Source organism: Vitis vinifera, chromosome 14 (genome assembly GCF_030704535.1).
Source record: "Vitis vinifera cultivar Pinot Noir 40024 chromosome 14, ASM3070453v1".
NCBI lineage: Eukaryota > Viridiplantae > Streptophyta > Magnoliopsida > Vitales > Vitaceae > Vitis > Vitis vinifera.
This window is the reverse complement of record NC_081818.1, coordinates 19,868,809-19,940,897: the sequence shown is the minus strand read 5'-3', so window position 1 is coordinate 19,940,897 and position 72,089 is coordinate 19,868,809. Positions and strand designations below refer to the sequence as shown.

The 72,089-nt window shown below is 33.9% G+C and overlaps 6 protein-coding genes across 6 annotated transcripts; all 6 read right to left on the bottom strand.

The window, feature by feature from the left end:
- Positions 1-19,349: 19,349 nt before the first annotated feature.
- Positions 19,350-20,368, bottom strand: LOC100244552 (putative germin-like protein 2-1). Its single transcript, XM_019224947.1, has 2 exons — positions 20,145-20,368; positions 19,350-20,028 (listed from the first exon to the last, which is right to left on the bottom strand). The coding sequence occupies exons 1-2, from the start codon at positions 20,272-20,274 to the stop codon at positions 19,493-19,495; spliced, it is 666 nt and encodes a 221-aa protein (XP_019080492.1). The 5' UTR covers positions 20,275-20,368; the 3' UTR covers positions 19,350-19,492.
- A 9,669-nt stretch (positions 20,369-30,037) lies between these two features.
- LOC109123856 (putative germin-like protein 2-1) lies at positions 30,038-30,840 on the bottom strand. The gene is made up of 2 exons (XM_019224853.1): positions 30,711-30,840; positions 30,038-30,594 (listed from the first exon to the last, which is right to left on the bottom strand). The coding sequence occupies exons 1-2, from the start codon at positions 30,838-30,840 to the stop codon at positions 30,038-30,040; spliced, it is 687 nt and encodes a 228-aa protein (XP_019080398.1).
- Positions 30,841-44,218: 13,378 nt separating this feature from the next.
- On the bottom strand, positions 44,219-45,219 carry LOC100247931 (putative germin-like protein 2-1). Its single transcript, XM_019224960.2, has 2 exons — positions 44,973-45,219; positions 44,219-44,856 (listed from the first exon to the last, which is right to left on the bottom strand). The coding sequence occupies exons 1-2, from the start codon at positions 45,115-45,117 to the stop codon at positions 44,321-44,323; spliced, it is 681 nt and encodes a 226-aa protein (XP_019080505.1). The 5' UTR covers positions 45,118-45,219; the 3' UTR covers positions 44,219-44,320.
- A 7,734-nt stretch (positions 45,220-52,953) lies between these two features.
- On the bottom strand, positions 52,954-53,974 carry LOC109121478 (putative germin-like protein 2-1). Its single transcript, XM_019224943.2, has 2 exons — positions 53,751-53,974; positions 52,954-53,634 (listed from the first exon to the last, which is right to left on the bottom strand). The coding sequence occupies exons 1-2, from the start codon at positions 53,878-53,880 to the stop codon at positions 53,099-53,101; spliced, it is 666 nt and encodes a 221-aa protein (XP_019080488.1). The 5' UTR covers positions 53,881-53,974; the 3' UTR covers positions 52,954-53,098.
- A 5,713-nt stretch (positions 53,975-59,687) lies between these two features.
- Positions 59,688-60,265, bottom strand: LOC100853217 (putative germin-like protein 2-1; the record flags this gene model as incomplete). Its single annotated transcript, XM_059742718.1, has 1 exon — positions 59,688-60,265. A coding segment is annotated over one exon (555 nt), but the record flags the coding sequence as incomplete, so codon positions are not given.
- Positions 60,266-70,085: 9,820 nt separating this feature from the next.
- Positions 70,086-70,931, bottom strand: LOC100853730 (putative germin-like protein 2-1). The gene is made up of 2 exons (XM_003633676.4): positions 70,739-70,931; positions 70,086-70,622 (listed from the first exon to the last, which is right to left on the bottom strand). Exons 1-2 carry the CDS (start codon positions 70,866-70,868, stop codon positions 70,087-70,089), a joined length of 666 nt encoding a protein of 221 aa, XP_003633724.1. The 5' UTR covers positions 70,869-70,931; the 3' UTR covers position 70,086.
- Between the last annotated feature and the right edge of the window lie 1,158 nt (positions 70,932-72,089).

Here is a 72,089-nt window from a genome sequence, read left to right as displayed (position 1 = left end):
GATGGCGTGCTTTGCCATAGACTAGGCGATAAGGAGACATCCCGAGAATGGTCTTGTAAGTTGTTCTATATGCCCATAGTGAATCAAGGAGCTTGACTGACCAATCTTTTCTGTTTGTGTTCACCACCTTCATCAATATGTTTTTAATCTCCCTGTTTGCTAACTCAACTTGCCCACTGGTTTGAGGGTGGTAAGGTGTAGCTACCTTATGCTTCACCCTATACTTGGCTAGGAGAGTTTCAAAAGGCTTGTTGCAAAAATGAGTACCTCCGTCACTAATTATGGCTTTAGGCACTCCAAATCTTGAGAAGATGTTCTCCTTGAGAAACTTGAGAACCACTCTGTGGTCATTGTGCTTGCATGGGACTGCCTGAACCCACTTAGAAACATAATATACTCCTACCAAGATGTAAGAGTAGCCAAAAGACATAAGGAATGGTCCCATGAAGTCAATGCCCCAAACATAAAAAAAATCAACTATCAAAATGAGGCTCAAAGGCATCATGTTCCTACGTGTCAACTTTCCAAGCCTCTGGCATCGATCACAACTCTTGCACATGGTGTGGGCATCTTTGAAAAGTGATGGCAAATAGAAACTCGATTGTAAACAGAAACCCTATTGCAACACCCTCATGGCTGTCTTTTGAGAAGCAAAGTGACCTCTACATGCATTTTCATGGCAATGACCGAGGGTTCCCTGTTGCTCTTCTTCAGGAACGCACTTCTTTATTATCTGATCCGCACAATACTTGAATAGAAATGACTCTTCCCAATAGTAGGCATGAATTTTTGCAAAGAAGTACTTCTTATCTTGTGCTTTCCACTCACTTGGAACTTTTCCTGTGACTAGGTAGTTTGCAATGTGAGCGTATAAAGGGACAACTTCCACCAACATGAGAGGCTCCTCTGGAAAATCGTCATTAATGGGCATTCCATGAGAATTATGTGCAGTAGCTAGCCTTGAAAGGTGGTCTGTTACCACATTCTCCACTCCTTTCTTGTCTTTAATATGAAGATTGAACTCTTCAAACAAGAGAATCCATTTAATCAGCCTTGCTTTAGCATCTTGCTTAGTCAACAAATACTTCAAAGCAGAGTGATCAGTGAAAACCACGATGAAAGACCCCACCAAGTAAACACAAAACTTATCCAAGGCAAAAACTACAGCTAACAATTCTTTCTCGGTGGTTGTGTAGTTTCTTTGCGCCTCATTCAATGTCTTGCTCGCATAGTAGATCACATAGGGTTTTCCATATTCTCTTTGCTCAAGAACAACTCCTATAGCAAAGTCACTGGCATCACACATTACCTTAAAGGGTAGTTGCTAGTTGGGTGCCCTCACTATTGGTGCAGTTGTCAAAAATATCTTCAATTCTTCAAAACTCCTTTGGCATCTGTCATCCCATATGAATTTAGCATCCTTCACCAATAGTTCACAAAGAGGCCTTTCAAGCTTAGAGAAATCCTTAATAAACCTCCTATAGAACCTGACATGGCCAAGGAATTGCCTTACTCCTTTGATATTTGTTGGGGATGGCAACTTAACAATGAGTTAAACCTTTGCTTTGTCAACTTCAATGCCTTGCTTGGAGATGATGTGCCTAAGGACAATCCCTTGGTGTACCATGAAATGGCATTTATCCTAGTTCAGCACTAAGTCTTTCTCAATGCATCGGTTCAGAACAACTTCTAAGTTGACCAAGCATTCATCAAATGTACTTCCATATATGGTGATATCATCCATAAAGACTTCCATAATATGCTCCACCATATCACTGAAAATGCTTAACATGCGTCTTTGGAAAGTTATGGGTGCATTGCATAAGCCGAAAGACATTCTCCTGTATGCATAGGTTCCAAATGGGCAAGTGAAAGTGGTCTTCTCCTGGTCTTTAACATTAATTTCTATTTGAAAGTACTCGGAGTAGCCATCCAAGAAACAATAGAAAGGATGCCCAGAGACCCTCTCAATCACCTGATCAATAAAGGGCAACGGAAAATGGTAATTCCTTGTCACCGCATTCAACCTCCTATAATCGATACATACCCTCCAACCTGTAGTGAGGCGTGTAAAGACATCTTCTCCCTTATCATTTTTCATCATCGTGATCCCAGACTTCTTTGGCACAACTTGAGTAGGACTCACCCATGGGCTATCTGATATGGGGTAAATAATATCGGCCTAAAGCAGCTTAAGAACTTTAGCTCGCACCACCTCTTGCATGTGAGGGTTCAACCTTCTCTGAGGTTGACGAACTAGCTTAGCTTCATGCTCCATGTAAATATGATGGGTGCAGACTAAAAGACTGATCCCTTTCAAATCAGAAATTTGCCACTTTATTGCCTTCTTACATCTTTTAAGGACTTCAAGTAGACAATCCTCCTAATGAATGGTAAGAGCTGAAAATATAATAACAGGGCACTTCTTGTCTTCTTCCAAATGTGCATACTTCAACTCTGTGGGTAGTGGCTTAAGAATAAGCTTTGGGGGCTCCTCCTTAAAAGGTCTTTGTGTCTCCTCCTCATTGAATAAGGGTAGAATTTCTTCTCTTCTCCTCCATGGGAGTAGGGTAGCAAGAAAATATGAGGGTTTAGGTAACCCTTCATCAAGATCCCCAAAACTCTCAATCAAATCCTCCTGCATTCTCTGATTACAATGCTCCTCCACTAAAGTGTCAATCATGCACACTTCCTTTGGGCCTTCTTTTTCTTTCGGATGGATATGCTTCTTGTACAAATGGAAGATGTTGAGCTCTAATGTCATGTTGCCAAACGTGAGTTGCATGAATCCATTCCTACAATTGATGATTACATTTGATGTAGTTAGGAATGGTCTTCCAAGTATGATAGGAACATAATTAATGCCTTTGACAATTGGATCCGTATCAAGAACAACAAAATGCACTGGATAGTAGAATTTGTCAACTTGAACTAAGACATCTTTGATCATCCCTCTTGGAATCTTCACTGATCTATCTGTCAGAGATAGAGTGATGGATGTTGGCTTTAACTCTCCAAGTCCCAACTACTTATAGATAAAGTAGGGTAGCAAATTCACACTTGCTCCCAAGTCCAACAAAGCTTTCTCCACACAAGTCCCTTCAAACTCACTAAGATGGTAGGGTTGCCCGGGTCTTTGTACTTCACTAGAGACTTGCACTATATGATGGCACTCACTTGCTCAGTCAAGAAGGCTTTCTTGTTCACATTCAACCCTATCTTTATAGTGCACAAGTCCTTCAAGAATTTTGCATATGTCGGCACTTGTTTGATCATGTCTAGCAAAGGGATATTGACCTTCACTTGCCTCAACACTTCAAAATTTTCTAATGCATTATTGGTTCCCTTTTTTCCATGCAAAGCATGGGGGAAAGGTGGAGGCATGTCTTTCTTCATCATATCTTCCTTGATCACTATCCTCTCGGGCTCTTCATCCACACTAGACTCATGGTCATCTTTCTTCGTACTTCTCTCTTTTCTCTTTCCTTTAATTTCCTCACTCTTTTCTTTTTCTATTACACTTTCTTTATCATGCTTTGGCTTGGATGTGGGCCGATCAACCTCTTGACCACTCCTCAAGGTGATAACTGCTTTGACTTCCCTCACCTTTGAAGATTCTCCCTCTTGAGCCTCCACTTCATGGATACCCTTGGGATTTTGATGAGGTTGAGAAGGAAACTTTCCTTTCTCTTGCACTATGTTGAGGTTGGTAAGCCTTGAGATTGCGTATTGGACATTGTCTATCTTCTGAGACAGATCATTTTGCATCCCATCCATCCTTTTGTTCAATGTACTCTCCACACTGTCAAGTCTTTGATTCAGTTGAGCATTGATGGACTTCTGATCTCCCACAAAGTCTTCCACAACCTTGCTAAGGTTCACAATAGCTTGTTCAAGATTCGAGGCTTGTTGAGGTGCTTGAGCAGGTTGTGTGTACTGAGGTGGCTTTGATTTCCTAGAGAAATTTGGATGATTCCTCCAATTCACATTGTAGGTGTTGCCATATGAAGCACTGTTATTGGGTTTGAATTGACCAATAACATTTGCTTGATCACCAAACATCTTTCTCACTACTGGAATTGTAGGACACTCCTCCACCAAGTGCTCACAAGATTGATAAATGGAACAAGGCATAGCCTGTAATGGTGTCTCAGAAATGGCTTGCACTTCTTGTACCTTCTTCATTTCTAGCTATTCCAATCTCCTTGCCATAGCTGCAACCTTTGCCTTCATGTCAATGTCTTTATTCAAAACATACATCCTTAGCATTAGGTTGAGACTTCATTCTTCCCACCTCTCTAGCATTTGGTTCATCCCATCCTCTTGAAACTTCAGCCACATAACTCAAAAAGTCCATGGCTTCCTCCGGATTCTTACTCATGAAGTCTCCTCCACACATAGTTTTTAGGAGTTGCTTCATTGAAGAAGACATACCATCATAAAAATAGCTAACTAAGAGCCATGTGTCAAAGCCATGGTGAGGACAAGCATTAATAGCTTCCACGTACCTTTCCCAACACTCACAGAATTTCTCATTCTCTTTAGCCAAGAAGTTCGAAATTTGCCTTTTCAAACCATTGGTCCTATGAGTAGGGAAGAACTTCTTAAGAAACTCGGCTTGTAAATCAGTCCAAGTTCGAATACTCCTTGCCCTTAAAGAATTAATCCAAATCTTGGCCTTATCCTTCAAGGTGAAAGGAAATAGCTTGAGCCTCATCAAGTCAATTAAAGCTCCTCCTTTTTGGAATGTATTACAAACCTCCTCGAATTCCTTAATATGCGAGTAAGGATTCTCACTTTCCATCCCATGGAAAGTAGGTAGGAGTGGCACAATGTGAGGTCGGATTACTAGCTGCTCAGTGGGAGGCACTATACATGATGGTGCACTCATACGAGGTGGATGCATGCGGTCCCTCATGGATTGGTATGGGTTGAAATTATCCTCTTGACCATGTTGGCTATTCTGGTCTTCAGGTGGAACATCCATGACGTTCAAGCATACTTCCAACTTAGTTTCTTGAGGAGTTTCAATCTTCACAAGTCTTCCCTTAATATCTCTTATCCAATAGGGCATGCACAATTAGAGATCACTGAAACAAAAACAAAGAAAACAAAAGAAATACAATTCTAGGAAAAAGTTAAGGTCAGCTAAAAACTAAATAAAAGATAAGCTAAAATATAGATAAAGAAAAAGAATTAGTAAAAAGAAAAATCACCAAACTTGTAATAAAGATCACAAGTATTCACCAAAAGTCATGTCAATGTATTTTGGCACCATCCTTGGCAACGGCGCCATTTGATTCATCCCCATTGCAGTCATGCCATTTGATTCTAGCTCAAATGGGTGTTATCAACAAAATTTATAAAACCTAAATCACTTCACACTAGGGTAGCATAGCTAACATAGTATAGTGGCTCTAGGATCGTCCACAGGAAAGGGTTTTCATTATACAGTTGACTTAGTGAATAGAATAAAATGGTGCTTTTCTTTATGAAAATTAGCTTTTAAATAAAATGGAATTGTGGTTACAAAGATTGGTTTTAAGTTAAGCAAAAACAACAAGTGAAGTTAACTACAAAGAAAAGGTCTCTTGGAGCTTTAGGTCACTAGGATTGGGTTCCTTAGGCAAAGGGGGAGATTCCGGATCTTCTCTTTGCGTTGGGGATAATAACATAAAGGATGGTTATCTCCCGAACCGGTTTTTGTATTTAGCAATTAAGATTTGATCCAAAGGGTTCATGAAAAGGTAATTGCTTCCCATAAATGGCTTCAAACACTAAAGACCCTCACCTTGAACCACTTTCCAATGGCTCGTAAATGATAACTAATAGACATCCATGGATCTAGCAATAAGCATCCATAGAATCCGAAAAGCTTACCAAGTATTGGCCATTCAAGGTGATTTTAAGGGATTTAAGGCTAAACCTTGAAATAAAAACCATTGATGGTTAACAACTACTGTCATTTAAAGCAAGGATAACTCCCACCTTTGCATTCAAGTCCTTCACCTAACTTCCATCACTCCAAGAAACGTAAAACCTAGCCACTCATCCCCTGAGAAATCATCCTCAGAGGTTATTTGGCTAGGAAGAAAAGTGAAAACAAAATGCGAAGGAAAGACAGAGCAAAAAGCTCTCTGTATTTCTTACTATAGGAATTTACAAGTGTTCAATGAAAAAAACATCATCCATCTCCCTCTGTCTCTATCTTTATATATATGCTACCTAAAAGGTATATAAAAAGATAAAAAAGAAAATATCTAGGTTGGTTACAAGGAGAAACTAGGAAATTACACAAAATATTTGAAGATAAAAATCTAACGAAGTCGGTGAACAGGAATATTTCGCATGGTGCGTGAAATCTTTTTGCTGCCGCAAGTGGTTTTGCATGGTGTACGAAATTTTGCACAACCATGCGAAACTGCTAGTTGTTGGATTTCTTCCTTTGGTTTTCTTCCTTGCATCTCTGATTGGCTTGGCAAAGGGCTATTAAGTGCTCCAAAACATGGATTCTTCATGTATTTAAGCTTTAACTTGCATTGCCATGGATTTCACAAAATTCTCCCTCATTCTTGGCTTGTTTCAATGATCAAATAGCTAACAAAAACACCAAAACTTGCCAAAAACTGATTAGTAACCTTGCTAGGTTCCTTAATGTGCCAATTGAGTTAAAAGGTATTAAGTACTACTCAAAAGTATTTAAAACAGTTAGTTTCAATCTATAAAAGAGTACTTTTTGAGTAGTAATCAATAAGTTACAAGCCCAATCACTTCTACCACAAAGTTAAGTCACATTATATATTATAACACCTATATATTGCAATTGACAACAAGAGTTTTCTTACTTTCTTTTAAGATTACGAGTCTAATCACTTCTACCACAAAGTGAACTTCTGTACACTCCTCATCTGCAATCTAAAACCAAGGTATTTTAATATATTGCTCATGAATAAAAATAGATCCAACTTATCCAAGATATGTAGTAAAATTAATAATAATATTTTATGAGTAAAATAAAATGTCAAATAAGGTGGCTTCATTCAATCCTTACAATCTCCCACTTAACACTTAAAATCATTGCCTATTACAACATATTCCTAATCCTTTCATGTAAGACTTAAAACACTTTCCTTGTAAGGGTCTTTAAGAAGAGATATGTTAGATTCTGAGTTGATGCACTAGTCTTGGATACCATAATCTTACCTCTCCCCATAAATTCTCTAATTAGATGTACTTTCTGTCTATGAATTTTTCTCTCTAGTAGTTCCTTGTTTTTTTTGCACTAAGCAACTACTCTACTATTGTCATAATTATAAAGGACCATAGTAGAACTTGCTTCTACAACCATACTTAAATCCATAAGGAATTTTTAGATCTGTACGACTTCGTTAGCTACCTTAGAAGTAGCAACGTACTTAAACTCCATGGTGGAGTCTTCAATACAAGATTAATTTACACTCCAACTAATGGATCATCCTCCAAGAGTGAAATACATACATACATATACATATATATATATATATATATATATATATATATATATATATGTATCCAAAAGTCGACTTTTTAGAGTCTTGATCATCCATCGTTCAAGAGATTAGGAAAGTAGTCTACATGCTCTAGTGATCATATAGTATTTCATCAATGTAAGCACTATCAATTAACCTCCAAAATTACATGGCTAAAATGTAAACTAAAATTAATAATGTATCAATGTCTTTCTTCTTTTAATTATATTGATTCTTCTTATTCTTTCAAAGTTTGCAACTCTAAATTATATAAGGCAATAATTTTAAATTTTCACAAACTAACTCATTATAACAATTCATAAGATGGAACATTGAAAAAAATCTAAAGAAAAACCCCTTGCTAACATAAAATTAATAAAAATAAATATCAATATTAGTAGCATGCATGTATTAAAAAGGTTCCATTGAAAAGTGCAATACTAATAGTTTTTAAATTTCTTGTTGATGATGGTAAATTTATATTTAATTTCAATATTGACAAGTAAGGAACTTAAAATGATTAGTTAGCCATTGAGAAATCAATCTATCATACGAATAGAATATGATAATTTTAAGTGATTTATTTAGGTTTTATATGGATACACTTTATATTTTTTGTTTATAAAATAGAAACTTTATATAAAAATAAGAAATTTTTATACAAAAAGTGTATACTTACCTTATATATTTAAAAACTATATTACAAAATTTTAAAATTTGAGGTATTAAAATTTTTTAATGTCTCAATTTTTTTAATCAATTTTTAAAAATCATTATATTTTCAGTGTATATGAGTTATTTTATTTTATATAAAAGTTACTACAATTTTCTATTTTTATATAGAGAAAACAAGAAGTACATCCAAACAAATATTTATTTATTTATTCACTTGAAATGAATTGTTTTTGTATTTGCTTACCAAATGACAATGATCAATTTGATATCTTTTTTCCTTTATTAATCCATATATTTAAATAATAAATATTTCATGAGTCTTTTAAAAATTTCGTGATCTTAACATAATATATTTATAATATAAGTTTACAATATTTGAACTACAAAATTTTAAATGTTTGATATTTTTATGAATTCTTTTCTACGGAAAAGCCAACATGTCATTAAAATGTAATATGAAATATATAATAATTTTCAGTACATATTAACATGTGATACTTACAAATTAACTTCATTTATAGTTCTTTTTTTTTTTTTTTAATTCTATATATTTTAAAAATAAATATTTTATGACAATTTATTGATAGTACATTATCTATAATAAATGTATAACTAATATATACCATTTAAGAGGCCTAATTTTACAATGACCTTGCTAGCTTGAGTATTTGATACTCACAAGGATAACATAGGTTCATGTGAGATTTATGTCCAATTTGCTTTAGGACCAATGGGAGGATGTTGGAATTTAACCCTAGAATGTAACACATTTTGAAACAATAATAAATAAAACATTAATTTTATTCAATTTTGTTGTGTACATATTCATGGATGTATATGTGGATACATTGAGGATACAAACCATAGGATCCTTAAGGCTTGATTGCTATGTTCATAGCAAGACATGAATTTGGGCAACTTAATAGTGGTTGTAATGCATCACGTCCCTAACTCGTGAGATAACTTGTCTCAATTATCAAAGTGGGCAATTGAGGTGGATGTACTAGTGTGCATGTGTTTCATATTGAAATAATGTATGAAGATGCATGTCATGTATGCTATTAGTTGGACATGCAATATCTCCTAGTTACTATATTGCATGTGCTTTTAATCTCGATAGGTCATCAAGCAAATGTCTAGGTTGTAAGTGGGTATATATTCTCATGTAGTTGGGGATTATTGATTCAACATGTAGTGAGGTGAATGCTCAATATAAACACCATGATATCCCTCTAGGTATAGTATATCCCTTTGAGTAATCATAAAGTGAATGATCAAGTTGAATCCATGACCATGTTAATCACATTAAATTAGAATTTGATATTTTATCATAATAGGTAAGGAAATATCAAGTGATTGCAAAAAAGATAAATTTGTAACTCAATGGAATAAAGATATAATTTAATTGGTTGATAGCAAGTTCTAATTAAATTATGGATAGCAATTTATGGGGAGCATATGTAATTTAGTAGGTCATGGACCAAACAAATTATTATTTAAGTAAAAAATTAATCGCTTCATGTTGTTTATATAAAATGTTAAAGTAAAATTAATCTTGCATAGTAGAGTTTATTTAATTATGTTCAATTAATTCCAAGAGGGCCAATCATCTAATGGTCTCCACTTGAGCTACTTGTGACATATGCACTCATATTTAATTGTGTATTAGAAAACTAGGGTGAGATGAGTGGTCTTGGTGCACCATAAGGTTTAAGCATAAGGTTAGGCTCACTAAACATAATGTGGTAATTTTTTAGCATGACTCTAAGGTCTATATAAAGCCCTCTTGTACTTTATTCGGGCACACATACACATTCTTGAAGCTTAGTAGCTGCCACCCTTGCTATTTTACTTTCCCATCTAGATGAAGGTTGGTTACCTACATAAACTAGTGTGCTAGCCCTAGAGGATTGACGTGGAAGGCAAACAATGAGTTGAAGTTAGCACCAATATCTATTGAATTTAAAAGCTAAAAAAATGTATGGATTTATATCCTTGGATTCTAAGGGCTAATTGTTGGGATTGAGCCCTTAAAAGCAAGAAATGATGTAACAAAATTAGAATTAATTGTCCCTTTGCTATCCATTTGGTGTATTGACATTGATTTGAGCATTCAACTCATGTTTCTTACATTGTACATGACTTAGGTGCATTATGAGTTGCGTAGAAGATAGAAGTCATAGGTTCCCTGTAAGTAGATAGGTTATCCATAGTTGGTTCATGGATTTGGGCAATCTAGTAAAGACTATAATCCACCACCTTCTAATTAGAGGGATGACTTATCTTGGCAGTTGGGATAGGTTTCCCATGGTGAGTGCACTAGTATATATGATGCACCTTAAACTAGACCTGTGGTGAATCATGATGCAAGGCTATCAAATGTCATGATTCATCAAGCTACTATATTGCATGGACTCTCAACTTTGAGAGGATATTGAGTTTATGCTAAAATCAATATGAGGCTTTGCCTATAGGTGAGACCTTAAAGTGGTTATATATCCTTATGGATTGAGTCATTGTTAATGGAGGCTAGTGGCAACAAATATTCTCAATAGAGACACCATGATATCTCATAAGATTGAGACATTGTATCTCCTAGGGTGATCTAATGGACATGTGATCATGAAATCTATCGCCACAGTTATTCTTTTAGTGGAATTTGACATATGCTTCTTGGAGTTAGCATATGTCAGTTGATCACATAATAAGTGTGATTTGTAATTCAAGGATTTGAGAGGTAATCTTGATAGGTGATAGTACTACCTTATTAGATCACAAACACTGATTCATGGAGAGTCTACATGCAATGAATAGTAGGTCATGAACCCGAATTCGTCTCATTGTTATTTATATAAGGTATTAGACTACAATTGATTCTCTTTAGTGGAATGTTGAATCAACTTCAAAATTGGACTTTGAGAGAACTAGTACTCTTATGGGTCTTAGTGGTCCCTGCTCTTAGCTCATATAACATGATGACACGGTTTATGATGAGGTTGAATTATCTCTAGGTTCATTCTTGTTCATAAGGGTGTTTTGGTAATTACACAAGGTTGCACAAGGGATAATGAACAAGGTCTATGGTTTTGGCTAATTGATTAATTAGATGACCCTATGTGGTTAATTAATAAATTAGGACCCGTTTTAGGTTAGATTAAGTAATCCAAGCTTAAATAGACTTAAGTCCCTTCAACCCAATGGGTAACCTTATAAATATCTCTTTATATGTTAGAGTTTCATAATGACTTTTGGTGAGAGTTGTCTTCCACCTCCAAAGAGAGAGAGTAAGAGCCATAGTCTTCTCCGTTCCAAAGTCCACACTTTGGAGTGCTAAGATTGTGGTTCGATTTATCGGGTGGAAGATCTTGGGTGTACGAGACCCCTTGGATGAAGGGCTATAACCCTTAGATGTGCACAGGCCGCATGCACAAGAAACACACGAGATGCACATAGGTCGCGTGCATGGGAATCGCACAAGATGCACATATGGGTAATAGCATGAGGAGAAAGACTCTCCAGTTTTTCCAAGCATGTTCTTCATAAGATGGATTTTAATTTAGGAACATCCATATCACAAGTATGAGTTTCAAATCTCTAGATCTATAGTTATTTTTTTTTTTTTGCCATTTTATTCCTCTGCGATAGATTTAAAGATGCCTAGGGATACATGCATGCACCCTACGAGACCTAGGTCATGGGAACAAAGTAATCCAGGGTTCTTAACACTAATTTCATGTATGTGTGGACCTGCATTCTTCACGTGCATTCCCACTCAATGGCGAGACTCACTTTTTATTAGTGAAAAATTAAGTTTAGAAAAGGTTTTGGAGTCGCCACTTATTTTTTTATTTTTTTTTAAAAGAGAAAACAAAATAAAAAAGAAAACCTTAAGTGTGACTCCTAGAAAGGAAAAGTAGGTCTGTAAAAAGCCAAGTCTAGGTTTAGGGGTCATATTACCTATTGGGAAGGTACATTGATAAGCCGTAGCACCCCTCTAAGCCTTAAAAAGGTCTTTACTGACTAAGTTGAGGGAAATATAATAATAATTAATAGATCATGGATACCAAGAAAAAAAAAACAAAAGTGATTTTGTCTAAAGCTAAACAACATGCTATTTATAATAAAACAATCATATCAAAACAAACACTCATATAGCAAAAAGAGACTAGCGTACCTGAGTTGTATCCCAAAGTGCTTTCATGAAAACATCAAAGTTAGTTTAACAAACATAACATACAACAGGCATTTGATCCATTCAAACAATCAAGCAATAATCAAAGCAATTAAAACAATATCGTGCATTAGAAAGTCCACAAAAGGTCTACATATAAAACTAAAGAAGTAGAAAGTGCAAGGGATGTATTGCAATGGCATACACAACCCACAATGCGCTTGCATATAGCGAGAAAAGGGATAACATTCAAGGAGTACTAACTAATCTTATCAAAACTCATATTCTACATGATCTATTATAATTTGAATTAAGAGTTAGGAAATTTGAGTAATATACAATGCCAAGGTCCATACTTCCAACAAACATATAATTACAAAATGAAACCACATGAAATGCCAAAAGTTGTATTAGGGCTTAAATAAAAGCTTGTCTATCTTGTATGACATGTTTATAACACATAACCAAAGTTAGATTAATTTACAAGTGAGCTAAAGATGTCAAAACGGATAGCATATTTCAAACACTCAACAAACTTAGAATAGAGACATTCACAAGAAAAATCCTAAATAGATATCTAAAAATGATATATCATCATGGAAAAAATCATACAATAACCTCATCATGTCTGTATTACAAAACACAAGTCAAAAGTCAAGTCAAGATATGCCAAATAAATCTAGAATAAATAATATGCCAAGTATGGTACAAGATCATCAACATTCAGTAAGAATAGGAGCCCTCACAAAACAAACCCTAAAAAAATATATAATGTGAATTAAATTGAAAAAAAATTATAGGGAACATCTCCTATATGTCTAGTCTATCATCCACGTGGCTAAACAATCATTCAAGGCTTAAATTAATTCCAGAATAAAAAAAAAATTCTATGGAACATCTCTTACATATATGTCTATCATCAACGTGGCCAAATAATCATTCAAGGCTTAAATTAATTCTACAATTACAAAAGTTATAGAAGGTTCATAACTGATCAAAAAACAATGACACCCATTAACCAAACTTTTTAAAATAACCATAGGTTTCCTAAAATCATAAAAAAAAAAAATCACACAAATCAATCAAGGTATCTAGTTTACATAAAAAATAAGAAGAAAAATATAAGAAATGCTTTTTTTAAAAAAAAATTATATAAAGATGTTATGTGTCCAAAATTGGTCCAACAGAAAAGGTATGACTTCAAAAATTCATATCTCATACTAGGAAAAATATATTTTAATATTTAATGTGTCAAAGTTCAATTTCAAGAAATCAAGAATTTACGAAAAATATCATAATAAATTTATAGAGTCATATAATAATTTATTTTTATAAAAACATTTGGGGTGTCCAGAATTGGGTGAAAATAGAACTACCTAAAAGACTCATTCATATCTTCCATTTTAAAAGTGCTTTTTAACTCAAATAATATCCTAAATTCAAGTTCAAGAAGTCTAAAACACAATGGAAACATTGGAAAATTTTAGGAAAAGTACTATAAGTAAGTCAAATCGAATTTTATTTTTAGAGATTGAGTAAAATGAATAAGCTAATGATAAAAGGTTTTTGAAAAATGATTTTCATGTAAGGGTTTCACCAAATCCCCATTTGATGTGTACAAATCTATCCTATGGATTCCCAACTCGCATGAGTATTGATATAACTCATCAAGGATAAGAATTAGCCCATTTATTTGGGACCACGAGCTTGAATTCATGTTCCACTCAAAACCAAAAATTTTGAAAACAAAGAAGAGAATGTGAACCAAATTAAATCTAGTTGCATATATTTTTTTTTTAAAGAAATAGTCTTTGATCTTAAAGGCTTTAGTGAATTTTTTAAATGAATTTTAATAAGAATTTTTTGAGAAAATTTTTCTTTTTAAAAGAGAAAAGAAAATTTAGAATTTGCAAATAACAAAATGCAAGATCACATAGAAACAAGCCAAAAGGAAACAAAATCACAAAATAAAATTTTGGACAACCAACCAAAGTATTACTGGTGTGAGTAGAGGTCAATCTTCATTATTTTTCGAAGGCCTAAAAAAAATCAAAATTAGCAAAGGATTGCCAAAGTGATGAATTAACAATTTTTAGATCAAATAAGCTAACATCAAATCGATCAAGAATTATTAAAGACCAATGAAACACATAATTTGAGAATAACAATCAAGAACTAACATAAGAAATTTTAACTTTCAATATTTATTAAAACAAAATGAAAACAAGTATCCAAAAACTCAATCTTTCAAATTAAATTCAAGAATCGAACTAACCTAAAAAATCTAATATCAATCTAACATCAATCTAACGCCAAGAATCAAATTTAACATAAAAATCCCAACTTTCAATCTAATAACAAGGGTCAAATCTAAACTGAACAAAAATTTAAACTTTTTCAATCTAATATAATGGATCAAGATTAAAATTAAACAAAACTTCAAACTTTCTCCATCTAATATGAATAAAAAATTAAAACTAAAAAAATAAAATAAAAAATCAATCATTTCAATCTAATATGAATCAAAATTAAAACTAAAGAAAAAAATTAAATCCTTTCAATCTAATATGAATCAAAATTAAAACTAATGAAAATTCAATCTTTTCAAACTCTGAATAAAAAATAAAACTAAACAAACTTTTTAATTTACTTGAACCACAATGAGAGAGGGTGGATAATTTCCTTTGATGTGGCCTTCTTTCTATGTGCAACCACTGTCTTCTTCTCTTCTCAATCTCGAAAACATCCACACCAAGAAAATCCTTCAATTAGGTTGTTCCTATACCCGAATCTTGTCACCTATTTTTCTCCTTGATAACAATTGATTTATGAGAAGTTGTGAACAAACCAATTGTAACCCTTTATCTTAGCTTTCCAAAGCTTCAAGAATCAACTTGTTCTGATATCTATAGCTCATTCTAATATCTGTAGCAAAAGTTATCTTTAAAATACCGAAGCTTGCTCAACATATGATGGGAAAATTCTCCTGAACATTTTCATGAGATTTACTCCTTGATAGTTATTGATTCCAGAATAATTTTCAACATATGAATTGTAGCCCTTTATCTTAGTTTTCTATAACTTCAAGAATCACCTTGTTTCAATATCTGTAGTAGAAGTTATCTTTAAAATACCAAATTTTGCTCAGCATATGATGGGAAAGTTCTCCCAAACTTTGTCATGAGATTTACACCTTGATAATTATTGATTTAGGAGAAGTTTTCAAAATACCAATTGTTGCCCTCTCTCTTAGCTTTCCATAGATTTAATAATTACCTTATTCCAATACCTGTATCGAAAGTTATACCCAAAAAACCTAAGCTTGTCGGGGTATGACGAGAAAGCTTTCTCGAACCTACTCTATTAATCCAATGATGTGATGAGTATCCTAATCTCCCCCTCAACCATAAGTAATCTCATTTCCTTAAGAATCCTTACTTCTTTTAAACTTTCTTTCAAAGATGTCTTCCTAATCCTCCTATGGTAAGTGGCAGCTCGTGGACTCCTAAAGAGTCTTCTTTTCTTAAAACTCCCTCATGCATGAATATCCTTTCCCAAAAAATTATATCCAACTATGATCTTCCATTTTTTTTTCTTGATATGCAACCGTGGACTCCCCAAAAGAATCTTCTCCTTCCTAAAAAAGTGGTAACCGTCTTCAAGAAACTCTAATCTGAACTTTCTAATGGTGTGAATGCCACAACCTCACCTTCCCTTATTAAAAAAATTCAATCTTGCCAAAGCATTGCATATATGCATAGCTTTGGTTGCATATATGCATAGCCACCAAAGCCTCATGCAAAAAATAAAAATTTAAAATAAGAAATCATGCAATAATAATAATAATATGGCATGGAAATTTTCAATTTTCAGTCCATAGTAGTTTCTAAAATTTTCATTTCACTTCCAATATAAACTTGCAAGTCTAAATTTCCATTTTCAGTCGATAGGAAACTAAAATTTCAATCTCACTTCCATTATAACCGAATCTTCTACATTAGAAAAAAAAAAGTTGGTTTTTTTTTATTGTTTTCACTTATTTTTTAAATAATTATACAAACATGTAAAATACTTAAAAATAAAACATTGAAGATAAAAATTATTTTTAAAACATAAATATTTCAAGTTCCTAAAAACATCAAAGAATAGTTTTTAAAAATTGTTCTCAAAAATTGTTTTCGAAAACAATTACCAAACATAACCATGGTATCCTCTATAGAAAATAAAGGCGCCCACAATGGGCTACAATTGTGTTCAAAAGAGAAACCACACCTATAAATCACGTCTTTAGATTATATACCTGCTATGATAGTGACTATACACATCAGCCCACCAAATTTTGGCTCTATGAAGACTTATAGAAATGACTAATCTTAAGCACATCACATGCTCTCTTTAGTTATGGATTTTATTGACGCTTACTAAGATTAAAGTCATGGGACAATATCTTCATTTTCTTATGGTGAAAAGCCCAATCAAGTTGCAACCATACTAGAAACTATGGGTGTGGACAAAATAAAGTTAGATTAGTTGTAGTGTATTAAAAATTAAAGATTCTTCTAAGCATTAATGTTGGATAGTAAATGGATTTTAGTATTGACAACTCCTAGGTAATGAGACCTTTTTATGATATGTACCAATAAAGTCACATTTCATAATAGGATTAATTTAATACATCAACTTTAATAAAATTTAAATTTAAGAAATAAAGTCTTAATTACTTGAGATGACTTTTGTATGACGTACAAAATTATCATTATCAAGTTAAATTGATCGATTAAATTGCTAAACCAATCATGCAAACTAATACTTGGGCGAAGGATATCACAAACTCAAAGCAACTGTTGAATGCTATTTTAATACCAAGCTCGTGACTCTCTAGCTACTCTGACTTGGGTGGAGGATATCACAAACTCACAAACTCCTTCCAAATTAATGGTGTTCAACATCTCACCACCCCTCCTTATACACCTCAACACAATGGCCCATCTAAATGATGACATCGACATATGGTTGAGATAGGCTTAACCTTGTTGCGTCAAGCCTTTATGCCTCTTTCTTAATGGCCATTTGCTTTTCACACAGCTACATATATCATTAACCAAATGCCCACCTGAATCCTTCACTCCAAATCCCCCTTTGAAGCTCTCTTTCATACCCCACCAAATTACACTAAAATGAACATTTGGTTGTCTCTCTTACCCTTGGCTACGCCCATATGCTCAACACAAGTTGGACCAAAGATCTAAACCTAGTGTCTTTCTAAGGTATTCCACAACTCAGAGTGCATATAAATGTCTTGACCTCTCCATTAATAAAATATACCTTTCTTATCATGTTTGATTTGTTGAAGATGTCTTTCTACTCTCTAAGGATAACTCCATGCAACCTACTACCTCCGATTTCCAACAATGGTCATCCTATTCTCTTTCCCTTGCCTCTCTAAGTGCTACACCCCTCTTAGTTCCTCATTCTCACCCTTTTAAGTCCTCTTTGTCCATGTCACTACCACTTAGTACCACCTCATCCAATATTGAAGTAGTCTCTCCATTCTATGGCTAACAATCAGGTATGCCCTCTACTTTGGGTTCTTGTGGAGACATTACCCCTACTCTTAATCCTTCTTTCCTTTTACCTAACCCAACCCAATTGCCTTCTATCCCTCATTGTACTCACCCCATGACTACTCACTTTTAGAATAATATTTTCAAGCCTAAACAATTCCACACCACAACTAAAAATCCTTTACATGGTCCCCTTAAACCCTTAAATCCCACAATTGCCCTTTGTGATCCAAATTGGCGTGCAACAATGATTGATGAGCTTAATGCTCTTACTATAAATGAGACATGGGAGCTTGTTCCACCTTATCCATCACAAAATATCGTTGGTTACAAGTAGGCTTTCCGAGTAAAATGAAATCTTGATGGGAGTGTAGCTTGTTACAAGGCATGACTAGTTGCAAAAGACTTTCACCAATGACTTAGCATTGATTATCATGACACATTCAACCTGGTAGTTAAACCAGCTACCATTCGAGTAGTTCTTTCCATTGTACTTAGCCATGTATGGTCCCTTCGTCAAATGGATGTCAATAAATATGGTTGGTGCTAAAGAGGTTGTCACTCCTATGTCCATCATGGAACATCTCCTCCCTTATGATAGCTCCTTTCTCACAGATGCAATAGAATATCATTGTGTCATTGGTGTTTTGGAGTATCTTCGATGCTCCATCTTACAGGGGCATATAAAGGAGAATATCAGTTAATGATACTTGACCCCCACATTATGCCTACGGTCATGGACGAGATTCTCTCCCAATTAATATCACTCCACCGATCTGGTCCATACTATTCAATCCTTCGGTATATATCTCCATTAACTTGTGCATATAAATTTATGCTTACCTATTAATACAAATCTACAGAATATTCCTATCCTCTTTGATGCTCCATTGTTTCTTCAGTTTCAACATGCATCATCACCTTGTTCACATAGGAAAGCAGAAGTTGGAATATATATTTAAGAAATAGAAAAAAAAAGTTTGGAAGGATATATAGTACATATTATGGGGAATTTAAATGAGTTCGGCTTGTATATATATATATATATGCTAGTGTTTGAACTTTTAGCAATTTTATTGATGAGAAGCACTCGGGCATGCCTGCTATAAGTGATCCTAAATTGTATGATGGACCAACAATTTGCATTAATATTAAAAAATGTAGTTTATGTATGAACTCTTTGGATGGATTTACCAAACTAGAGAGATTTTACCTCAACTAAGTCTCTGAACTAAGCTTAATTGCCATATTAAAATTATCAAGTGCCACAAAAGCTTGCCTTCCGCAATCTGAAAAATAAATTAAAAAAAAAAAGAAAGAAAAGAAAAAGCTCCACTGCTTATGACAAAGGAATGGACACAAGTACCTTGCCAGTTTTGCAGCAACGGCTATGAATTAATCGTACTTAAGGAAATTCAGACATTGTATGTATATGAAAAACACCTTCATTTTATTAGGATATGAAAAGAAATGATTATCACACATTTCAGCAATGAATACATATAAGTGATATCAAATCTTATGAATAGCAAGATGTGAATAGGTGAGTCATTCTAGTCGGTGTGGTTGTCAGTCTAGAACTGAGATTGAAGATAGTCAACCACCTTCTTGTCCACTTGGAAGGCCTTTGTAAGAACATCAGCTGAAATTGCTGGCTTTGAGCCAAATACCGCATTGGCAATGGTGATCACGCCAGGGTTCTGGCTACTCAATGCAGCAATGGCGACTGCTTTTGTTTTTCCCACATTGAGCTGGAAGTGAATGAGACCCTCTGGGAAGACGAAAACGTCTCCTTTGTAAAGGACCTTGGAGATGAGGCGGTTGTCAGGATTAGAGGTCACGAAGCCTACATAAAGTGTTCCCTCCAGGACGGTCAGTATCTCTGTGGCACGGGGGTGGGTGTGGGGAGGATTGAGACCATATGGGGCATAATCAACGCGAGCTAGTGAAATGCCAAGGGTGTTGAGTCCGGGTATCTGAGCCACATTTGCCGGTGTGACCATTGACCCAAGTTTGTTTGAGGTATTTCCAGGAACCCGAAGCCCTGAAAAGAAGAAATCATTTGCTGTCGCAACCTTTGGATCCTTGCAGACTTTCCCATTAACAAACACTGCAAAGCCATAAACGCATTAGGCCGTGCTGCCATGAAATCATTGATATATAGATAAAGAGAATAAATCTGATCATCAAGGGAACAAGACTAGAGAAAAAACATTAATATCATACCAGTGGTCTTTGTGTCATTAACAGCCACACAAAAGTCCTGAAGAGGACTAGGATCGGAGGCAGAGGCAAGGAAAAATGACATAGCCAAGAGTGCAATGCATGCGAGGGTGTTAATGACCATCTTCTTCATGTTTATGCAATGTATTCTCAAGTAATCCTTCTTTGAGGAAGGAGCAAGGAATTTACTAGCGCAATGAACTGCTATGGTAGCTAGAGTTTGTTTTTGTTGTGGATTCGTTATGAGGGTTGGTTGTCTATTTATAGCTGAAGAATCGATGAGATGTTTGAGCTTTGAAATAGTCTCGTATTATTTATTGAAATCCAAGTAAAAGGCAAATGATCTAAATTACCAAGTCCTCAAAGTTTGTCTTAGCCCATTAACTTCTGTAACCATTTAAATATTTTATATAGAAAACGACTTCAGTCTGGCTACGACATTTTCAATTTGTAAAACTTGTGTTCCATACCACTTATGTTGAGAGATGAGAAAATCTGAAATCGCAAGAGATGGGCATGCATGACTTACGATCATTTACATATAAACCAGTGTCCATAAACCCTACGAACTTAAATATGAATGAGGTGGATGAGGAGTTCTTTGATAACCAGTTAACTTCTCTAATGTTTCAATACTAGAGTAAAAGAAATATTAGAGGAGTTCATCAATATCCATTGACATTGTATCCTCGAATCCCAATGACCTAGCTACCTGGTCTCCGCGTATAAAAAATATACAGTTTAATAAGTTTGACTTTTTAAAAAATAAAATAAAGACAGGGTCAGGCCAGGGTATTTCTTTCAAACAAGAAACTACTTTTTCTGTTGGCCACTTGCTGTGGAACTGGTCTCATTCCTATATACTATGAGAAGTTAAACATGAGCCAGCTAGCAGTAGTATATATTTCAATGCTCAAGCATGCTTTTGGTTTTTTTTTTTTCACAATTTCTCCTTTGACCCGTTTTGTAGAATACAACCACTGTTTTTGAGCAATGCTATGGTTACTGTAAAAAATCTCTTAAATTCCGTATGGCCACTAATAACAGGTTCATGACTAGCTTGGAATAGAGTTTTTTCTGTGGATTATTTGCGAGGACAGTTTCACAGCTCCATAAATTTGAATGGCCAATTAAAGCTCTTGTCCAGCTTGATTAGTTAAGATAGTTTCTTAAGCAGCAAGTTAGAATGAACATAAGTAGAACCAGTCTTATAACATGGCAGCTCTTATAATTATTTATTTAAGTTGCGGCCGGCGATTGTTGGTGTGAAGCAATTAACCTGATAGATTGTGTAGGAGGTGGTCAAAACCATTACAGCAGAATAACTTGATGAAAAATAGAGACCTTTAGATGTGGGAGACCCTATCAGCTAGTTGATTCTTTCAATAATTTCAACAATACCTCTTTCACATTGTAACAACTCTTCTCTCAACCAATGTATATATATAACCTTTTTAGAGCTAAAATATTAAAAATTAATTTTGGGAACTGGGATGGCAATGCAACAACTTGAATTCGAAAATTTTCATGTGCTTTTGTTCATTCTTTGGATAAAAAAATTTGAAAAGTCTGCAATATACCACAAGAGAATTAAATTTTGGTTTGTTGATAGATTTGGGTGTGGGTTGAGAGGTGCTTTGCACTTCACTTATTTGAAATTGTTGGTTGCATTGCACCGATTAGTCTCGATTGCTTCACCTGTGAACTAAGGTGTCATTGATTATGTCTTCACTAATTTTGTTGGTTTCGCCTTCCTTTTGGGTGCTGATTTGGGGTAATTATGTGACTGGTCTGACACATTAAGGGACCTCCGAGCAGCAAAATGGTGAAGAATTTAAATTAGGTAAGGAAATAAATTAGGGGTAAGAGGGACTGTGGGTGAAAATTTTAAATGGGGTTGAGAATTATCTAGCTCATGACGAATTGTTTGGTTCTAACGGTTCGCCCATCCGATCGACCATTTGAAAAGTTCAAGACCGGTTTAAATCCATAAACAGATCAAGGAAGTGTGGTTCTAATATCTTGTTTTCTAATACTTGTTTTTGAAAACAACTTTTAAGTTAAAATAAAAAAAATAAAAAACAGTTTTTGTATTTTTTTTGTATTTTTTTTGTATTTTTATAAAAATAAGGATGTGTGACAAGTTGTATTTAAAAACATTTTTCAAAAACTTAAAAAGAAAAAAGAAAAAAAACATAAGTTGTTTTCAAAAATAGTTTTTCTATTTTTATTTTGCAAAAACATAAAGGTTTATTAAGTTTAATTAAAGTCTTATTAAAAATAAAATTAGATTTATAATCACAAATAAATTATGAATAAATCTTATCTTTATTAAAATATGAAAAGAAATATTATAATAAAATCATAAATTATATTCTTTTTAGAAAAATATACTACTCCTTTTCATAAAAGCATAATTCTTTTTTGTTAGAAAATGAATATTAATAATTTTAAAATAAAAATTGTTAATAATGTTTTATTTAAAATGAATTTAAAACAAATAAGTTTAATTTGTTTAACATGTAAATAAGTCAAGTTTTTTTTTTTTATTATATACACACATTTAGTGCTTAATTATAGACAAAGTATTGTGAGATGTTTTGATTTAACTTACAATTAATTGGATTAGCTTTTGAATTTTAAATTATTTTTTAAAATGATTAAAGTCATTAATAAATTGAATACAAAGTGTGACATAAGTTCATTTCTCTAATAAGAAAATTTATAAATATATAAATATATAAATAGTTACTTAAAAAAATAATAGTCATTATCGTTCAACATTTATTCAAAAAAATTTTATATTTATTTGATTACTATTTGAGTTTTAAATTATTTTTAAAATTATTAAACTTATAATGAATCCAATACATTAAATCTTGTTGAAGTATATTTATTTAGTGAAAAAAAATTAAAAGAATATAGTTCTATATAGAAGAGAAACAATAAAATCATTCTAATCAATTTTTGTCCATAAATTTATAGTATTATTTAAATCATTATTTGAGTTTCAAATTATTTTTAAAAATTATTAGATTCGTTAATGAATCTAATACATTAAGTTTTGCTTGATTTGAAGTTTATTTGCCTACTGAATTTTTTTCACAAAAATATGATTATATGTAAATAAAAAACTACTCAAGTCATTCAAAATGAATTTTGGTCTATGACCTTTTAATGTGAATAGGTTTCATAACATTTTAGTACTAATTAAATTTGTTTTGAGTTTCAAATTATTTTTATAAATTAATAAAAATTTTATATATTAAGTATACCAAATTTGAAACTTATTTATTTAATAAAAAATTTTTAAAGAAGTTGAAAGAAATTTTTAAAAAATGTATAACTCAAAGGAATATCATATTTGAAAATTTCTAGTATTGGTATTGGGTCATGAAGAGAGAAGAAGAAAACTATTGTATTTCTTTTTATAGTCTTTTTAATTATATATATAAATTTAGTTTTTTTAAACAGGTGAAACAACTTCCTCTTGTTCTCTAAAGATTGTTCTCTATTTCACTTTGTTGTTGAAAATTAGAAATAGAGAACAACATCTTAACAATACTATAAACTTACTAAAAACATATTTATATTTTTAAAAACAAAAACTATTTTTAAATCATGTTGTCAAATTTGTTCTAAATTTTCATTTTTTTTTTGGCTCTAGGCTTCTAGGGTTTTTTAATTTTTTAATTTTTATATTTCATCTTCATCAAAAAATAGATCTCAAAACCTAAAATTTAAATGAAAATAAGAATTGAAAGAAGAAAAAATTGAATGGTGACATAAGGTTTATTTGCCAATGATTTCGAAAATAGTGTTATGAAATAACAAAAATAAATAATAAAAAACAATACAGAATAAGAATACAAAGATTTATGTGGAAAACCCTAGACAGGAAAAACCATAAGTAGAGGAGAAGAAAATTCACTATGCCAAAAATTGGTACAAGAGGGGAGAGATGCAAATGGTTACTACATAGGCATAAATTTCATGACCTTTAATCCTATGTATCATCACACACACACACACACACACACACACACACACACACACACACATATATATATATAGGGAGATAAATTAACAAAAGAAGTCCATCATATTGACCTAATCCCTTCGCTACCACCACAGATCCCTTAAAAATCTCATAAATTTATTTTCACGACATATGTCACACCGCAAACTTTTTGTGTTGCACCAAATAGAATTCGGGTCACTAAACTCTAACAAATAGTCCTTATTAATAGTTTTCAAAAACAATTTTATGTTATTTTAAATAATCAAACTTCGTTTAGAAACTTGCTCTCAACATATTTTGTGTATTTTCAAATACTTCCTAAAAATAAATTTTATTTTCAATCATTCTTTATATTTATACAATTATTATTTTAAACACCTTCAAAAAATAATTAAAAACAATTAAAATATATTACAAGAAAACATCTTATTTTTATAACAATGTTCAAAAACCTCATTTCTAAGAATTGACAAACTAAATATGTTTTTATGTTTTCTTTATGTAAAAACACAAAAACTGTTGTATTAGAACCCTTACTAAACATAACCTTGTTGTCCACACCTTGGTTTTGTTAAGCATCTAGGACTTGGTGCAACCGTGTAAGAAATATCTCTAAAAGCTACCAGTGGGATAGAGCTTTCTAGAAGCTATTGAGGAGTTAAAATTGGGGTAATAATAAGTCTCCCCTTTTATACGAGCTTTATGAGTTATGATGGCAAATAGAAAAACTCAATCCTTAAAATCCCATATCTATAGAAAATATGGGTTTACTATTGTGGTAAAAACAACACCATAGGTATGGATCATGTCTTTAGATGTGGAACTTGCCATGATAGTGACTATACACCTTCACCGGCCAAATTTTGGCTTTACAAAGACTTATAGAAACAACTAAATTCTATATGTAGGAAGAATGTATAGTTAAGTTTGGTGTTTTAGCTTGTTCTGCATATGAAAAAGAGGAACAAATTTAATGGATATATTAATTAACTCACTTTTCTTAGCCTAATGGGCTTGTGGAGAGGTGTAGGAGAGCCTTGTGTGCCCATGGAGCCTAAGTCCATTTGAGTGCGGTTTCGGGCGATTTAGGCCAAAATTCCTTAATGCTTGTCGCATCTGCACATGCATTCTATGTGAGGGGTGGAGGGGGGTGGAGGTGCCCTCCTGCGTACAAGCGAGTTTGGCTATTTTTTTTTTAGAAAATTCAAATAAAATTAATTTTTAATTTATTATGTTAATTCTTTTTTTACTTAGTCTTTTAATTGGTTGAGTCTTCTTAGAATGAGACATTTTCTTCCAAGAGACTAGGTAGTTAGTCTCGATTAGTGGATCCATTTTCATGGGAAAGACCCGTTGGGACTCTACTTATAAAACCATAACATCCCCTCAGTTCTCACCACATCAAACTCTTGAGAGTTCTCTTCTTCTTTGTTCTCTCTCATTCTCCAAAGCCTTCTCTCATTCTCTATTCTGCCTTTAGGGACTTTTCTCTCTATTATGCTATATATCCCCGCCTGTTCGTACATCACAACAACAACAACCTCGAGCTTCAGTCGTACTTACTGCATGCTTGAGATTGCATTCTTAACTGCAATAGGTTCTTCACAATAACAACCACATTCTTCCTTATGGTTTCTGCACCTACTTGAAGTCTTATTTCATTCAAATCAGGGATGTACAAAACTTGTCTGCTAAGTGCACCCAAGACGAGATCCCACTAGTTGTTAAATCCTAAAAGTAGACCACTGGTTTCATAGTGCATCAAGCTCGACTTTGAAGAGAGTGGGTCTACTTTAAGGATAGTGCTCATCACGCCTTAGTCGATAAATCTGATAAGTTACTGCTTTTTTTCCTGTTATTTGGTTGCTTGTTTTAGGCTAGGTTAATATCATTGTCTTCCTTATACCCTTAAAATAACAATCTTAAAGTAGATCAAATGGAAGCATCCCTAGTTCACACATGTCCTGACACCTCTAAGATTGATTCCTTCAATGGGACATTCTTCAAGAGATAGTAGGAAATGGTCTTCTGGGCAATAGATGTAGTGAACTTGGGACACATTTGGACTGACCCAAAACCAGAAAATGGCTCTAAATTGTTGCCTACGTAGGAAACTGGAAATAAATAATTTAGACATGCTATTCTTAGTACTCTCACGAATGAATTATTTGATGTTTATTGCAAAAATAAAATTGCCAAATAAATTTAGGATGCAAGGCATAAAAAAATACATCTTAGAAGATGTAGGAACTAAAAAATGTGCCATAAGGAATTTTAGAAATTTCCAAATGACCAAGGATTGAAATGTATCATTTAAAATCCATGATTACCACTTGTTGATTAATGACTTAGCTATTGAAAACATTAAATTACTCGAAACTTTTGTGGCAGGTTACTTAGTAGAGACTTTTCCAAAGTCTTGAAAAGACTACAAAAATAACATGAAACACAGAAAGAAACAAATGTCCCTAAAAGATGTCATAATCCATATTAGGATTGAGGAACAAAACTACAATAGGGACAAGGTTGAGAAAGCTAAGGAATTGTCTTCTAAAGCTAATGTAATAGAGGAAAAACATAAGCCTAAAAACAATAGGTCCAGAAAACAAAACTCTAGGACCAAGCCCAACGCAACAAACAAGGTCCAAAACCCAACTATTAAAAAGATGGGTAATTGCTTTGTTTGCTGCAAGTCTGGACACCATGTTGCTCAATGCCACCATAGGAAGAGAACTGAAATATCAATTCGAAGGCAAACCTGGTAGAGTTAGAGATGATTGCGACAATAGTCTCATCTAAGGTGAGCATGGTCACTGATGTGAAGGATTGAGTGGTAGACTCTAGGGCTAGCTACCAGGCACATCTGTGGCAACATAAGTACATTTACTTCCTATACCACAATAAAGGAAGAAAATGAACAAATGTTCATGGACGATTCTAGATTTTCCCCCAATGATTGGCAAATGGAAATTTCTCCTTATGCTAACCTTTGGAAAAATGCTTGCCCTCAAGGATGTCCTTCATGTGCTAGATATTCACTGGAACTTGGTGTCAATATCTTTGCTTGGGAAAGCATGAGTGAGGATCTTATTTAACTCTAATAAAATAGTTTTAACCAAAAATGATGTATTTGTGGGGAAGGGTTATAGTAATTAGGGTTTATATATGTTGAATGTTTATGATATTATCAATAACAATGCATCTTCTTCTTTTTCCTACATAGTTGATTCTTGTAATATTTGGCATGGTAGATTAGGACATGTGAACATTTCTTTTATGACGAAAATGGTTGAATTCAGTTTAATTCATAAGTTGTCCTTAGAAAACCATGGAAAATGTGAATCCTCTATAGAATAAAAAAAAAAATCTTGCAAATCAATAGAAAGAGAATCATAACTACTAAGGTTAATACATAGTGACTTAAGAGACCTAAAAAATGCAATGACTAGAGGTGGTAAAAGATTCTACATAACTTTCATAGATGACTACTCAAGGTATACAAGGGTATATCTTTTGAGAAACAAAGATGAAGAAAGAAATGCTTTCCTCAAGTACAAAAATGAAGAGGAAAATCAACTAAGTATAAGAAAATTAAAAGGCTTAGAACTTATAGGGGATCAGAGTATGAGTCCAACCCCTTTAACTTCTATTGTGAAAATCATGGGATCATTCATGAAACTACTCCTCCGTATTCCCCTGAGTCCAATGGAATAGCAGAAAGGAAAAATAGGACCTTAAAAGAAATGATGAATAATGTTGGTAAGTTCATGAGCACCGTCGAACTTGTGAGAAGAAGCTATCGTCTCCGCTTGTCATATACAAAATAGAATACGTTAGAAGAGAATTGGTAAAACACCTTATGAGTTGTGCAAGGGTTATGCACCTCATATAGCATACCTGAAAATGTGGGTGTATTTAGCTAAAGTTCTTTTTCTTGAACCTAAAAAATGAAAACTAGGCCCTAAAATCTTTGATGTAATGTTTAGTGCCTACTCTTAGAATAGTGCAACATTTAGGTTTGTTGTTACTAAATCAGAAAACAATCTTTTAGAAGTAAACACCATTATAGAAACAAAGAATGTCAATTTCTTTGAAAACATCTTTCCTATGAAACTAAGTGGTGAACAACAAGCTTAGAAAACGATTAGATACGAGTCTATAAAACCTTATGAACTTGTAATAAGGAGTAAAAGAGATAGGAAAGGCAAAAACCTTGGAGATGGTTTCTATACCTTCCTAATAGATGAGGACCCTATAACCTACAAAGAAGCTATACCTTCTTCTGATGCACTATTATGTAAAGAGGCTCTTAATAGTGAAATCAAATCAATTATGTACAATAGCAATTATGTAAAAAGACCTACAAAGAAGCTATAACTTCTCTTATGTCATCCTCAATAACATCCAACTTTAATTGCGATTCCTACCATTGTAATAAGAGTAAAAAATTAAGTTTCTTTTGGTATGTCTTCTTTAACAAGTCATGGCCTTTTAGACTTAGTTTATTATTATGTTTGGGGGCCATCACCTATTTCTGCTATCAATGGTTTTACATACTATGTCATTTTCGTTGATCATTTTACTAAGTATACTAGGTTATATCCTCTTTATCTTAAATATGACGTAATGGCCACCTTTCTTAAATTCAAAGCAATTGTTGAATGCTATTTTGATACCAAGCTTGTGACTCTTTACTTTGACTTGGGCAGAGAATATCACAAACTTACAAACTCCCTCCAAACCAATGGTGTTCAACATCTTACTACGCTTCCTTATAGACCTCAACGCAATGGCCCATCTGAATGATGACATCGACATATTGTTGAGACAAACTTAACCTTGTTGCATCAAGCCTTTATGTCTCTCTCTTATTGGCCATTTGCTTTTTACACAGCTATGTACGTACATATCTCATCAGTCGAATGCCCACCCCAATACTTCACGCCAAATCCCCCTTTGAAGCTATCTTTCATACCCTAGCAAATTACACTAAGCTCAAAACATGTGGTTGTCTCTATTACCCTTGGCTATGCCCATATGCTCAACACAAGTTAGACCAATGATATAAACCTTATATCTTTTTAAGGTATTCCACAACTCAAAGTGCATATAAATGTCTCGACTTCTCCATCTATAAAATATACCTTTCTCATCATGTTCGATTTGTTAAAGATGTCTTTCTATTCTCTAAGGATAACTCGATGCAACCTACTACCTCAGATTTCCAACAATGGTCATCTTATTCTCCTTTCCTTGCTTCTCTAAGTGCTACACCCTTCTCAGTTCCTCATTCTCACCCTTTTAACTCCTCTATGTCCATGTCACTACCACTTACCACCTCATCCAATATTGAAGTAGTTTGTCCATTCCATGGCTCAGAATCAGGTATGTCTTCTACTTTGGATTCTTGTGGACACATTCTCTTTACCTAACCCAACCCAATTGCCTTTTATCCCTCACTGTACTCACTTCATGACTACTTGCTCTTAGAATAATATTTCCAAGCCTAAACAATTCCATACCACAACTAAACATCCTTTGCTTAGTCCATTTTTTCCTTAAATCCCACAATTACCCTTTATGATCCAAATTGGCGTGCAACAATGATTGATGAGCTTAATGCTCTTACTATAAATGAGACATGGGAGCTTGTTCCACCTTATCCATCACAAAATGTTGTTGGTTACAAGTAGGTTTTTCGAGTAAAATGAAATCTTGATGGGAGTGTAGCTCATTACAAGGCAAGACTTGTTCGTAAAGACTTTCACCATTTTATTAGGATGTGAAAAGAAATTATTGTCACACATTTCAGCAATGAATACATATAAGTGATATCTAATCTTATGACTAGCAAGATGTGAATAGGTGAGTCATTCTAGTTGGTGTGGTTGTCAGTCCAGAACTGAGATTGAAGATAGTCAACCACCTTCTTGTCCACTTGGAAGGCCTTTGTAAGAACATCAGCTGAAATTGCAGGCTTTGAGCCAAATACCGCATTGGCAATAGTGATCACGCCAAGGTTCTGGCTACTCAATGCAGCAATGGCGACTGCTTTTGTTTTTCGCACATTGAGTTGGAAGTGAATGAGACCCTCTAGGAAGATGAAAACGTCTCCTTTGTAAAGGACCTTGGAGATGAGGCGGTTGTCAGGATTAGAGGTCACGAAGCCTACATAAAGTGTTCCCTCCAGGACGGTTAGTATCTCTGTGGCACGAGGGTAGGTGTGGGGAGGATTGAGACCATATGGGGCATAATCAACGCGAGCTAGTGAAATGCCAAGGGTGTTGAGTTCGGGTATCTGAGCCACATTTGCCTGTGTGACCATTGACTCAAGTTTGTTTGAGGTATGTCCAAGAACCTGAAGCCTTGAAAAGAAGAGATCATTTGCTGTCGCAACCTTTAGATCCTTGCAGACTTTCCCATTAACAAACACTGCAAAGCCATAAACGCATTAGGCCGTGCTGCCATGAAATCATTGATATATAGATAAATAGAATAAATCTGATCATCAAATGAACAGGACTAGAGAAAAAACATTAATATCATACCAGTGGTCTTTGTGTCATTGACAGCCACACAAAATTCCTGAAGAGGACTAGGATCGGAGACAGAGGCAAGGAAAAATGACATAGCCAAGAGTGCAATGCATGCGAGGGTGTTAATGACCATATTTTTCATGTTTATACAATGCATTCTCAAGGAATCCTTCTTTGAGGAAGGATCAAGGAATTTACTAGCGCAATGAACTGCTAAGGTGGCTAGAGTTTGTTTTTGCTGTGGATTCGTTATGAAGGTTGGCTATCTATTTATACCTAAAGAGTCTATGAAATATTGGAGCTTTGAAATAGTCTTGTATTTACTATTCAAATCCAAATAAAAGACAAATGATTTAAATTACCAAGTCTTCAAAGTTTGTCTTAGTTCATTAACTTCTATAAACATTTAAATATTGTATATAGCAAACGACTTCACTCTTGCTATGACATTTTCACTCTTGTGTACAAGTGAGTTTGGTTATTTTTTTTTTACAAAATTCAAATAAAATTAATTTTTAATTTATTATGTTAATTTTTTTTTTGACTTAATATTTTGATTGGCTAAGTCTTTTTAGAGTGGGACGTTTTCTTCTGAGAAATTAGGTAGTTAGTCTCGGTTAGTGGATCCGTTTTCATGGGAGAGACCCGTTGGGACTGCATTAGTGGTTCCAATTCTGTGGGAAAGACCCGTTGAGACTCTACTTATAAAAGCAGAACATCCCCTCAGTTCTCAACACTTCAAACTCTCGAGAGTTCTCTTCTTCTTTGTTCTCTCTCATTCTCCAAAGCCTTCCCTCATTCTCTATTATGCCTCTAGAGACTTCTCTTTCTATTCTACTATATATCCCTGCCTGTTCACAGATCATAATAACAACAACCTCGAGCTTCAGTTGTACCTACTTCATACTTGAGACTGCATTCTTCACTATAATAGGTTCTACGCAACAACAATTGCATTCTTCCCTATGGTTCCTGTAGGACCTCAGGCGCTACCAACTCTCCTAAAAGCAATTTCTTATAGGAAAGGCGTATACCTTAGCCTTATAGCGCATTCACCCAAGCTCCCACGGTGAACACAAGGGGAGTTGATGGACGCGGCCAACCCTCTGATCTGCCAACAATCTCCCCCCCAGCGACATCCCTGGGGTTCGAACCCGTGACCTCGGCTTTGATACCACTTGTAGGACCTCAAGCGCTACCAACTCTCCTAAAAGCAATTTCTTGTAGGAAAGGCGCATACCCTAGCCTTATAGTGCATTCACCCAAGCGCCCACGGTGAACACAAGGGGAGTTGATGGACGCGGCCAACCCTTCGATCTGCCAACACTCATGTAGTTGGAGATTATTGATTCAACATGTAGTGAGGTGAATGCTCAATATAAACACCATGATATCCCTCTAGGTATAGTATATCCCTTTGAGTAATCATAAAGTGAATGATCAAGTTGAATCCATGACCATGTTAATCGCATTAAATTAGAATTTGATATTTTATCATAATAGGTAAGGAAATATCAAGTGATCGCAAAAAAGTTAAATTTGTAACTCAATGGAATAAAGATATAATTTAATTGATTGATAGCAAGTTCTAATTAAATTATGGATACCAATTTATGGGGAGCATATGTAATTTAGTAGGTCAGGGACCAAACAAATTATTATTTAAGTAAAAAAATTAATCGCTTCATGTTGTTTATATAAAATGTTAGAGTAAGATTAATCTTGCATAGTAGAGTAAAGATTAATTATTTAATTATGTTAAATTAATTCCAAGAGGGCCAATCATCTAATGGTCTCCACTTGAGCTACTTGTGACATATGCACTCATATTTAATTGTGTATTAGAAAACTAGGGTGAACTAAGTGGTCTTGGTGCACCATAAGGTTTAAGCATAAGGCTAGGCTCACTAAACATAATGTGGTAATTTTTTAGCATGACTCTAAGGTCTATATAAAGCCCTCTTGTGCTTTATTCGGGCACACATACACATTTTTGAAGCCTAGTAGCCGCCACCCTTGCTATTTTACTTTCCCATCTAGATGAAGGTTGGTTAGCTACATAAACTAGTGTGCAAGCCCAAGAGGATTGACGTGGAAGACAACAATGAATTGAAGTTAGCACCAATCTTTATTGATTTTAAAAGCTAAAAAAATGTATGGATTTATATCCTTGCATTCTAAGGGCCAATTATTGGGATTAAGCCCTTAAAAGCAAGACATGATGTAACAAAGTTAGACTTAATTGTCCCTTTGCTATCCATTTGGTGTATTGACATTGATTTGAGCATTCAACTCATGTTTCTTACATTGTACATGACTTAGGTGCATTATGAGTTGTGCAGAAGATAGAAGTCATAGGTTCCTTGTAAGTAGATAGGTTATCCATAGTTGGTTCATGGATTTAGGCAATCTAGTAGAGACTGTAGTCCACCATCTTCTAATTAGAGGGATGACTTATCTTGGCCGTTGGGATAGGTTTCCCATGGTGAGTGCACTAGTATATATGATGCACCCTAAACTAGACCTGTGGTGAATCATGATGCAAGGCTATGAAATGTCGTAATTCACTAAGCTACTATATTGCATGCACTATCAATCTTGAGAGGATATTAAGTTTATGCTAAAATCAATAGGAGGCTTTGACTTATAGGTGATACCTTAAAGTGGTTATAATTATTATATATCCTTATGGATTGAGTCACTGTTGATGGAGGCTAGTGACAACAAATATTCTCAATAGAGACACCATGATGTCTCATAAGATTGAGACATTGTGTCTCATAGGGTGATCCAATGGACATGTGATCATGAAATCTATGGCCACAGTAATTCCTTTGGTGGAATTTGACATGTGCTTCTTGGAGTTAAAGTATGTCAGTTGATCACATAATAAGTGTGATATGTAATTCAAGGATTTGAGAGGTAATCTTGATAGGTGATAGTATTACCTTATTAGATCATAAACACCAGTTCATGGAGAGTTTATAGGCAATGGATAGTAGGTCATGAACCCGAATTCGTCTCGTTGTTATTTATATAAGGTATTAAACTGCAATTGATTCTCTTTAGTGGAATGTTGAATCAACTTCAAAATTGGACTTTGAGAGAACTAGTACTCTTATGGGTCCTAGTGGTCCCTGCTCTTATCTCATATATCATGATGACATGGTTTATGATGGGGTTGAATTGACTCTAGGTTCATTCTTGTTCATAAGGGTGTTTTGGTAATTACACAAGGTTGCATAAGGGATAGTGAACAAGGTGTATGGTTTAGGCTAATTGATTAATTAGATGACCTTATGTGGTTAATTAATAAATTAGGACCCATTTTAGGTTAGATTAAGTGACCCAAGCTTAAATGGACTTAAGTCCCTTAAGCCCAATGGGCAACCTTATAAATACCCCTTTATGGCTAAGAGTTTCATAATGACTTTTGGTGAGAGTTGTCTTCCACCTCCAAAGAGAGAGAGTAAGAGCCATAGTCTCCTCCCTTCCAAAGTCCACACTTTAGAGTGCTAAGATTGTGGTTTGAGTCATCGGGCGAAAGATCTTGGGTGTATGAGACCCCTTGGATGAAGGGCAATAACCCTTAGACGTGCACAGACTGCATGCACAAGAAACACACGAGATGCACATAGGTCGCGTGCATGGGAATCGCACAAGATGCACACATGGGCAATAGCATGAGGAGAAAGACTCTCCAATTTTTCCAAGCATGTTCTTCATTGGATGGATTTTAATTTAGGAACATCCAAATCACAAGTATGAGTTTCAAATCTCTAAATATATAGTTATTAATTTTTTTTGCCATTTTATTTCGCTGCGATAGATTTAAAGATGCCTAGGGATAGATGCATGCACCCTACGAGACCTAGGTAATCGAAACGAAGTAATCAGGGTTTCTAACACTAATTTCATGTATGTGTGGACCTGCATTCTTGATCATGTGCATTCTCACTCAATAGCGAGACTCACTTTTTATTAGTGAAAAATTAATTTTAGAAAAGGTTTTGGAGTTGTCACTTATTTTTGTTTTATTTTTGAAAGAGTACAAAAAAAAAAAAAACTCTATGTGTGACTCCTAAAAAGGAAAAGTAGGTCTATAAAAAGCCAAGTCTAGGTCCAAGAGTCAGATTACCTATTGGGAAGGTATAGTGATAAGCCGTAGCACTCCTCTAAGCCTTAAAAAGGTCTCTACTGACTAAGTTGAGGGAAATATAATAATTAATTAATAAATCATGGGTACTAAGAAAAAAAAAAAAAAAAGTGATTTTGTCTAAGGCTAAACAACATGCTATTTATAATAAAACAATCATATCAAAAGAAACACTCATATAGCAAAAGAAGACTAGTGTATCTGAGCTGCATCCCAAAGTGCTTTCATGAAAACATCAAAGTTAGTTTAACAAACATAACATACAACATGCATTCAATCCATTCAAACAATCAAGCAATAATCAAAGCAATTAAAACAATATCGTGCATTAGAAATTCCACAAAAAGGGCTACATATAAAACTAAAGAAGTAGAAAGTGCAAGGGATGTACCGCAATGGCATACACAACCCACAATGCACTTGCATATAGCTAGAAAAAGGGATAACATTCAAGCAGTACTAATTAATCTTATCAAAACTCTCTACATGATCTATTATAATTTGAATTAAGAGTTAGGAAATTTGAATAATATACAATGCCAAGGTCCATACTTCCAACAAACATATAATTACAAAATGAAACCACATAAAATGCCAAAAGTTGTCTTAAGGCTTAAATAAGAGCTTGTCTATCTTATATGACATGTTTATAACACAACCAAAGTTAGATTAATTTACAAGTGAGCCAAAGATGTCAAAATGGATAGCATATTTCAAACATTCAACAAACTTAGAATAGAGACATTCATGAGAAAAATCCTAAATAGATATCTAAAAACGACATCTCATCGTGGAAAAAATCATACAATAACCTCATCATGTCTATATTACAAAACACAAGTCAAAAGTCAAGTCAAGATATGCCAAATAACTCTAGAATAAATAATTTACAAGATCATCAACATTCAGTAAGAATAGGAGCCCTCACAAAACAAACCCTAAAAAAATATCTAATGTGAATTAAATTGAAAAAAATTATAGGAAACATCTCCTACATGTCTAGTCTATCATCCACGTGGCTAACCAATCATTCAAGGCTTAAATTAATTCCAAAATTACAAAAAATTCTACGGAACATCTCTTACATTTATGTCTATCATCAATGTGGCCAAACAATCATTCAAGGCTTAAATTAATTCTAGAATTACAAAAGTTTTAGAAGGTTCATAACGGATCAAAAAGCAATCACACCCATTAACCAGACTTTTTAAAATACGCAGAGGTCCCTTGAAATCATAAAAAAATCACACAAATCAATTAAGGTATCTAGTTTACATAAAAAGAAAAAAAGGATAATAGAAGGAATGCAATGTTTTTTAAAAAAAATTATACAAAGATGTTGTGTGTCCAAAATTGGTCCAACATAACAGGTACGACTTCAAAAAATCATATCTTATACTAGAAAAAAATATATTTTAATATTTCATGTGACAAAGTTCAATTTCAAGAAATAAAGAATTTAGAAAAAATATCATAATAAATTTATAGAGTCATATAATAATTTATTTTTACAAAAAAATTTAGGGTGTCCAGAACTGGGTGAAAACAAAACTACCTAAAAGACTCATTTATATCTTCCATTTTAAAAGTGCTTTTTATCTCAAACAATATCCCAAATTCAAGTTCAAGAAGTCTAAAACTCAATGGAACCATTGGAAAAGTTTAGAAAAACTATAAGTAAGTCAAATCGAATTTTCTTTTTAGAGACTGAGTAAAATGAATAAGCTAACGATAAAAGGTTTTTGAAAAATGATTTTCATGTAGGGGTTTCACCAAATCCCCATTTGATGTATACAAATCTATCCTATGGATTCCCAACCTCGCATGAGTATTGATATAACTCATCAAGGATAAGAATTAGCCCATTTATTTGGGATCACGAGCTTGAATTCATGTTCCACTCAAAACCAAAAATTTTGAAAACAAAGAAGAGAATGTGAACCAAATTAAATCTAGTTGCATATATATATATATATATTTAAAGAAAAAGTATTTGATCTTAAAGGCTTTAGTGAATTTTTTAAATGAATTTTAATAAGGATTTTTTGAGAAAAGTTTTCTTTTTAAAGAGAAAAGAAAATTTAGAATTTGCAAATAACAAAATGCAAGGATCACACAGAAACAAAGCAAAAGGAAACAAAATCACAAAATAAAATTTTGGACAACCAACCAAACTATTATTGGTGAGAGTAGAGGTCAATCTTCATTATTTTTTGAAGGCCTCAAAAAAATCAAAATTAGCAAAGGATCGCCAAAGTGACGAATTAACAATTTTTAGATCAAATAAGATAACATCAAATCAATCAAGAATTATCAAAGACCAATCAAACACATAAATTGATAGTAACAATCAAGAACTAACATAAGAAATTTTAGCTTTCAATATTTATTAAAAAAAATGAAAACAAGTATCCAAAAACTCTATCTTTCAAATTAAATTCAAGAATCGAACTAACCTAAAAAATCTAATATCAATCTAACATCAATCTAATGCCAAGAATCAATTTTAACATAAAAATGCCAACTTTCAATCTAATAGCAAGGGTCAAATCTAAACTAAACAAAAATTTAAACTTTTTCAATCTAATATAATGGATCAAGATTAAAATTAAACAAAAATTCAAACTTTCACCATCTAATATGAATAAAAAAATTAAAACTAAAAAAAATGAAATAAAAAATCAATCCTTTCAATCTAATATGAATCAAAATTAAAACTAAAGAAAAAATTAAATCGTTTCAATCTAATACGAATGAAAATTAAAACTAATCAAAATTCAATCTTTTCAAACCCTAAATAAAAAATAAAACTAAACAAACTTTTTAATTTACTTGAACCACAATGAGAGAGGGTGGATAATTTCCTTTGATGTGGCCTTCTTTCTATGTGCAACCATCGTCTTTTTCTCTTCTCAATCTCTAAAACATCCACACCAAGAGAATCCTTCAATTAGGTTATTCCTATACCCGAATCTTGTCACCTATTTTTCTCATTGATAACAATTGATTTATGAGAAGTTGTGAACCAAGCAATTGTAACCCTTTATCTTAGATTTCCACAGCTTCAAAAATCAACTTGTTCTGATATCTATAGCTAATTCTGATATTTGTAGCAAAAGTTTTCTTTAAAATACCGAAGCTTGCTCAACATACGATGGGAAAATTCTCCTGAACATTGTCATGAGATTTACTCCTTGATAGTTATTGATTCCAGAATAATTGTCAACATATGAATTGTAGCCCTTTATCTTAGTTTTCTATAACTTCAAGAATCATCTTGTTCCAATATATGTAGTAGAAGTTATCTTTAAAATACCAAATTTTGCTCAGCATATGATGGGAAAGTTCTCCCAAACCTTGTCATGAGATTTACACCTTGATAATGATTGACTTAGGAGAAGTTTTCAAACGACCAATTGTTGCCCTCTCTCTTAGCTTTCCATAGATTTAATAATTACCTTATTCCAATACCTGTAACGAAAGTTATACCTAAAAAACCCAAAAAACCTAAGCTTGTCGGGGTATGACCAGAAAGCTTTCTCGAACCTACTGTATCCCTCCAATGATGTGATGAGTCTCCTAATCTCCCCCTCAACCATGAGTAATCTCATTTCCTTAAGAATCCTTACCTCTTTTAAACTTTCTTTCAAAGATGTCTTCCTAATCCTCCTATGGTAAGTGGCAGCTCGTGGACTCCTAAAGAGAGTCTTCTTTTCTTAAAACTCCCTCATGAATATCATTTTCCAAAAAATTATATCCAAATATGATCTTCCATTTTTTTCTTGATATGCAATCGTGGACTCCCCAAAAGAATCTTCTCCTTCCCAAAAAAAGTTGTAACCGTCTTCAAGAAAATTCTCACTCCAATCCGAACTTTCTAATGGTGTGAATGCCACAACCTCACTTTCCCTTATTAAAAAAATTCAATCTTGCCAAAGCATTGCATATATGCATAGCAACCAAAGCCTCATGCAGAAATAAAAATTTAAAATAAGAAATCATATAATAATAATAATAATAATAATAATAATGATAATAATAATAAAAATAAAATAATAAAATTTGGCATGGAAATGAGTACTTGGATGCATGAATCAGAAATTTCAATTTTGGCACCACGAAAATCAAATTTTTTTTATTTTTGTGGCTATTGGTAAAACCTCATTCACAAAACCAAAATTCCGATTCCAAATCAATTTGTTTATTGTAAAATAAGATTTTTTTTTAAAAAAAATTTTGAAATAGATTTCAAACAGGTCACATGGAAATTTTTTATTTGATCAGTTTTTCATTCATAGTAAGCAAAATTTGCAAATCCAAAATTTCAATTTTTAGTCCATAGTAGATTTCTAAAATTTTCATTTCACTTCCAATATAAACTTGCAAGTCTAAATTTCCATTTTTAGTTGACAGAAATCTAAAATTTCAATCTCACTTCCATTATAACCGAATCTTCTACATTAAAAAATAAATAAATAAAACAAAAGAAAAAAAAACTTAGATTTATTTTTGAAACTTGAATTATTTTAAATGTAAATATAGTTTGTGACTGATATTTTCTTTAGATAGGAGTTTACAAAATCATTTTCAAGATATAAGAAAAAATTAAGTCATATATTCATCATTTGTATCTCATCCATACAAATCAAACTATGCAAATCACAATCATCTCATTACGAACTCAGATTTACATGCCCAATCTCAACAACCCTTTCTAAATTTTCAAAGTTTTTATTAATTTTGGATTTTTTTTTTTAATTTTCAAAATAACTAAATTTTAAAATAATAAGTTGATGTTTTTTTTTTTTTTTTAATTCTAAATGGAACTTAAAACCAAATAGAGTTTCATTGTGTTAAGTGTTTGGTTGTTTGTTTTTTATAATATTTTATTTACATTAAGTATTAAAAAGTAAAGAAAAACCAATATATTATTATTTTTATTAAAAAAATAAAATATTTTGACTTTTGCTATTTAATTAAAATTTTATAATAAGTTGTAAAAAAAATTAAAAAAAATAAACAACTTAAAATTTGAAAGAAAATTACTTACAAAGTTAAAAAACAAACACCTCTGTAAGTTTTAATTGGTTTTAAATTTTGACAGCTACATAGTTTTACTCAAATAAAAAATTGCATTTTCTCAGAATGAATATATCGGTAACCTTTAATTATATTTTCAATATTTGGTGTTTGAAATTTGAAATTAGGGATGCATCAAGTATGACAATGTTGTTATAGCAATCTTCAAACATGAATAAAAGAAATTAAAAATAAAAATAGAAATAAAAACATTTTCCATTAGCCTGTTATTATAAAAAAAATAAAAAATTTATAAATTTAATTTATTGCTTTTTTACTTTAAACTATTATTATTTGTAGATAACTTTTTATTAAAAAATATTAGTATTTTTTATAATTATAATTATGTATTTTTAATATAATGTCTTGCATGTTAAATTAATATGATTTCCATTCCTATTTATACAAACTAACAGTGGAATGGTGATTATCAATATGTTTATATAAAAAGTATAGATTTCCCTTATATCCTTAAAAATTATTTTTAATTGTTTTAAAATTTGTAATAGTAAGACTCATTATAATGTCTCTAAAAATTATTATTTTTCATCTAGAAGTTAATATTATTTTCTATATTTTAAAACACAAAACATAAAGTGCATCGAAATGGACATTACATTAGCTATTCTCCAATTCCTTTCATTGAACGCACCAAGCAAGGCCCTTGAGTATTCAACGGTCCGACCATTGAACCAAATGGTCTGTCTGGTTTCCCTTAAACTAATCAACAGTATTTTGACCGAAATCACAATGTGAGTCCCTTTCATTTCTGGCCCAATGAGCTTTGACTGTAGCCTAATAACATGCTCTAGTCCAACAATATGTTTGAGGCTTCAAGGGTAAGCAGGGACTAAAAGATCCAATGCCTGGACCACTGTGCAATGCAACCAACTTAATTAGCAAATGTTTCAATAAAATAAAATATAAATATAAAATATTGATTTTGGTTTCAAATTTTTATCATTCAAGTATATTTAACAAATATAAATATTTACATTCACAATTATTTTTATAATAATTATATAATATAAGTATAAAAATAATATAATAATTTTTAAAAGTTTAAAATAATAAAATAGATAGAGATAAAATTAAATATTAAAATTTTCTTTTCATTTTAAATATATTTTCATAGTTAAATATTATACATATTCTATTTAATAAAATTTATTATATTAATATATTTATATTTATCATTACCATTTAATTCAACATTTCATATATAAAAAAGGAAATATTTTTAAAATTTTTAATTATATATATATATATATATATTTTAAAATTTAAAATTTTAATTTTAATTTTAATAATGTATAAATTATATATTTATTACGTCACCAGTTCGATCGCGATTCAATTATCGATTCGACTATTGAATCGTGAATCGGCTAGTTCAATCATTGGTTTAGTTCTAAAAATAGTGAGAAAAAAAAATGTTTATTGAATAATGCCTACATACTTTTTTACCTGACAAAAGAGTTTATGATTTATTTCACTATAGTAAAGTACTCTATATGTGAAGAGAATTAAGCCTCCAAAGTTCCTAGTAAATATCTTTTATCGAAAAACTTTATGCTAGGAGTTAATTCCAATTATATATATATAAACACATAAAATTACATTATACATATGAATTAAATGAGCCTTGCATCACCTTGTTCACATAGAAAAATAAAAGTTGGAATATATAATTAAGAAATAGAAGAAATATTTGGAAGGATATTGTGTTGCAAACCTTGAATTACTTCGTTCTCATGCCCTATATCTCGTAGAGTGCATGTATCCATCTCTACGCATTTCCAAATCTATTGTAGTAAAATAAAATGACAATAAAACCAATTTAGAATAAAGATTTAGAGATTTGGACCTCATATTTGGATCTGGATGTTTCCATATCAATTCCATATGATGAAGAATATGTTTGAATAGTTTGGAGGTCTCGTACACCCAAGATCTTCCACTTGATAACTTGAACCATGATCTTAACACTGCAAAGTGTGCTCTTTGGAAGGATGAAAACCTTGATTGTCTTTTTTCTCTCTTTCTAGAAGTGGAAGACAACTAACTAAAGGTATTATAAGGAAACCTTAACCCATAAGAGGGTATTATAAGGTTGTCCATTAGGTTTAAGTGACTTGAGTCCATCAAGACTTGAGTCACTTAATCTAGCCCAAAATGAGTCCTAATTGATTAATTATTCATATAGGGTTATTTAATTAATCAATTAGCCTAATCTAGAGACCTTGTTCATTATCCATTGTGCAACCTTACATAATAACCAAAACACCCTTATGTACAAGAATGAATCTAGAACCAATCTAATGCCTATAAATCGTGTCATCATGGTATATGAGCTTAGAACGGGGACTACTAGGAATCAACTAAAGATAATCCAATCCAACTCCCCTAGAATCCAATTTTGAAGTTGATTCAACATCCCATTAAGAATCAATTGCATTCTAATACCATATGTAAATAACGAAATAAAGCTCGGGTCTGTGACCTACTATCCACTGTATACAAACTCCTCATGAATTGGTGTCCGTAATCTAGTAAGATAGTGTTATCATCTATCAAGATTACCTCTCAAATGCTTGAGTTACAAATTCCACTTATTATGTGATCAATTGACATACTTTAACTCCAAGGAGCATATGTCAAATTCCATTAAAAGAATTACTACGACACTACAAATTTCATGATCACATGTCCTTTAGACCACCCAAGGGGACACATTGTCTCAATCCCATGAGATGAGAATACCTATTGCCACCAGCCTCCATCAATAGTGACCCAATCTAAATGGATATGTGACCACTTTAGGATCTCACCCATAAGTTAAAGCCTCCTATTGATTTTGGCATAAACTCGATATCTTTTCAAGGTTAAGAGTCCATATAGTATAGTAACTTAGTGAGTCATGACAATTGATAGTTTTGCCTCATGATTCACTGTATCTTGCTTTTAAGGGTTCAATTCCAACATATTGTTAAGACAATTAGCTCTTGTACTATATTTGTTGGCAATTTTATTCTTTTTCATTTCATTTTGGTATAGGAATATTTTTAAATAGTGACTTTCTCTCGATTTAGGATTTGAGGTTGTTGTTCATTCAATGGGATTGTCACAGGTAAATTTGAAAATGTTTGTTAAAGGTAAGTTAGTTTTTTTAATAAGGTATAATTGAATCAGGAGTTTTAGAATATAGCTAAAATGTATTAATTAATTTTTGGCACTTTGAGATTTTATTTTATTTTTTTTAAGAAAATTCTTTTCTTAATTAAGTTTTGTAAAGTTGATATTTTAGTTTTTTCCATTTCCAACCCTCTAGGCTCCTAGGCCTATATATACCACAACTAAATATGTTTTTGAAGGAAACTTTGAGAGAATATACTAATTTGCTCTATTGCCCTATCATTCCCAATCTCTCAAGAAAGAATTCATATGATTGAATTTTAGGTTGTTGGAAGGACCTATATCCCCTCAAAGGTTGAGAGGAATCCACTAGAGTATTGATGGTGCTCCATCGCGGACATAGATTAAGGTATAGCTGCCAAAGATGGAGTAGGTCTTTAGGGTAAAACAATAAAGTAAATTTGTGTACTTTGATATCAAATAATGGATTGTAGATTAAAGGTTTTAAACCTCGTGGTTTTTTATCTACACAGTTAGTGTGAGGGTTTTCCATGAAAAATTTCCATGTTCCTTGCTTGATCTTTCATTGTTTGATTATCCCTAATATCTCCAAGTTTAGTTTGGGTTAATTTATTTGTTGCTTATATTGTAATATTTAAAAACACCCATTCACCCCTAGGTGTTACACTTATCGAAATAGGTTTGGGCATTTAAATGAGTTGAGGTTAGTAGTATTTGAACATTTAGCAATTTTAATAATGAGAAGGATTCGGGCATGCCCGCTACAAGTGATCCTATATTGTATGATGGGCCAACAATTTGTATTAATATTCAAAAATGTATTTTATGTACGAACTTCCGGTGGACTTAACAAACTAGAGAGATTTGACCTCAAGTTTGTCTCTAAACTAAGCTTCAAGTGCTACAAAAGCTTGAATAAGTAATGAGAAAATGTCATACCTTACGCAATCTGAAACATAAATTAAAAAAAGAAAAGAAAAGAAAAAACACCAATGCTTATGACAAATGATGGACACAAGTACCTTGCCAGTTTTGCGGCAACGGCTATGAAGTAATTGCAATTAAGGAAATTCAAATATTGTATGTACATGAAAAAACACCCTCATTTTATTAGGATATAAAAAGAAATGATTGTCACACATTTCAGCAATGAATACATATAAGTGATATCTAATCTTATGAATAGTAAGATGTGAATGGGTGAGTCATTCTAGTAGGTGTGGTTGTCAGTCTAGAACTGAGATTGAAGATAGTCAACCACGTTCTTGTCCACTTGGAAGGCCTTTGTAAGAACATCAGCTGAAATTGCTGGCTTTGAGCCAAATACCGCATTGGCAATGGTGATCACGCCAGGGTTCTGGCTACTCAATGCAGCAATGGCGACTGCTTTTGTTTTTCCCACATTGAGCTGGAAGTGAATGAGACCCTCTGGGAAGATGAAAACATCTCCTTTGTAAAGGACCTTGCAGATGAGGCGGTTGTCGGGATTAGAGGTCACGAAGCCTACATAAAGTGTTCCCTCCAGGACGGTCAGTATCTCTGTGGCACGGGGGTGGGTGTGGGGAGGATTGAGACCATATGGGGCATAATCAACGCGAGCTAGTGAAATGCCAAGGGTGTTGAGTCCGGGTATCTGAGCCACATTTGCGGGTGTGACCATTGACCCAACTTTGTTTGAGGTATTTCCAGGAACCCGAAGCCCTGAAAAGAAGAAATCATCTGCTGTCGCAACCTTTGGATCCTTGCAGACTTTCCCATTAACAAACACTGCAAATCCATAAACGCATTAGGCCGTGCTGCCATGAAATCATTGATATATAGATAAAGAGAATAAATCTGATCATCAAAGGAACAAGACTAGAGAAAAAACATTAATATCATACCAGTGGTCTTTGTGTCATTAACAGCCACACAAAAGTCCTGAAGAGGACTAGGATCGGAGGCAGAGGCAAGGAAAAATGACATAGCCGAGAGTGCAATGCATGCGAGGGTGTTAACGACCATCTTCTTCATGTTTATACAATGCATTCTCAAGCAATCCTTCTTTGAGGAAAGAGCAAGGAATTTACTAGCGCAATGAACTGCTAAGGTGGCTAGAGTTTGTTTTTGCTGTGGATTCGTTATGAGGGTTGGCTGTCTATTTATACCTGAAGAGTCTATGAAATATTGGAGCTTTGAAATAGTCTTGTATTAACTATTCAAATCCAAATAAAAGACAAATGATTTAAATTACCAGTCCTCAAAGTTTGTCTTAGTTCATTAACTTCTATAAACATTTAAATATTGTATATAGCAAACGACTTCACTCTTGCTATGACATTTTCAATTGGTAAAACTTGTGTCCCATACTAGTGTCAATTGCTACGACTTCACTTTTGCTGTTGTAAGTGCTAACAGCTAACAAGGGAGCTGGATGAGGAATTCTTTGATATCCAGTTATATAACTTCTATAATGTTCCAATACTCGAGTAAAAGAAATATTAGAGGAGTTCATCAATGTCCATTGAGATGATTTTCTCATATCCCGATGACCTAGCTACCTGGTCTCCGCATATAAAAAATATACAGTTCAATAAGATTTAGTTTTGACTTCTTAATTAACAAAATAAAATAAATTAAAAGGACAGGGTCAGACTAAGGTATTTCTTTCAAACAAGAAACTACTTTTTTCTAAAGGCCACTTGCCGTGGAAGTGGTCTCATTCCTATACAAGAGAGGTTCTAGCAGTAGTATTTCACTGCTCATGCATGCTATGAAATTATTTTTTATTTTTTATTTTTTAATTTCTCCTTCTTTGACCTGTTTTGTAGAATACAACTACTATTTGAGTTTGAGTAATGCTATAGAATAACAATTTCAGGTTTATGACTGGCTTGAAATACAGTTTTTGTGAGGATTATTTGCTAGGACAATTTCACAGCTCCATAGATTTGAATGACCAATTAATTACAAGATATTTGCTTAAGTAGCAAGTTAGAATGAGCATAAGTAGAACCAGTCTTATAATCATATTTAAGTTGCGGCGATTGTTGGCGTGAAGCAACCTGATAGATTGTGTAGGACGTGGTCAAAACCATTACAGCATAATAATTTGATGAAAATTAGAGAACTTCAGATGTGGGAGACCCTATCAGCTAGATGATTCTTTCAATAATTTTAACAATACCTCTTTCACATTGTGACATCTCCTCTTGTCTCAACCACGAATATAAATTTGTTATACAATGATAAAATAAAGTTATAAAGGTGGTGTTTGGATGGCAATTTAACAACTTGAATTCAAAAAATTTCATGTAGCATTTGTTCATTATTTGAATAGAAAATTTGAAAAGTGGCAAAGACATGCACCACAAGAGAAAGCAAATTTGGTTTGCCAATAGATTTGGGTGTGGGTTGAGAGGAGCTTTGCACTTCACTGATTTGAAATTGTTGGTTGCATTTCACCAATTCGTCTCGGTTGCTTCACCTGTGAACTAAGGCATCATTGATTCTATTTCTGGAGTTGGCTGAGGAGCTCTGCTAATAGATTTTTTCACCAATTATGTATTGTACATGATCCTCCTTATTGAACTATTTTTTCTTTACTAAGCTATTGAACTCACCCTTTATCTATTATTCCCCTTTCTAGGTACAAGTGACATTAGTGAGGAAAGTTGGGGATAAGAAGGGTGCTTCTTTAGAAATAAATTTTAGTATAGTGGATTATTTGTGATTCTTGACTTATGACTCTCTTTGTTATGATTTATAAAGTTTTTTATTTTATTTTATTTTATTTTATTAATTGAAATGTTTGAGATATTTTCTTTTAGTTTTTGGTTTTTTAGTTTGATAAGTGAAGTAACCGTGGCGTCCTTGGCCTCTGGGTTTGGCATATCATAGATAGCGCTCTCAAGCAGCTATTACGGTGTCAAAATTAGGGTAATAATATGCATTCTTTTTAATATAAGCCTTATGAGTTATGATAGCAAATAGAAAAACTGAATCCATAAAACCTATTTTGCAATTGTATTCAAGAATAGTTTTCTACTCTACAAAACAAAATAAAAAATGTTTGATAAGTATTAGAAACAATTTTTTATTTTTTATTCTTAAAAATAAAAAACAAGATGTTTTTAGAGAACATTTTTTAATTGGCTTTTTTTTAATTGTTTTCACTTATTTTTTTATTTTTTTTTAATAAGTATACAAACATGTAGAATAATTAAAAATAAAACATTGAATATAAAAATTATTTTTAAAACATAAATATTTCAAGTTCCTAAAAACATTAGAGAATAGTTTTTAAAAATTATTCTCAAAAATTGTTTTCGAAAACAATTACCAAACATAACCATGATATCCTCTATAGAAAATAAAGGCCCCCACAATGGGCTACAATTGTGTTCAAAAGAGAAACCACAACTATAAATCATGTCTTTAGATTATATACCTGCTATGATAGTGACTATACACATTGGCCCACCAAATTTTGGCTCTATGAAGACTTATAGAAACGACTAATTTTCAGCACATCACATGCTCTCTTTAGTTATGGATTTTATTGACGCTTACTAAGATTAAAGTCATGGGACAGTATCTTCGTTTTCTTGTGGTGAAAATCCTAATCAAGTTGCAACCATTCTAGAAACCATGGGTGTGGACAAAGTAAAGTTAGATTAGTTGTAGTGTATTAAAAATTAAAGATTCTTCTAAGCATTAATGTTGGATAGTAAATGGATTTTAGTATTGACAACTCCTAGGTAATGGGACCTTTTTATGATATGTACTAATAAAGTCACATTTCTTAATGGGATTAATTTAATACATCAACTTTAATAAAATTTAAATTTAAGAAATAAAGCCTTAATTACTTGAGATGACTTTTGTATGACATACAAAATTATCATTATCAAGCTAAATTGATCGATTAAATTGCTAAACCAATCATGCAAACTAATACTTGGGCGAAGGATATCACAAATTCAAAGCAACTGTTGAATGCTATTTTGATACCAAGCTCGTGACTCTCTAACTACTCTGACTTGGGTGGAGGATATCACAAACTCACAAACTCCTTTGAAATCAATGGTGTTCAACATCTCACTGCCCCTCCTTATACACCTCAACGCAATGGCCCATCTAAATGATGACATCGACATATTGTCGAGACGGGTTTAACCTTGTTGCGTCAAGCCTTTATGCCTCTCTCTTAATGGCCATTTGTTTTTCACACAGCTACATATCTCATTAAACCAATGCCCACCTGAATCCTTCACTCCAAATGCCCCTTTGAATCTCTCTTTCATACCCCACCAAATTACACTACACTCAAAACATTTGGTTGTCTCTCCTACCCTTGGCTACGCCCATATGCTCAACACAAGTTAGACCAAAGATCTAAACCTTGTGTCTTTCTAAGGTATTCCATAACTCAGAGTGCATATAAATGTCTTGACCTCTCCACTAATAAAATATACCTTTTTTATCATGTTTGATTTGTTGAAGATGTCTTTCTATTCTCTAAGGAATTAGGCAAAATTGAGTTAAATGCCCTTATAAGATACACTAGGTCCTATAAGATGAAATACTTGAAAGCGCCACGAAGATGGTTAAACTTATGAATACGCAGTGCAATGGTGCCAAAAGTTCTTGGAGTGAAAGCAAGTGATATTGGTAATGCTGGTGGCAATGGAGTTCTGTGCTTCACCAATATGGACTCCATTATTCGGAGACCAAAAGAATAAGAATTGTGATTTATAATGAGATCTCTAGCAACCAAAGAATATGTAGTGACCCAGATTTTGGATGTAAAATTTTCAATTAATTAACTTGGCTCTAAATAAATCTTCTCTGTTGAATAGTAAGAAATTTGAATGTTAAATTAAGTTATACATAGCTGAGCATTAGATTATGTTAATTAGGAAATTAAGAATATGTTTGAAAGTATTTTCAAAAATGATTTTGAAGAATAATTTTTGGTAATAGTTTTTAAAAATTGTTTTTTGATATTTTATAAAATAAAAGTCTATTTGGAAATTGAAATACTTTTAACTTATTTTTTATATTTTTAAAAATAACTTTCTATATTTTGTAAGAGGAATATTTTGAAGCTAATCACTTAATGTAAGTCCCATTATTTAGGTACAGTGTTAGTGGACTAAAGCAAAATGTTTGTTTATAAAATTCTTTTAAATATGAATTGATTATGTAAACTATATTATTTGGTTTTATCTTTAAATTGAAAGTGGTCAAATTTTTTTAAAAATGAATTAAATTATTGAATTAAATGAGCTTACTTGCTCATTGATTTTTTTTTTTTTTAATAAAGTGTGATATTTCTCATGATTTAATCATGTGTTGTACATGATCCTCCTTATTAAACTATTTTTTCTTTACTAAACTGTGGAACTCACATTTCTTTATTATTCCCTTTTCTAGGTACAAGTGACATTAGTAAGGAAAGTTCGGGATAAGAAGGGTCCTTCTTTAGAAATAAATTTAGTAGAGTTGATTATTTAGGATTCTTGACTTATTACTCTCTTTGTTATGATTTATAGAGTTTTTTTATTTTTTATTTTTTTATTTTTTTTAATTGAAATGTTTGAGATATTTTCTTTTAGTTTTGGTTTCAGTTTGATAAGCAAAGTGACCATGGTGTCCTTGGCCTCAGGGTTTGGCATATCACATATAGAGCTCTCAAGAAGCTATTACGGTGTCAAAATTAGGGTAATAATATGCATTTCTTTTAATATAAGCCTTATTAGTTATGAAAGCAAATAGAAAAACTGAATCCATAAAACCTGTTTCGCAACTGTATTCAAGAATAGTTTTCTACTCTATAAAACAAAAAAACATGTTTGGTAAGTACTAGAAACTCTTTTTTATTTTTTATTCTTAAGAATAAAAAACAGAGTATTTTTAGATAACATCTTTTAGTTATTTTTTTTTTTGTTATTTTCACTTATTTTCTAAATGTTTTTTAAAAAAAAAAATACAAACATGCAAAATAATTAAAAATAAAACATTGAATATAAAAATTATTTTTAAAACATAAATATTTCAAGTCCCTAAAAACATCAAAGAATAGTTTTTAAAAATTGTTTTTGAAAACAAATACTAAATGACCATGATATCCTCTATAAAAAATAAAGGCGCCCACAATGGGCCTACAATTGTGGTCAAAAGAGAAACCACAGCTATAGATCACGTCTTTAGATTATAAACTTGCTATGATAGTGACTATACACATTGGCCCACCAAATTTTGGCTCTACAAAGACTTGTAGAAACGACTAATTTTAAGCACATCACATGCTCTCTTTAGCTATGGATTTTACTAACCCTTACTAAGATTAAAGTCATGGGACAATATCTTCCTTTTCTTATGGTGAAAAGCCCAATCAAGTTGCAACCATACTAGAAACCATGGGTGTGGACAAAATAAAGTTAGATTAGTTGTAGTGTATTAAAAATTAAAGATTCTTCTAAGCATTAATGTTGGATAGTAAATGGATTTTAGTATTGACAACTCCTAGGTAATGAGACCTTTTTATGATATGTACCAATAAAGTCACATTTCATAATAGGATTAATTTAATACATCAACTTTAATAAAATTTAAATTTAAGAAATAAAGTCTTAATTACTTGAGATGACTTTTGTATGACATACAAAATTATCATTATCAAGCTAAATTGATCGATTAAATTGCTAAACCAATCATGCAAACTAATACTTGGGCGAAGGATATCACAAACTCAAAGCAACTGTTGAATGCTATTTTAATACCAAGTTCGTGACTCTCTAGTTACTCTGACTTGGGCGGAGGATATCACAAACTCACAAACTCCTTCCAAATTAATGGTGTTCAACATCTCACCGCCCCTCCTTATACACCTCAACACAATGGTCCATCTAAATGATGACATCGACATATGGTTGAGATAGGCTTAACCTTGTTGCGTCAAGCCTTTATGCCTCTTTCTTAATGGCCATTTGCTTTTCACACAACTACATATCTCATTAACCAAATGCCCATCTGAATCCTTCACTCCAAATCCCCCTTTGAAGCTCTCTTTCATACCCCACCAAATCACACTAAAATGAACATTTGTTTGTCTCTCTTACCCTTGGCTACGCCCATATGCTCAACACAAGTTGAACCAAAGATCTAAACCTAGTGTCTTTCTAAGGTATTCCACAACTCATAGTGCATATAAATGTCTTGACCTCTCCATTAATAAAATACACCTTTCTTATCATGTTTGATTTGTTGAAGATGTCTTTCTACTCTCTAAGGATAACTCCATGCAACCTACTACCTCCGATTTCCAACAATGGTCATCCTATTCTCTTTCCCTTGCCTCTCTAAGTGCTACACCCCTCTTAGTTCCTCATTCTCACCCTTTTAAATCCTCTTTGTCCATGTCACTACCACTTAGTACCACCACATCCAATATTGAAGTAGTCTCTCCATTCTATGGCTAACAATCAGGTATGCCCTCTACTTTGGGTTGTGGAGACATTACCCCTACTCCTAATCCTCCTTTCCTTTGACCTAACCCAACCCAATTGCCTTCTATCCCTTATTGTACTCACCCCATGACTACTCACTTTTAGAATAATATTTTCAAGCCTAAACAATTCCACACCACAACTAAAAATCCTTTACATGGTCCCCTTAAACCCTTAAATCCCACAATTGCCCTTTGTGATCCAAATTGGCGTGCAACAATGATTGATGAGCTTAATGCTCTTACTTTAAATGAGACATGGGAGCTTGTTCCACCTTATCCATCACAAAATATCATTGGTTACAAGTAGGCTTTCCGAGTAAAATGAAATCCTGATGGGAGTGTAGCTTGTTACAAGGCATGACTAGTTGCAAAAGACTTTCACCAACGACTTAGCATTGATTATCATGACACATTCAACCTGGTAGTTAAACCAGCTACCATTCGAGTAGTTCTTTCCATTGTACTTAGCCATGTATGGTCCCTTCGTCAAATGGATGTCAATAAATATGGTTGGTGCTAAAGAGGTTGTCACTCCTATGTCCATCATGGAACATCTCCTCCCTTATGATAGCTCCTTTCTCACAGATGCAATCGAATATCATTGTGTCATTGGTGTTTTGGAGTATCTTCGATGCTCCATCCTACAGGGGCATATAAAGGAGAATATCAGTTAATGATACTTGACCCCACATTATGCCTACGGTCATGGACCAGATTCTCTCCCAATTAATATCACTCCACCGATCTGGTCCATACTATTCAATCCTTCGATATATATCTCCATTAACTTGTGCATATAAATTTATGCTTACCTACTAATACAAATCTACAGAATATTCCTATCCTCTTTGATGCTCCATTGTTTCTTCAGTTTCAACATGCATCATCACCTTGTTCACATAGGAAAGCAGAAGTTGGAATATATATTTAAGAAATAGAAAAAAAAGTTGGAAGGATATATAGTACATATTATGGGGAATTTAAATGAGTTCGGCATGTATATGTATATATATGCTAGTGTTTGAACTTTTAGCAATTTTATTGATGAGAAGCACTCAGGCATGCCTGCTATAAGTGATCCTAAATTGTATGATGGACCAACAATTTGCATTAATATTAAAAAAATGTAGTTTATGTATGAACTCTTTGGATGGATTTACCAAACTAGAGAGATTTGATCTCAACTTTGTCTCTGAACTCTTCAAGTGCCATATTAAAATTCTCAAGTGCCACAAAAGCTTACCTTCCGCAATCTGAAAAATAAATTAAAAAAAAAGAACGAAAGAAAAAGCACCAATTTAACACACTTTGCCAGTTTTGCAGCAACGGCTATGAAGTAATCGTACTTAAGGAAATTCAGACATTGTATGTATATGAAAAACACCTTCATTTTATTAGGATGTGAAAAGAAATGATTGTCACACATTTCAGCAATGAATACATATAAGTGATATCTAATCTTATGAATAGCAAGATGTGAATAGATGAGTCATTCTAGTCGGTGTGGTTGTCAGTCTAGAACTGAGATTGAAGATAGTCAACCACCTTCTTGTCCACTTGGAAGGCCTTTGTAAGAACATCAGCTGAAATTGCTGGCTTTGAGCCAAATACCGCATTGGCAATGGTGATCACGCCAGGGTTCTGGCTACTCAATGCAGCAATGGCGACTGCTTTTGTTTTTCCCACATTGAGCTGGAAGTGAATGAGACCCTCTGGGAAGACGAAAACGTCTCCTTTGTAAAGGACCTTGGAGATGAGGCGGTTGTCAGGATTAGAGGTCACGAAGCCTACATAAAGTGTTCCCTCCAGGACAGTCAGTATCTCTGTGGCACGGGGGTGGGTGTGGGGAGGATTGAGACCATATGGGGCATAATCAACGCGAGCTAGTGAAATGCCAAGGGTGTTGAGTCCGGGTATCTGAGCCACATTTGCGGGTGTGACCATTGACCCAACTTTGTTTGAGGTATTTCCAGGAACCCGAAGCCCTGAAAAGAAGAAATCATTTGCTGTCGCAACCTTTGGATCCTTGCAGACTTTCCCATTAACAAACACTGCAAATCCATAAACGCATTAGGCCGTGCTGCCATGAAATCATTGATATATAGATAAAGAGAATAAATCTGATCATCAAGGGAACAAGACTAGAGAAAAAACATTAATATCATACCAGTGGTCTTTGTGTCATTAACAGCCACACAAAAGTCCTGAAGAGGACTGGGATCGGAGGCAGAGGCAAGGAAAAATGACATAGCCAAGAGTGCAATACATGCGAGGGTGTTAATGACCATCTTCTTCATGTTTATGCAATGTATTCTCAAGTAATCCTTCTTTGAGGAAGGAGCAAGGAATTTACTAGCGCAATGAACTGCTATGGTAGCTAGAGTTTGTTTTTGTTGTGGATTCGTTATGAGGGTTGGTTGTCTATTTATAGCTGAAGAATCGATGAGATGTTTGAGCTTTGAAATAGTCTTGTATTATTTATTGAAATCCAAGTAAAAGGCAAATGATCTAAATTACCAAGTCCTCAAAGTTTGTCTTAGCCCATTAACTTCTGTAACCATTTAAATATTTTATATAGAAAACGACTTCAGTCTGGCTACGACATTTTCAATTTGTAAAACTTGTGTTCCATACCACTTATGTTGAGAGATGAGAAAATCTGAAATCGCAAGAGATGGGCATGCATGACTTACGATCATTTACATATAAACCAGTGTCCATAAACCCTACGAACTTAAATATGAATGAGGTGGATGAGGAGTTCTTTGATAACCAGTTAACTTCTCTAATGTTTCAATACTAGAGTAAAAGAAATATTAGAGGAGTTCATCAATATCCATTGACATTGTATCCTCGAATCGCAATGACCTAGCTACCTGGTCTCCGCATATAAAAAATATACAGTTTAATAAGTTTGACTTTTTAAAAAATAAAATAAAGACAGGGTCAGGCCAGGGTATTTCTTTCAAACAAGAAACTACTTTTTCTGTTGGCCACTTGCTGTGGAACTGGTCTCATTCCTATATACTATGAGAAGTTAAACATGAGCCAGCTAGCAGTAGTATATATTTCAATGCTCAAGCATGCTTTTGGCTTTTTTTTTTTCACAATTTCTCCTTTGACCCGTTTTGTAGAATACAACCACTGTTTTTGAGCAATGCTATGGTTACTGTAAAAAATCTCTTAAATTCCGTATGGCCACTAATAACAGGTTCATGACTAGCTTGGAATAGAGTTTTTTCTGTGGATTATTTGCGAGGACAGTTTCACAGCTCCATAAATTTGAATGGCCAATTAAAGCTCTTGTGCAGCTTGATTAGTTAAGATAGTTTCTTAAGCAGCAAGTTAGAATGAACATAAGTAGAACCAGTCTTATAACATTGCAGCTCTTATAATTATTTATTTAAGTTGCGGCCGGCGATTGTTGGTGTGAGGCAATTAACCTGGTAGATTGTGTAGGAGGTGGTCAAAACCATTACAGCTGAATAACTTGATGAAAAATAGAGACCTTTAGATGTATCTTTTAAAATCCATGATTACCACTTGTTGATTAATGACTTAGCTATTGAAGACATTAAATTACTCGAAACTTTTGTGGCAGGTTACTTAGTAGAGACTTTTCTAGAGTCTTGAAAAGACTACAAAAATAACATGAAACACAAAAGGAAACAAATGTCCCTAGAAGATGTCATAATCCATATTAGGATTGAGGAACAAAACCACAATAGGGACAAGGTTGACAAAGCTAAGGAATTGTCTTCTAAAGCTAATGTATTAGAGGAAAAACCTAAGCCTAAAAACAATAGGTCCAAAAAACAAAACTCTAGGACCAAGCCCAACGCAACAAACAAGGTCCAAAACCCAACTATTAAAAAGATGGGTAATTGCTTTGTTTGCTGCAAGTTTGGACACCATGCTGCTCAATGCTGCCATAGGAAGAGAACTGAAATATCAATTCGAAGGCAAACCTGGTAGAGTTAGAGATGATTGCGACAATAGTCTCATCCAAGGTGAGCATGGTCACTGATGTGAAGGATTGAGTGGTAGACTCTGGGGCTAGCTACCAGGCACATCTGTGGCAACATAAGTACATTTACTTCCTATACCACAATAAAGGAAGAAAATGAACAAATGTTCATGGAAGATTCTAGATTTTCCCCCAATGATTGGCAAATGGAAAGTTCTCCTTATGCTAATCTTTGGGAAAATGATTGCCCTCAATGATGTCCTTCATGTGCCAAATATTCGCTGGAACTTGGTGTCAATATCTCTGCTTGGGAAAGCATGAGTGAGGATCTTATTTGACTCTAATAAAATAGTTTTAACCAAAAATGATGTATTTGTGGGGAAGGGTTATAGTAATTAAGGTTTATATATGTTGAATGTTTCTGATATTATCAATAACAATGCATCTTCTTCTTTTTCTTACATAGTTGATTCTTGTAATATTTGGCATGGTAGATTAGGACATGTGAACATTTCTTATATGAAGAAAATGGTTGTATTCAGTTTAATTCATAAACTGTCCTTAGAAAACCTTGGAAAATGTGAATCCTGTATAGAATAAAATAAAATAAAAACTTGCAAATCAATAGAAAGAGAATCATAACTACTAAGGTTAATACATAGTGACTTAAGAGACCTAAAAAATACAATGACTAGAGGTGGTAAAAGATTCTACATAACTTTCATAGATGACTACTCAAGGTATACAAGGGTATATCTTTTGAGAAACAAAGATGAAGAAAGAAATGCTCTCATCAAGTATAAAAATGAAGAGGAAAATCAACTAAGTACAAGAAAATTAAAAGGCTTAGAACTTATAGGGGAGGAGAGTATGAGCCCAACCCCTTTAACTTCTATTGTGAAAATCATGGGATCATTCATGAAACTACTCCTCCTTATTCCCCTGGGTCCAATGGAATAGCAAAAAGGAAAAATAGTACCTTAAAAGAAATGATGAATAATGTTGGTAAGTTCATGAGCTCGAACTTGTGAGGAGAAGCTATCGTCTTCGCTTGTCATATACAAAATAGAATATGTTAGAAGAGAATTGGAAAAACACCTTATGAGTTGTGCAAGGGTTATCCACCTCATATAGAATACTTGAAAATGTTGGGGTATTTAGCTAAAGTTTTTTTTCTTGAACTTAAAAAACGAAAACTAGGCCCTAAAATCTTTGATGTAATGTTTAGTGGCTACTATTAGAATAGTGCAACATTTAGGTTTCTTGTTACTAAATTAGAAAACAATCTTGTAGAAGTAAACACCATTATAGAAACAAAGAATGTCAATTTCTTAGAAAACATCTTTCCTATGAAACTAAGTGGTGAACAACAAGATCAAAAAATTTTTAGAGACGGGTCTATAAAACCTTATGAACCTGTAATAAGGAGTAAAAGAGATAGGAAAGACAAAAACCTTGGAGATGGTTTCTATACCTTCCTAATAGATGAGGACCCTAAAATCTACAAAGAAGCTATGCCTTCTTCTGATGCACTATTATGTAAAGAGGCCATTAATAGTGAAATCAAATCAATTATGTACAATAACAATTATGTACAAAGACCTACAAAGAAGCTATAACTTCTCCTATGTCATCCTCAATAACATCCAACTTCAATTGTGATTCCTACCATTCTAATAAGAGTAAAAAATTAAGTTTCTTTTGGTATCTCTTCTTTAACAAGTCATGGGCTTTTAGACTTAGTTTATTATGATGTTTGGGGGCCATCACCTATTTCTGCTATCAATGTTTTTACATACTATGTTATTTTTCGTTGATCATTTTACTAAGTATACTAGGTTATATCCTCTTTATCTTAAATATGACGTAATGGCCACATTTCTTAAATTCAAAGCAACTGTTGAACGCTATTTTGATACCAAGCTTGTGACTCTCTACTCTGACTTGGGCAGAGAATATCACAAACTCACAAACTCCCTCTAAACCAATGGTATTCAACATCTTACTACGCTTCCTTATAGACCTCAACGCAATGGCCCATCTGAATGATGGCATCGACATATTGTTGAGACAAACTTAACCTTGTTGCATCAAGCCTTTATGTCTCTCTCTTATTGGCCATTTGCTTTTTACACAGCTATGTACGTACATATCTCATCAGTCGAATGCCCACCCCAATACTTCACGCCAAATCCCCCTTTGAAGCTATCTTTCATACCCTAGCAAATTACACTAAGCTCAAAACATGTGGTTGTCTCTATTACCCTTGGCTATGCCCATATGCTCAACACAAGTTAGACCAATGATATAAACCTTATATCTTTTTAAGGTATTCCACAACTCAAAGTGCATATAAATGTCTCGACTTCTCCATTAATAAAATATACCTTTCTCATCATGTTCGATTTGTTAAAGATGTCTTTCTATTCTCTAAGGATAACTCCATGCAACCTACTACCTCAGATTTCCAACAATGGTCATCTTATTCTCCTTTCCTTGCTTCTCTAAGTGCTACACCCTTCTTAGTTCCTCATCCTCACCCTTTTAACTCCTCTATGTCCATGTCACTACCACTTACCACCTCATCCAATATTGAAGTAGTCTGTCCATTCCATAGCTCAGAATCGGGTATGTCTTCTGCTTTGGATTCTTGTGGAGACATTACCCCTACTCCTTTTTATCCTCTTTTCTCTTTGCCTAAGCCAACCCAATTTCCTTTTATCCCTCAGCGTACTCACTTTTTGACTACTTGCTCTTAGAATAATATTTCCAAGCCTAAACAATTCCGTACCACAACTAAACATCCTTTACCTAGTCCATTTTTTCCTTAAATCCCACAATTGCCATATGATCCAAATTGGCGTGCAACAATGATTGATGAGCTTAATGCTCTTACTATAAATGAGACATGGGAGCTTGTTCCACCTTATCCATCACAAAATGTTGTTGGTTACAAGTAGGTTTTTCGAGTAAAACGAAATCTTGATGGGAGTACTGTAGCTCATTACAAGGCATGACTTGTTGGCAAAGACTTTCACCAACGACCTAGAATTGATTATCACGACACATTCAACCCGGTAGTTAAACTAACTACCATTTGAGCAATTCTTTCCATTGTACTTAGCCATGGTTCGTTGGTGCTAAAGAGGTTGTCACTCCTATGTTCACCATGGAACATCTCCTCCCTTATGATAGCACCTTTCTCATAGATGCAATAGAATATCATTGTGTCATTGGTGCTTTAGAGTATCTCCAATGCTCCATCTTATGGAGGATATATAAAGGAGAATATCAGTTAAGATACTTGAACCCCACATTATGCCTACACTCATGGACCAGATTCTCTCCCTATATCACTCCACGGATCTGGTCCCTACTATTCAACCCTTTGGCATATATCTCCATTAACTTGTGTATATAAATGTATGCTTAACTGTTAATACAAATATGCAGAATAGTCCTATCCTCTTCGATGCTCCATTGTTTCTTCAGTTTCAACATGCATCACCTTGTTCACATAGAAAAGCAGAAGTTGGAATATATAATTAAGAAATAGAAGAAAAGTTTGGAAGGATATAAGGTACATATTGTGGGGAATTTAAATGAGTTCAGCTTGTATCAATTTATATGGTATATATAAATATATATGCTAGTGTTTGAACTTTCATCAATTTTATTGATGAGAAGCACTCGGGCATGCCAGATATAAGTGATCCTAAATTGTATGATGGGTCAACAATTTGCATTAATATTGAAAAATGTAGTTTATGAACTCTTCCGATGGATTTACCAAACTAGAGAGATTTGACCTCAACTTTGTCTCTGAACTAAGCTTCAAGTGCCGTATTAAAATTCTCAAGTGCCACAAAAGCTTACCTTCCGCAATCTGAAAAATAAATTAAAAAAAAAGAACGAAAGAAAAAGCACCAATGCTTACGACATAGGAATGGACACTTTGCCAGTTTTGCAGCAACGGCTATGAAGTAATCGTACTTAAGGAAATTCAGACATTGTATGTATATGAAAAACACCTTCATTTTATTAGGATGTGATGAAATGATTGTCACACATTTCAGCAATGAATGCATATAAGTGATATCTAATCTTATGAATAGCAAGATGTGAATAGGTGAGTCATTCTAGTCGGTGTGGTTGTCAGTCTAGAACTGAGATTGAAGATAGTCAACCACCTTCTTGTCCACTTGGAAGGCCTTTGTAAGAACATCAGCTGAAATTGCAGGCTTTGAGCCAAATACTGCATTGGCAATGGTGATCACGCCAGGGTTCTGGCTACTCAATGCAGCAATGGCGACTGCTTTTGTTTTTTCCACATTGAGCTGGAAGTGAATGAGATCCTCTGGGAAGACGAAAACGTCTCCTTTGTAAAGGACCTTGGAGATGAGGCGGTTGTCAGGATTAGAGGTCACGAAGCCTACATAAAGTGTTCCCTCCAGGAAGGTCAGTATCTCTGTGTCACGGGGGTGGGTGTGGGGAGGATTGAGACCATATGGGGCATAATCAACGCGAGCTAGTGAAATGCCAAGGGTTTTTAAGTCCGGTATCTGAGCCACATTTGCGGGTGTGACCATTGACCCAAGTTTGTTTGAGGTATTTCCAGGAACCCGAAGCCCTGAAAAGAAGAAATCATTTGCTGTTGCAACCTTTGGATCCTTGCAGACTTTCCCATTAACAAACACTGCAGAGCCATAAACGCATTAGGCCGTGCTGCCATGAAATCATTGATATATAGATAAAGAGAATAAATCTGATCATCAAATGAACAAGACTAGAGAAAATTTTAACAATACCTCTTTCACATTGTAACATCTCCTCTTGTCTCAACCACGAATATAAATTTGTTATACAATGATAAAAATAAAGTTATAAAGGTGGTGTTTGGATGGCAATTTAACAACTTGAATTCAAAAAATTTCATGTAGCATTTGTTCATTATTTGAATAGAAAATTTGAAAAGTGGCAAAGACATGCACCACAAGAGAAGGCAAATTTGGTTTGCCAATAGATTTGGGTGTGGGTTGAGAGGAGCTTTGCACTTCACTGATTTGAAATTGTCGGTTGCATTTCACCAATTCGTCTCGGTTGCTTCACCTGTGAACTAAGGTATCATGGATTCTATTTCTGGAGTTGGCTGAAGAGCTTTGCTAATAGATTTTTTCACCAATTTTGTTTGTTTTTGAGATGGGGTTGAGAGTTGTCTAGCTCGTGAAGAATTGTTCAGTCCTAACTGTTCACTAATCCAAACGTGGGTTTAAATGGTTCAAGACCGGACCAATTCATAAACTGATCGAATAGACCACTTGAACCAGAGATAACATCGGTCACCTGTCGGACTGATGGATCGGATTTGAATTTTAAAATCTTGAAAATCCGTAGGCTTTTTGAAAATTACAAACATGTCTCAAATTTTCCATTCTTTATAAGAACTTAGGCAAAATTGAGTTAAATGCCCTTATAACATACACTAGGTCCTATAAGATGAAATACTTGAAAGCGCCACGAAGGTGCAATGGTGCCAAAAGTTCTTGGAGTGAAAGCGAGTGATATTGGTAATGCTGGTGGCAATGGAATTCTTTGCTTCACCAATATGGACTCCATTATTTGGAGACCAAAAGAATAAGAATTGTTTATAATGACATCTCTAGCAACCAAAGAATATATGGTGACCCAGATTTTGGATGTAAAATTTTCAATTAATTAACTTGGCTCTAAATAAATCTTCTCCATTGAATAGTAAGAAATTTGAACGTTAAATTAAGTAATACATAGCTGAGCATTAGATTATGTTAATTAGGAAATTAAGAATTTGTTTGAAAGTATTTTCAAAAATGATTTTTGGTAATAGTTTTTAAAAATTGCTTTTTGATATTTTGTAAAACAAAACACTTGGAAACTGAAATATTTTTAACTTATTTTTATATTTTTAAAAATAACTTTCTATATTTTGGAAGAGGAATATTTTGAAGCTAGTCACCTAATGTAAGTCCCAATATTTAGGTACATTGTTAGTGGACTAAATTAAATGTTTGTTTATAAAATTCTTTTAAATATGAATTAATTATGTAAAGTATATTATTTGGTTTTATATTTAAATTGAAAGTGGTCAATTTTCCAAAAAAAATTAATTAAATTATTGAATTAAATGAGCTTACTTGCTAATTGATTTTTTAATTTTTTTTAATAAAGTGTGATATCTCTCATGATTTAATCATGTATTGTACATGATCCTCCTTATTAAACTATTTTTTCTTTACTAAGCTGTTGAACTCACCCTTTTATCTATTATTCCCCTTTCTAGGTATAAGTGACATTAGTGAGGAAAGTTCGGGATAAGAAGGGTGCTTCTTTAGAAATAAATTTAGTATAGTTGATTATTTGTGATTCTTGACTTATGACTCTCTTTGTTAAGATTTAGAGAGTTTTTTTATTTTATTTTATTTATTATTTATTTTTAATTGAAATGTTTGAGATATTTTCTTTTAGTTTTGGTTTTAGTTTGATAAGTGAAGTAATCGTGGCGTCCTTGGCCTCTAGGTTTGGCATATCATAGATAGAGCTCTCAAGAAGCTATTACGGTGTCAAAATTAGGGTAATAATATGCATTCTTTTTAATATAAGCCTCATGAGTTATGATAGCAAATAGAAAAACTGAATCCATAAAACCTGTTTTGCAATTGTATTCAAGAATAGTTTTCTACTCTACAAAAAAAAAAAAAAAAAAAAAAAAAAACATGTTTGCTAAGTACTAGAAACTGTTTTTTTATTTTTTATTCTTAAAAATAAAAAACAGGATGTTTTCAGAGAACATTTTTTAGTTGGTTTTTTTTATTGTTTTCATTTATTTTTAAAATAATTATACAAACATGTAAAATAATTAAAAATAAAACATTGAAAATAAAAATTATTTTTAAAACATAAATATTTCAAGTTCCTACAAACATCAAAGAATAGTTTTTAAAAAATTGTTCTCAAAAATTGTTTTCAAAAACAATTACCAAACATAACCATGATATCCTCTATAGAAAATAAAGGCGCCCACAATGGGCTACAATTGTGTTCAAAAGAGAAACCACAACTATAAATCACGTCTTTAGATTATATACCTGCTATGATAATGACTATACACAATGGCCCACCAAATTTTGGCTCTACGAAGACTTATAGAAATGACTTATTTTAAGCACATCACATCCTCTCTTTAGTTATGGATTTTATTGACGCTTACTAAGATTAAAGTCATGGGACAGTATCTTCATTTTCTTGTGGTGAAAATCCTAATCAAGTTGCAACCATACTAAAAACCATGGGTGTGGACAAAGTAAAGTTAGATTAGTTGTAGTGTATTAAAAATTAAAGATTCTTTTAAGCATTAATGTTGGATAGTAAATGGATTTTAGTATTGACAACTCCTTGGTAATGAGACCTTTTTATGATATGTACTAATAAAGTCACATTTCTTAATGGGATTAATTTAATACATCAACTTTAATAAAATTTAAATTTAAGAAATAAAGTCTTAATTACTTAAGATGACTTTTGTATGACATACAAAATTATCATTATCAAGCTAAATTGATCGATTAAATTGCTAAACCAATCATGCAAACTAATACTTGGGCAAAGGATATCACAAATTCAAAGCAACTGTTGAATGCTATTTTGATACCAAGCTCGTGACTCTCTCGCTACTTTGACTTGGGCGGAGGATATCACAAACTCACAAACTCCTTCCAAATCAATGGTGTTCAACATCTCACTGCCCCTCCTTATACACCTCAACACAATGGCCCATGTAAATGATGACATCAACATATTGTTGAGATAGGCTTAACCTTGTTGCATGCATGAAGCCTTAATTCTTCTCTCTAAATGGCCATTTGCTTCTCACACAACTACATATCTCATTAAACCAATGCCCACCTGAATCCTTCACTCCCAATCCCCATTTGAAGCTCTCTTTCATACCCCACCAAATTACACTAAACTCAAAACATTTGGTCGTCTCTCTTTACCCTTGGCTATGCCCATATGCTCAACACAAGTTAGACCAAAGATATAAACCTTGTGTCATTCTAAGGTATTCCACAACTTAGAGTGCATATAAATGTCTTGACCTCTCCACTAATAAAATATACCTTTCTTATCATGTTCGATTTGTTGAAGATGCCTTTCTATTCTTTAAGGATAACTCCATGCAACCTACTACCTCCGATTTCCAACAATGGTCATCCTCTTCTCTCTTTCTCTTGACTCTCTAAGTGCTACACCCTTCTTAGTTCCTCATTCTCACCCTTTTAAATCCTCTTTGTCCATATCACTACCACTTAGTACCACCTCATCCAATATTGAAGTAGTCTCTCCATTCTATGGCTCACAATCAGGTATGTCCTCTACTTTGGATTCTTGTGGAGACATTAACCCTACTCCTGATTCTCCTTCCCTTTTACCTAACCCAACCCAATTGCCTTCTATCCTTCACTGTACTCACCCCATGACTACTCACTTTTAGAATAATATTTTTAAGCCTAAACAATTCCATACCACAACTAAACATCCTTTACATGGACCCCTTGAACCCTTAATTCCCACAATTGCCCTTTGTGATCCAAATTGGCGTGCAACAATGATTGATGAGCTTAATGCTCTTACAATAAATGAAAAATGAGAGCTTGTTCCACCTTATCCATAACAAAATATCGTTGGTTACAAGTAGATTTTCCGAGTAAAACTGAATCTTAATGGGAGTGTATCTTGTTATAAGGCACGACTTGTTGCAAAAGACTTTCACCAACAACTTAGCATTGATTATCATGACACATTCAACCTGGTAGTTGAACCAACTACCATTCGAGCAGTTCTTTCCATTGTACTTAGCCATGGTTGGTCCCTTCATCAAATGGACGTCAATAAATATGGTTAGTGCTAAAGAGATTGTCACTCCTATGTCCATCATGGAACATCTCCTCCCTTATGATAGTTCATTTCTCACAGATGCAATAGAATATCATTGTGTCATTGGTGTTGATAAGGGAGAATCATTTGATTCTCCATAAGATTTGCTATATCCCAATTCGGTTCCATAAAATCCGAATGTATAGCTGTAAATATATGTAGATATGTTTTCAATATTTGTATTTCAAACCTTTCCTATTTTATAGGATCACATTGTTGTTATTATATATATATATATATATTGGATGTTATCTCTTGCACACTGCAAGGAGGATTTCAGTCATTATACATTGTTTCTTAAACATCTTTATGGTATTAGAGCAAGGTTTTTTTTCTTTGATTCTAACCATGGCTGATTCGGCTTCTTCATCTCCTTCTCTTCCACTTAACACAATGGTGCATATGCTCATCATTAAACCGACTTCCTCAAATTACTTATTGTGGAAAAATCAGTTTGTTCCACTGTTAGCCAGTCAAGATTTGTTTGGCTATTTGGATGGTAGCATCGGGGCTCCCTAAGCCACAATTCTTGCCACTGATGGCACCATCAAGTCAAACCCAGTGTACACTTCTTGGCTACATACGAATTAGATGCTTTTTAGTTTACTCTACTCTTCTTTTACTAAGGAGTCCATGAGTGAAGTATTGGGTTTACCTCATTCTCATGAGGCTTGGTGCGCTCTTGAAGTCTCATTCTCGAGTCGGTTGAAGACTTGTGAATTGCAACTCAAGGATGAACTCCAACTAATGCAACGCGGCTTTCAGTCCATTGCTGAGTTTTCCCGTACCTTCAAAGGTCTTTGTGATCAATTGGCTGCGATCGGTCGTCCCATTGACGACACAGATAAAGTTCATTGGTATTTACGAGCATTGGGGCCCGACTACAAGATCTTCTCAACCACCATGATGTCACAGCTTCTGCTACCCTCCTTTGCCGAGATTGTTCCGAAAGCTTTGAGTCATGAGATTTTTGAAAGGTCGATTTCCCACTTGTTTTCTAACTCTGCTTATTATGTGCAGTAGACTTCCAAATCTGTAGGGGCTAAGAAAGGGAAGAATCGGCCTCCCACTTCGTCTAGCTCTTCAACAAATTCGAAGTCCTCATCCACCGTTCACTACCAGTTGTGTGACAAGGATGGACACCTAGCCAAACGTTGTTGAAGCTTCTTGAAACTCAAGAAGAAGCAGTCGGCTAATATTGCTGAAGCTTTTTCAGCCTGCTCGATTCAAGACTTGAATGAATTTGAATGGTTTCCTGATTCTGGTGCAACGTCCCATATGACAAGTGACACCGAGGTTGTGGATCAACCAGCTCTCTACTTTGGTAATGAACGTGTCATGGTTGGAAATGGTCAGTCATTAGCAATTTCTCATACTAATTCCATTTCATCTCTTATTCCGTCTAGTTCTCTTCTTTATCAAATGTCTTAGTTGTTCTTGGCATTAAGAAAAATCTTATTTCGATTAGTCAACTTACTACAAACAATAATTGTCTTGTTACCTTCTCTTCCTATGGTTTTACCATACAGGATCAGGTCACAAGAACCGTACTGGGAGTTGGAAGATGTGAAAATGGTCTCTACGTGTTGGATTGTTGTCATCATGCCCTTATGCCCATCACTTCTCCTTCACCACGAGCCTCTGTTCATTTGTGGCATGCTCGCCTTGGTCATCCCAACTATCGTACTGTCACTTCTCTTTCTAGATTAGGATATATTTCTTGTAGTAATAAATGGGTGAACATTGATTCTGAAATTTGTTTTGGTTGTAAACTTGGCAAAAGCCATCGTTTACCTTTTTCTCTAAATGATGGACGTTGTGCAATGCCTTTTGATTGCTTACACTATGATTTATGGGGTTCGTCACCAGTGCTCTCTTTTACTGGATATAGATACTATGCGGTATTCATTGATGATTATACCATATTTAGTTGGATATTCCTTTTAAAACAAAAATATGATTTTTTTTTTATACCTTCCATTTACAACGTTATATTGAGACTCAATTTTCATCCAAAATCAAATCCTTTCAATGTGACGGTGGAACCGAATTTACAAATAATAAATTTCAATCTCACTTGTAATATTGTGGCATTGTTCTCCTTTTGGCATGCCCTTACACTCCTAGTCAAAATGGCATTTCCGAACGCAAGCATCGCCATGTCACAGAAACGGGTCTTACCCTTATATTCCATGCACGTGTGCTGCTCTCTTTGTGGGTTGAGGCCTTCTCAACTGCTGTCTTTCTCATTAACCGACTCCCGTCATCGTTACTTGATGGCAAAACTCCTTATGGGCTCTTTTTGGGTAAGCAACCAGATTACTCTATGCTTCTCACTTTTCGGTGTCTTTGCTTCCCTCATTTGAAAGATTACTCACCAAATAAATTGTCTCCAAAATCTGCTTCTTGTATCTTTTTAGGTTACAGTACACTTCATAAAGGATTTTGATGCCTCGACTGAATGACACATCGTGTCTATGTTTCTCGACATGTGCAGTTTTATGAAAGTGCTTTTCCTTATCATGGTGATTCTGTACAAAATTTACAAACCAACATTGACTATACCCATTTTTTGAATGTCTGAACCATGTGTCTAGTTCTTCTAATATTGGTTCTTCTCATTCGTTTTCGAGTTCACCATGTTTGGCTTGTAGTGATTCTCCACACCTATCCTCAGATCCTCTCCCTGATCTGCAAGGTCTTATTTTTGTGGAACCCCTTTCGGATTTTGTAGCTTCAGACTCAACTTTCCCACCGTCGGTGTTTTTCGTTCCTTGTGTGACCACTTCCAGCCACCCAATGATTACCAGAGGAAAAGTTGGTATATTCAAACCATGGTTATATCATGTTATGAATGTTTTGTCTTCTTCTCAAACTTTTCAAGCACTTCTTGCTCTCAAAGAACCTTGGGGTTTTAAGTCTACTACAAAACACCCTGAATGGCTCTCAGCTATGGATGATGAGATTCAAGCTTTGAAGACAAATGATACATGGGTTCTTGTACCTCGTCTTAACAATCACAATGTAGTGGCCTATCACTGGATTTTCAAAACCAAACTTCAATCGGATGGATCCATTAAGCATCACAAGGCACGTCTTGTGGCTCAAGGATTTTCTCAGATTCATGGTCTTGACTTTGGTGACACATTTAGTCCTGTAGTGTGCCCTGCTACAGTCAAAATTATTTTGTCATTGGTTGTACTTTTGGATGGTGTTTACATCAGCTAGATGTTAAAAACGCCTTTCTACATGGTTTTCTCAATGAAGAGGTGTATATGGAACAACCGTCTGGTTACACATATCCAAAGTTCCCTCAACATGTTTGTCGCCTGAAAAGGGCTCTTTATGGGTTGAAACAAGCTCATCGAGCTTGGTTTCATCGTTTTAGCTCTTTTTTTTGCTCAAACTTGGATTTCTTTCCAGTCAGGCTGATTCTTCATTATTTGTCTATCACTCCTCAATTGGAACTATTTATTTACTTCTTTATGTTGATGACATGGTCATAACTAGAAGTAATTCTTCTATGGTTCAAACCCTTATTACTCGACTTTCCAAGGAATTCTCCATGAAGGATTTGGGTGATCTTCCTTATTTCCTTGGCGTTGAAGTGCAAGCTAATGAGAAGGGTTTGTTTCTTAATCAAACGAAGTATGCCCTTGATCTGTTGTAACATGCTTCTATGATTGATGCAAATCCTATTTCTACACCCTGTTTTGTCGGTCAACATCTCTCAACTGAAGGAAAATTGTTCTCTTATCCTACTACGTTTCGTTCACTTGCAGGTGCTCTTCAATACTTGACCATCACCAGGTCGGATCTCTCCTTCAATGTGAATTCTATTTGCCAATTGATGCATGCTCCCACTAAGGACCACTTTCGTGCTCTCAAGCGCATTTTGCGCTATGTCAAAGGCACTCCTCATCATGGACTTCAACTCCATCAACAATCCACTCATGATATTCTTGCTTACTCTGATGCAGACTGGGCAGGCGGTCCTGATACACGTTGTTCCACTACTGGCTACTGGCTACGCTATTTTTTTTGGTACCAATTTGGTTTCTTAGTCCTCTAAGAAGCAAAGCATTGTCTCTCCATCAAGTGTCGAAGCAAAATATCGCTCTTTAGCTGTTGCCATTGCTGATATTGCCTGGACTGTTCAACTACTTCGGGACCTCCATATTACACTCTCAACAACACCTAAAATTCTTTGTGACAATCAAAGTGCAATTTTTATGGCAGTCAATCTGATTACTCGCCCTCGCTCAAAACACATTGCGATCGACTACCACTTTGTTCGTGAACTTGTTGCTAATGGCACTTTGAAAGTTGATTTTATCCTTTCGCATCTACAGCTTGCTGATTCATTGACCAAAGGTGTCACCAAGCCTCAGTTCTTTCTCTTCCAAAGCAAGCTCAACGTTATCCCTTCTCCCACACTCACCTTGCAGGGGGGTGATAAGGGAGAATCATTTGATTCTCCATAAGATTTGCTATATCCCAATTCGGTTCCATAAAATCTGAATGTATAGCTGTAAGTATATGTAGATATGTTTTCAATATTTGTATTTCAAACCTTTCCTATTTTCTAGGATCACATTGTTGTTATTTATTCTATATAGCAAATCTTATGGAGAATCAAATGATTCTCCCTTATCAGGTGTTTAGAGTATCTTCGATGCTCCATCTTACGGGGGTATAAAAAAGGAGAATATCAGTTAATGATACTTGACCCCCACATTATGCCTATGGTCATGGACCAGATTCTCTCCCAATATCACTCCACTGTTCTGGTACATACTATTCAATCCTTTGGTATATATCTGCATTAACTTGTGCATATAAATTTATGCTTACCTGTTAATACAATTCTATAGAATATTCCTATCCTCTTTGATGCTGCATTGTTTCTACAGTTTCAACATCATCATCTTGTTCACATAGAAAAGCAGAAGTTGGAATATATAATTAAGAAATAGAAAAAAAGTTTGGAGGGATATATAATACATATTATGGGGAATTTAAATGAGTTCGGCTTGTATATATATATGCTAGTGTTTGAACTTTTACCAATTTTATTGATGAGAAGCACTCGGGCATGCCTGCTATAAGTGATCCTATATTGTATGATGGGCCAACAATTTGCATTAATATTAAAAAATGTAGTTTATGTATGAACTCTTCGGATGGATTTACCAAACTAGAGAGATTTGACCTCAACTTTGTCTCTGAACTAAGCCTAATTGCCATATTAAATTATCAAGTGCCACAAAAGCTTACCTTCCGCAATCTGAAAAATAAATTAAAAAGAAAGAAAAGAAAAAACACCAATGCTTATGACATAGGAATGGACACAAGTACCTTGCCAGTTTTGCAGCAACGGCTATGAAGTAATCGTACTCAAGGAAATTCAGACATTGTATGTATATGAAAAACACCTTCATTTTATTAGGATATGAAAAGAAATGATTGTCACACATTTCAGAAATGAATACATATAAGTGATATCTAATCTTATGAATAGCAAGATGTGAATAGGTGAGTCATTCTAGTCGGCGTGGTTGTCAGTCTAGAACTGAGATTGAAGATAGTCAACCACCTTCTTGTCCACTTGGAAGGCCTTTGTAAGAACATCAGCTGAAATTGCTGGCTTTGAGCCAAATACCGCATTGGCAATGGTGATCACGCCAGGGTTCTGGCTACTCAATGCAGCAATGGCGACTGCTTTTGTTTTTCCCACATTGAGCTGGAAGTGAATGAGACCCTCTGGGAAGACGAAAACATCTCCTTTGTAAAGGACCTTAGAGATGAGGCGGTTGTCGGGATTAGAGGTCACGAAGCCTACATAAAGTGTTCCCTCCAGGACGGTCAGTATCTCTGTGGCACGGGGGTGGGTGTGGGGAGGATTGAGACCATATGGGGCATAATCAACACGAGCTAGTGAAATGCCAAGCGTGTTGAGTCCGGGTATCTGAGCCACATTTGCGGGTGTGACCATTGACCCAAGTTTGTTTGAGGTATTTCCAGGAACCCGAAGCCCTGAAAAGAAGAAATCATTTGCTGTCGCAACCTTTGGATCCTTGCAGACTTTCCCATTAACAAACACTGCAAAGCCATAAATGCATTAGGCCGTGCTGCCATGAAATCATTGATATATAGATAAAGAGAATAAATCTGATCATCAAGGGAACAAGACTAGAGAAAAAACATTAATATCATACCAGTGGTCTTTGTGTCATTAACAGCCACACAAAAGTCCTGAAGAGGACTAGGATCGGAGGCAGAGGCAAGGAAAAATGACATAGCCGAGAGTGCAATGCATGCGAGGGTGTTAATGACCATCTTCTTCATGTTTATGCAATGTATTCTCAAGCAATCCTTCTTTGAGGAAAGAGCAAGGAATTTACTAGCGCAATGAACTGCTATGGTGGCTAGAGCTTGTTTTTGCTGTGGATTCGTTATGAGGGTTGTTTGTCTATTTATAGCTGAAGAATCTATGAGATGTTTGAGCTTTGAAATAGTCTTGTGTTAACTATTGAAATCCAAGTAAAAGCCAAATGATCTAAATTACCAAGTCCTCAAAGTTTGTCTTAGCCCATTAACTTCTATAACCATTTAAATATTTTATATAGAAAACCACTTCAGTCTTAGCCAAATGTAAAACTTGTGTTCCATACCACTTATGTTGAGAGATTAGAAAATCTGAAATTGCAAGAGACGGGCATGCATGACTTATGATCATTTACATATAGACGGTGTCCATAAACGCCACGAACTTAAATATGAATGAATTAATTAAATATGGTGCAGTAAGTTTCAATTTTGTTGTTAAGTGCTAACAAGGGAGGTGGATGAGGAGTTCTTTGATAACCAGTTAACTTCTCTAATGTTTTAATACTAGAGTAAAAGAAATATTAGAGGAGTTCATCAATATCCATTGATATTGTATCCTCGAATCCCAATGACCTAGCTACCTGGTCTCCGCATATAAAAAAATGTACAGTTTAATAAGTTCTGACTTTTTAGAAAATAAAATAAGGACAGGGTCAGGCCGGCCAGGGTATTTCTTTCAAACAAGAAACTACTTTTTCTATAGGCCACTTGCTGTGGAACTGGTCTCATTCCTATGTACTATGAGAAGTTAAACATGAGCCAGCTAGCAGTAGTATATATTTCAATGCTCAAGCATGCTTTTTATATATATATATATATATTTTCATAATTTTTGAAATATATATATATATATATATATATTTCAATGCTCAAGAATACAACTACTATTTGAGTTTGAGCAATGCTATGGTTACTGTAAAAAATCTCTTAAATTCCATATTACCACTAATAACAGTTTCAGGTTCATGACTATCTTGAAACAGAGTTTTTTCTGTGGATTATTTGCGAGGACAGTTTCACAGCTCCATAAATTTGAATGGCCAATTAAAGCTCTTGTCCAGCTTGATTAGTTAAGATAGTTTCTTAAGCAGCAAGTTAGAATGAACATAAGTAGAACCAGTCTTATAACATGGCAGCTCTTATAATTATTTATTTAAGTTGCGGCCGGCGATTGTTGGT

Coding starts and splice junctions, on each gene's coding strand:
- LOC100244552 (XM_019224947.1), bottom strand. CDS start 20,274: ATGAAGAAGATGGTCATTAACACCCTCGCATGCATTGCACTCTTGGCT. Junction 20,029..20,144: donor TAATGACACAAAGACCACTG/GTATGATATTAA, acceptor ATGGCTTTGCAG/TGTTTGTTAATGGGAAAGTC.
- LOC109123856 (XM_019224853.1), bottom strand. CDS start 30,840: ATGAAAAATATGGTCATTAACACCCTCGCATGCATTGCACTCTTGGCT. Junction 30,595..30,710: donor CAATGACACAAAGACCACTG/GTATGATATTAA, acceptor ATGGCTTTGCAG/TGTTTGTTAATGGGAAAGTC.
- LOC100247931 (XM_019224960.2), bottom strand. CDS start 45,117: ATGCATTGTATAAACATGAAGAAGATGGTCGTTAACACCCTCGCATGC. Junction 44,857..44,972: donor TAATGACACAAAGACCACTG/GTATGATATTAA, acceptor ATGGATTTGCAG/TGTTTGTTAATGGGAAAGTC.
- LOC109121478 (XM_019224943.2), bottom strand. CDS start 53,880: ATGAAGAAGATGGTCATTAACACCCTCGCATGTATTGCACTCTTGGCT. Junction 53,635..53,750: donor TAATGACACAAAGACCACTG/GTATGATATTAA, acceptor ATGGATTTGCAG/TGTTTGTTAATGGGAAAGTC.
- LOC100853730 (XM_003633676.4), bottom strand. CDS start 70,868: ATGAAGAAGATGGTCATTAACACCCTCGCATGCATTGCACTCTCGGCT. Junction 70,623..70,738: donor TAATGACACAAAGACCACTG/GTATGATATTAA, acceptor ATGGCTTTGCAG/TGTTTGTTAATGGGAAAGTC.